The sequence below is a fragment of the Prosopis cineraria genome, unplaced genomic scaffold (assembly GCF_029017545.1).
Source record: "Prosopis cineraria cultivar Desert tree isolate PC_DT_omini unplaced genomic scaffold, ASM2901754v1 PC7, whole genome shotgun sequence".
Taxonomy (NCBI): Eukaryota; Viridiplantae; Streptophyta; class Magnoliopsida; order Fabales; family Fabaceae; genus Prosopis; species Prosopis cineraria.
Genome location: NW_026555338.1, coordinates 25,949,638 through 26,021,359, shown reverse-complemented (window position 1 = coordinate 26,021,359; position 71,722 = coordinate 25,949,638). Strand labels below are relative to the sequence as shown.

The following is a 71,722-nucleotide window of genomic DNA, read 5'->3' as shown; positions in this document are numbered from 1 at the left end:
CATTTAAATAAGGTCCTCTTCCTTAGTTAGTAAAGTGAAGGAGATAAAATTTTTTCTCCCATTACTTTCAAAGCTTGTCCTTCCAAATTGGGAGCCTCCCTCTCCCTCCACCTCATCGCCCTTTACCTTTTCTCCAATCAAATAAAATGTAAAAGGTATATCTTATGCATGATTTTTCTCCTAGCCTCCCGCCAAAAACTAGTACGGTGGGCTCCACTAATTGAGTGCCACTTCATCATGTTGATCTTCCCTTCTCATTTTCTCTCTCTATCACATTAACTTCGTTTATATATATATATATATATATAATGCCACTATGTCTCAATAGTCTATAGCCTATTTTTCACCTTAGACTATATATGATATCATTAAAAAATTATAAGTAAAAAGGTGATATTTTTTTAATAATAAAAAATGAAGAGAGTAGTATACATGAAAAGATTTTTTTTTTTTTTTTTATAATCCTGGTTGTAAATTATCCTGCTCCGAGTAATCAACGCTGAACCGAATTGGATCCTTCCATGTGAGAACTCCATTACTAATTACTGCCGTATTTCTCAGTAGTGGTAAAACTAGGATTTAAAGTAAGGTGTACAAGATAATTTAATTTAAAAAGTAATAATTTTTTAAAATAATAATTTAATAATTAAAAAAATAAGAAATATGAATTATTTAATCTTTATAATTTTAATTCAGTTATAACTTAATTTTTAAATTTTAGCTCATTATAACTCAATCTTTATAATTTTAACTCGATTATAACTCAATTTTTAAACTTTAATAAATTGTTAATTTTTTTACTCAATTTGTCATTTCTGCATGCCTAAGTTGTTATTTACTTATATCTCATTTGTTATTTTTTTTTTTAACTCAAGTTGTCATCCTTATTTGCCAAACAGTCATTTTCCTATGCTCAAACTATCATTCACATATGCCCAATTGGCTATTTACTTGTACATAAGTTGTTACTTTCTTGTATTGAAGTTATTATTTTCTTTTACTAGCTTGTCATTTCTTTATTCTAGACACAAGTTATCTTTGCACTGTTGTTTTAACATGTATAACTAGCACAATGGTTAACACTCATTTTAGGAAGGGTCTCCGTCACGAGTGGCTAAAGTTCCGGCGATCATTGGTGAAAGAACTATATTTTTAAAAAATAAAATAATATGAGGATATTTTATAATCACACAAAAATTATTTAAAAAAAATAATAAAATCTCTTCAAATTGTGTAAATGATAATTTGATATATCAAAATATCATAATATCAATGAAGTCCTTAAGTATCTCTTTATCAATAACTGTTTTTAAAAAAATCATTTACCTATTAAAAATAATAAGATTCAATCATAACTTATATTATGTAAATTATAAGAATTGAATAAGAAATTACACCTTAATAAATGTAATTTTTATTAGTAAAAAGCAAGCCACAATATCAACTTTTATTAAAGGAATAACAACTTTTATTTTGTAAGTCGCAAGAATTAAATAAAAATAATAATTTATCAAGTATAATTTTTACTATTGAAAAATAAGTTTTCAAGATAACAAATTTTATTGAAAATTTTTATTTAATTAATTACAAATTTTTTTAAAGAATAGAAATAATTAAATAAAAAATTTTAATTTATCAATAAGAGTAAAATAATTTAAAAAAAATGATTGAAAAAGAAGTCTTCAAAAATTTTATTAATATTATGACATTTTGAGTTATTAAATTATTATTTAGATAATTTAAACAAATTTTATTATCATTTTTCTTATTTACAATTAAAAAATTTTAAAACTTGATAATAATTTTTACATTTCACATGATTCATAATTACATTCCTTGGATGGTACTATGGAGTAATTCTCTCTTTTGTCTTTGACTATTAATGTCTAGTTTTTTTTTTTTAAAAAAAATGGGCCCCACCTTCCCAATTTGTAACGCTCGTTCAGCTTCCAGCAGACAGCACGCAGGCTCAAGGTCTTTCCACACTCTTCTTCTTTACATGCTATATTTCTCGTCTTCCAGAAACCTGTGAGCTTGTGTCTTTGGCATTCGACTCAAGTTTTGTCGTTTACCTTCCTCCCTGCCGGCACTTTACGAGAAGTCTCTGTGACCGCTCTCTCTGATTTACTTTGTTGGTTCTGTGTTTTTCTGAACCAGAAACACAGAACGGTTCAGGAAGGAGAATCATGGCGGACGAAAACAGCAACAAGAAGAAGAAGAATGAAATAGATAACAGCGTCACACAGCCATTGTTGAAGAATCGGTACTATGAGAACTGCCCTGGGTGTAAGGTGGATCAAGCCAAGGAAATGTACGAAGGCGTTCCCCTGAAGCATGTTGTCAGCATATGGATTGTTACTCTGTGCACTGGTGATTTTTTTTTTTGGCATCTCGTCACGTAAATGAACACTTTGGCTTTCAAAGTTTCTGAAAATCTACTTACTTCTTTTTGTAAAATTAAACGCTGCAACTTTTGAACGAACTTGTTGTTTTTGTATTTGTAGCAACTTGTCTCTACTCTTTGGCGCTGTTTAGCAGAAGTAAGAAACCGGTTCATAAAGAACAAAGTTTTTTCTATGTGATTAATCATTGGTGGTTCTCTCTCTAATACGGGATATCAGCTTATTGTTTCTTTAAAAGTTCAAGATGGTCCAATTTCTTATTCCTTCTAGTTTTTTTTTTTTTTGTGCTTTTGTGGAGAAGTGGTCATTGGTAATGATGCAGTTCATATGAAAAGTTTTCAAAACAAACAAACTTAATATATTTCATTGAGCACGTATTAGTATCATAACTCCATGCCTCTAGATTCCTCAGTCATTTATTCCTGCTTTCTTCATTTTTTTAAACTTTATCTGATTTGTTCTTTCTTGGCTCTGTACAGCGCTGCCTATATCATGTATCTTCCCATTTCTTTATTTCATGGTGAGTTTATTTTTACTCTGGCCTTTAGTGCTACCTTCCATTTTATGCAATGCCAAATTTTTAATATTTTCTTTGCCCCTTATATAAGCAACAGTGCAAATAAGAAGTACCTGCTACCTTTAAATATGTACACCAGTTCTTGAAGTGACTGCCACTTGATCCATTGTTTGATACGCATGGATGTAATTTCTTTTCCTTTTGGATATTCTAGATTTATCATTTCAAATCCAATTTTTTTTATGTTTTATTTTCTTTTCATATAACCAAGATCCAAGACTGCAAATAGAAGGGCTGAGTCTATTTTTATGAGCATATCAATTGTTTAAAGTGGCTGCTTGCTTCAAGATGGGAATGGAAACTTCTAAATAGCTGGTTTGATTAATTACTTGAATTAATTCTCTTGAGGTTAATATAATCAATTTTCTTAATCATCTGGGGCATTCGAATGCATGAATTCGAATATCAATTAACAGTTCAATCCGACCCTTTTTCTTAAGTTTTTTCAACTAAGAAATTGGTTCCATCTTCTGGTTCTGTTGTTGTAGTTAGTGAAGTCATTGCATTTAATACTTGTCCAACGTCAAAGGATTTTTTTTCGGGGGGCCAAAAATGAACTATAAGAAAAGATTTGTGTGCCAGCAGACAGTCCTTTTATTGAAGTTTTCTCTCCTATGCTTCGAATATCAACCTAAACTTGTGGTTTATTTCTTGAAATGCCATGAATGACTTACAAAGGTAAGGGATCAAGAGTATATTTGAATCTCAAATGAGATCTTTTGGCATGAATAACAAAATTGCAGATTTTGAGTTAAATAACAAACACATGCAAGTTAAAAGTGCAGCTTGCTAGAACCTTGGTAAATGTGGAATAACCTTTCTCCTCGAGTGAGAACCAATCTCAGTTCAGGCTTGCTGTAGTCAGCTTCAACAATGAAAGAAAATTGTTTTACCTTTTGCTTTCTCATTTGTTATGATATATCTCAAGAAATTAAATCCCTGTTTAATGTTAGTTTTTATTGCTTGACTTGTAAGAGCATACAACTAATGCAGAATAGAAGAGGAAATGTTGATACAAATTTGCTTTCAGGTAAGAGATTTTGGTTTAGCAAAAACAGAGGCAGATATTAGTTCCTATGCTGGTTATCTGGGTAATGTTCCTTTTAGTCCTTTCATTCTGTCATTAAAGGGACTTGTAAACTTTTAAAATGCTGATTTCCATATGAAATATGTTGTAGGGTCTGCATACATGCTTGGCAGAGGTTTGACGTCAGTTCTATGGGGAATATTTGCTGATCGATATGGTCGAAAATATGCTATAGTTATAGGCATTTTTGCAGTGTAAGCACCCCTGCTGCTACTGATTTGGATGATTTACTTTTGGCTCTATAAAATAACCCGTGAATGGAAAGAGAATACTAGGAGGAATGAAATTGTAGAAAAACGTACCTTGGGCATAATGAAGGAAGTTTAAACACCTAGGAATTTGAAGATTATTTAGTGCATCTTGGATCTTTATTTAGTTTATTCTCCGATTCTATTTTTTGTTTTGTTTATTTGATTTTATTTCTTATCATGGACTCTCTACAAATAGTCCTCCACTAATTGTATGCCTCTTTTTTTAGACTATTTGAATTCAGCTTGGCTTGTTAGTTTCTCTTCTAACTTCATCCCTCCCTCCCTCTCATTATTTCCCTCATCACCGTTGTCACTGTTCTAGTCAGTACACTTATCCTTATGGATACCGATTCTTATTTGATTTCAGTGTTGTGTTTAACACACTATTTGGCCTTAGCACAAGTTTTTGGATGGCTGTTAGCACAAGATTTCTTCTTGGAAGCTTAAATGGTTCACTCGGACCGATAAAGGTATCATTTATAGATGTACCGGATGCAGATGACAACAATTTGAAAATGCGTGAATTGAGATTTGGTCTATAAAGGATATACTTTGTCTCTATTTGGTCCTCCAACGTTTTAATGTCTCATTTTAGTTCTTCAAAGAGTATTTTGTCTTCTAGATCATTTTAACATTAAGATTGTTAGTAGATGATTAACAGAGTGGGGGTACATGGCTTAATGTAAACCTGATGTGATTGTTAAATGCGTGGTTTTTATTGAAAGTGGCCATATGATTAGAGCACCATACCATTTTGATGCAAGGTTAATGACAACTGGACATATAAAGGTCATATTAACTTCAAATTTCACCATATCACCCATTTCTGTTCAGTTATTTGTGAATGGGCTTTATGCGATGATGACATTGACGATGAGATACTTTTTGGGAGACTTAAGTGAGATAATCAAGCTTTGAGAGATTTAATTGTATCATTTAAGGTCTAAAATTTCCAAGCCAGCCTTTAAATTTTCTTTGAGCAGAGCGGGGGATCAATTAGAAGTTTGAATTTGTGACAATTGAAGTCAGTCATTCTGTTTGTTTTTTTCTTTACAAGATTTATTCGTTCTATTTGATTCTAACTTCCACCAACATATCAACTTCATCACTAGGCTTATGCCACTGAAATTTTTCGAGAAGAACACCAAGCTTTAGGACTCTCAACTGTAAGTCTAGCTTACTTTGGTCTGCTATTGATTATTGGGAGTACTGCTATGCTTGGTAGGAGAGAAAAACAGAGGAAGAGAAAAGTGGAAGGAAAACTACATTTTCCGTTGCTCAGTTGAGATAAAAAATAGGAGGGAGGAGAAATTGAGAGAAAAATAATATGTGAGGCCCACATATTTTTCCCTCTAATTTTTCTCTCCAAAAATGGGGAGATTTTGGAGAGAAAACTTTACTTCCAAATTTACCCATGGATGTTTTTCGTTTCCCGTCTCATACTTCCCTCCATTTTCATCCTTATATTTGTTTTTAGTTTAAAATTTTTAGTTTATTTTATATTTAATAATTTTGTAAATAAAATTTAAAATTAGATAAAATAAATTGCAATTACATTTTTATTTCATTAGTCCTTTGTCCAAAAAACTATTTTTATTCTTGTAGTTATATAGACAGTTAAAATTATACAAATAATTTGTTAAAATTTTAAGTTTTATTATATGTAAATATTTTTCTGCAAATAATAAGGTTATTATTGTCCATATGAAATTAATAATTTTTCCCTCCTTGTTTTCTCTTGGTTGGTCAAGCATAAGGAAAGAGAATTACATCCCTTCACCTTTCTCTTCTCTCCAGTCTCCATTTTCTCTCCTCTCCTTTTCTTTCGTCCCAATTTTCTCTTGCCAGCCAAGCATTGCACACATGTTTTTTATGATAATTTGATTGATAGCATGATCTCCTTTCAGGTCAGTGCGTCTTGGGGCATAGCTTTAGTCTTTGGCCCAGCACTAGGAGGCTATTTGGCTCAGGTGCTTTTTTTGTTTCATGGCGTAGTAAACTAGTCCTTGACCTTGAGAATGGGCTTGGCTTTTTCACAAGGACATTAGATGACTCTTTTGTTCTGACAAACCCATCTGAACCTAATTCCTAATGGATTTAGTGTTTCCCTTTATCTAGATTTAAATTTATCATTATCTAAACTCCTGGTTATATCGTTATGTATCTTTAGTCCCTATCATTATTCTGGTCTCTATCCTATCATTAAAACTTAAGGGGAGAGGAGCTGCCATGGTGTGTGTGAATGCATGCCTTCTCATTCACCTTAATTTGTCATATCTTAAATTATTCATTTTCACATGGTAGCACATTGTTTCACTCGGGTGGGTGCCTTTCTAGCGCCTTGCGCCTAAGGCGTTTTACAGGCATTTATAGGCCTTGTGCCTTTCGCCTTCAACAAAACTGGGAGCACATCCTTGACTACTTGAGCACACTTTTACTCCTCTGATAATTTGGGAATTTTGAATTTTCAGCCAGCAGAGAAATTTCCACATATATTTTCGAAAGGTTCATTATTTGATAAGTAAGTATACTTGGATTGCTTTTAAATCATAACAATAATTTTGGATTTTCTTAATTTCATTTCCTAGTTCACATGCTGATATTCGTTTGTCCAAACATAAATGACCTGTAGGTTTCCGTATTTCTTGCCCTGCTTTGTAATATCAGCCATTGCACTTGCTATACTAGTTGCCTGTCTCTGGCTCCCGGTATGTGTAGCCATGAATTCTTTGTCTATAGTAATTGTATCAATAGTTTTTTTTTTGGGCTTTTCCATTCTTTATTTTTTAATAGGTCTCCAAATATTTTAAACATATACCATATTTGGAGTATAATGACCTGTATTTTAAACTGTTTGCTTTTGCTTTAAGGCCGTCTTAAGGTTTTAAAATTTTTGTCTTCAAAATCTGCAGGAAACATTGCACAACCACAATGTTAGCGATGAGTCCAATGAGGATGCAGAAGCTTTAGAAAATGAACTCACAGGAAAGACAGTTCATAAAGATCAAAACCTCCTGCTGAATTGGCCGTTGATGTCAATCATCATTATTTATTGTGTTTTCTCACTGCATGATATAGCTTATACAGAGGTATACTTCTTACATAATAATAGTATAAATGATTTTATGCATTTCACATAGTATGTTTGCTTTTTGGACTTTCATGCTTTCTCTCTTGCTTATACAGAGGTAAGCACCATTTCACTTTCTGCAGGTTTTCTCATTATGGGCTGTCAGCCCTCTAAATCTGGGGGGTTTGAACTATACAACAGATAATGTTGGTAATGTTCTTTCGATATCAGGTACATCCTTGATGGGTATGAATTTTATATAATAAATGTTGAAAAATGTGTTTCCATCCTAACCCTCCTCCAAATATTATGCATAATTTAACTGCATTTACATGAGGTCATATATACTAACTCTTCCCCTTAGGCATATTATGTAAGCAAATCTTGTTGAGTAATTTTCAGTTATTATAATTGCCAAACTTACGAAGGATCTCAAGAGACATGCGGAAGACAACATTAACTTTTTCATTTTTTTAGCTGAGAAAACTTCGGTAAAGCTTCTATGGTGTTTGCTTTCATTTTTCAAATTCTTGTTGTGCATAACTTGTGGAGTAACTTTTAGAAGCATCAACTGTGCGGTGCAAAAGGATATTAAAAGTTCATGCTTTTATTGGAGGATCAGCAACAAACATCTGAAGGAACTACGCCTATGTTCAATCCTTTTTATTTTGAGCATACGAGTTCATTTATCTGGAACCATACTCTGCGGTCTGCACTGTGGTTTATTAACTGCTTTATTGCTGTACATTAAAATATATGTATATTGGCATGCGTAGTTCTAAGTATGACATTTCCTTTTTTTTTTTTATACATGAATTTAAATACTTGTTTTATGTGCTGAGTTGTTTTTAGTTTCAAAGCAGTTACTATATCCCCATTAACTTTTGAAATCAAGTTGGTAGATAATTTTTGCTTTTATGTGACTGGACTTCTTAAATGAATATATATTTTTTCAGAATTCTTGATGTTCATACAAGAAAAATAGGCAAGCACTGGATATTTGAAAATTTCAGTTAGTTTAAGACAGAACAGATATGCATTATGTCAGATAAAGCTAAAAGGAAAATTTTATAGAACCACTTCAAGGCTAGCAATGCTATATGGTAGTGAATGTTGTGGATTAAAGGGGCAACATGGGGTCATGAGCATAAAATGAGAGTTGCAAAGATGAGGATGTTGAGATGGCTGTATAGCCATACAGAGATAAGCATAAAATGTGGGTCTTGGACAGAGCACAATGGCTTCACACATCTTTGTATAGCCCACCCTGATTAGTGGGATACGACTGTTGTTGTTCTTTCTTGCAAAGTATTCATATATCTATCAGTTGTTGATTATGCTGGTTAGTACTGACTTTTACTCAACTGGTTAGGTTTTAGTCTGTTGCTCTACCAAATCTTCATTTATCCATTTTTGGAGAAAGTTTGCGGACCTGTCAGACTTTCTCACGTTTCGGGGGTTAGCTTTCTCATTCTTGCAAAAATATCTATGATTAAGCATTTTCATTGTCTGTTGTTTTCTAAACTGTACTGTTGTTTTTGGGACACCATGTGCAGGCTATATCCATTCCTATCTTGCAAAGTCACCCTTTCATAGCATTGTTATCCGGCTTCACACGGGACCTATTAATAACGATTGCTTCTGTCCTTATGTTCTGTCTCTCTGTAAGTACTTCTGTTCCTTGACTTTATCAACCGCAATGATAATATTATGTGGTTAAGGTGAAATGAAATGCTGGCATAGAATAATTTTTGTAGGTATTCTCAGTCTGTAAAATTATTAATCTTAGTAAAAGTAAATGAAATGGGTCGAATGTCCTTGTTGAAAGCTCTGGTATGAGCATTATTTACGCAGATACAATGACATGATAAAATTGTAAGGGTTCATATGCAATTTAATGTATCTTCTAGTGTCACATTGTGTCTAATTCAAGTTGGTCAAGGACACAAGTCTTTTTGAGGGGTCCATGTTTTATGAGTTGGTCAAGGAAAAAACATCAGATGATTTGAGACCTTCTTAAGTTTATCAATAATGCAATAAGCCCTTTTGATGCAATAAAAGAAATGTGGTATTGTTGTCCCTCTAGTTCATTCATTGGAGCAACTTTCGTTCTGGTGTTAATTAAAGCAATATTGAAAAAAATTGATTAAAGCCATTAGTGATATTAATTTGGCAGGTCAACATTAATAATCAACTATATCACAAAAAAGAAACAATAGAGGAACTAGAGGGGCTAAAGGTGCAATTAATCTCATAAAATATGAGAATGCCAAAAGCATAAAACTATGTACTTTAAAATGACCTACATACATTGTGAACTTGCCTGGTTGTAATTTTTTTTTTTTTTTTTGCCAGGCAACCATCATTACTGGTTTGTTCCTTCTGCAAAACAGAGCAGTGGTAAAAAAAAAATTTATTTCAGCTCATTGTTTATTATTATTCATTTTTCTTGTCAAGTTGTGAGATTATCATGATTGAGTTGGGCAAATACGGCATGCTTCATTTCGAAAAACAGGAACAGCACCAAAGGGGAGCAGCTAATGGTATTGCTACGACTGCCATGTCACTCTTCAAAGCATTTGGCCCAGCTGGAGGTGGTGCATTGTAAGATTACTTTTCATTTATTTGTTTTGCTTCTTATATGACACTATCAAATTTGGTGAAAAATTGTCAATAAAGGTTTGCTTTGGATTGATTCCAATCTTTGATTTGTGATCCATTGTTGGATGGCATCTACTAAGTTTTCTGTGCGTTGCCTTGGGTCTAAAACTTTTCTAACTCCTCACTTCTTTATTTATCAAAGAAAAAATATGGTGCCAAAAAAGAAAAAATAAAAACAAGAAGTGTGGATTGGTTAGAGGTTTTTATTTATTATCTGAGACTGTAAAGATTATTTTAATTCCATAAGTCTCTGCATTTATTTTTCATATATTTTCAAAGCTGATTTACTTATTTTGTCTGTGATCCTTAATTTAAGAATTATGTATTTTCCCTGATGAAAACTATTCAAATGAAATTCCATTACTGGAATTTTCTTGTAATCTGTAACAACACTTCCTCACATGAAAACATTTATTAACCATTTTTTCTTTTTTCTTTTTTCTTTTTTCAAAATGCGTATAATATTTTGAAACTTACCTGCTGTTCGCTAATTATGATCTTGGTCAAATGCAGATTAACATGGTCAGAAAAGCGGTTAGATGCTTCTTTCCTACCAGGTATGAAGCTTAGCTAACCTGGTTTCCCTTCTTTTGTTGAATTGTAAAACTGTAAGCTCACTAGCTGTGGGACATTCAACTGCAGGTCCTCATATGGTATTTTTTGTGCTGAACCTAGTAGCAGCACTTGGAGTGCTGATGATGTTCAAACCATTCCTGGCTGAGAAAAAGACAAACCCATCACAACAGATACAATGATATCATTAATAATATGTTGCTGTTAAAGAGTGAAGCAAGTATATATATTACTAAGAACAAGATCCATGTTCTTTCTTTTATTGGGAGCAATTTAGTGTTGTCTTTTTAATGGCTGTTTATTTGTGTGTGTGTGTTTTGGTTGATTTAATTGGTGTTTATGTTGAAACAACTTGGTCATTGCAATATTTGCATTATACTATTTTGAATGAAATTTTGTATCCTTAGTTGGCAACATGCTTCTTAATTATGTTTATCCCTTGAAGTGTTTCCAATTTAAAATTTAAAGGCAAAATTGTGCATAAGGATCAAATGACGGAAATAATTTGGGAACGAGGAACAAGCCTTTAAGATCCTTAAATGTGCATTGTAGATTTGCAATTGATTTTCCAAAATTATCAATACAGATTCTTGAAGATCTCTTAGAACTAAATTGCAGATTTTGAAATCTTCAATTATTTTCAAATCTTAATCCTTTTTCTTAAATATTTCAATCATTTGGTCCTTATGCACGATTTTCCCAAATTTAAATTACAAATCATCTTTGAAATTTAGTTTCAAGATTAACGAATTAAAGTAATGATAGAAATCAATTTTGACATAAGAGTGAAACAATATCTAGGTCTCTTAAATTTTATACCAATAGAGCATGAGAGAATGAAATATCACACTTCAATTCTCCGTATCTTAATATTTTTTTTTGTAATTATTGAATCAACTATTACCAGCTCACCATAAATATTTATTTTCAACCCATGAGTTTTAACCATCTAAAACTTACAGTGTCTCAAATATTTAATAACCCACCCAATTAAATTTTATTTTATTTTTTACATTTTCACCATTGATACTTCTACGACTATTTTATCTTTTTTTTATCTCTTGTTAATAAGATTATAAAATAAACTTATTATTTTTACTTTTTCATCTCCTTTTCAAATTTTAGTTTATCTCTCTTTTTTATTTAAAATTTTTTTAAATTACTCAAACAAAAAAATTTAAGTATATGAATTTGAAATGCAAGATTTTGAATTTAAAATTTAAATTTAAATCTATCAATTTAAATGTTACTTAAAATTATTTTCTCTGTATGCTATCAAAAGATAGAATTTGAACTCTTATACACCCTCGAGTTCAAATTTAAGACCCCTAGTTCAGTAGGCATAATACCTTAGGGAGTCTGGTGGTTGGGCTAAAATATATTATTCAACCACTAAAAGCGAAAAACTATGCAATTTAGCCCAACAATAATTTGAGCTCAGCCGATTTATGTCCGTCACTCCTTCAGTCCTTTGTGTAGGTACTGGGACCAGAGGGAATAAACAAGAGTCAGAAGACACAACAAAAGCTGAAGAGTGGAGCACGAATCTGAGAACCAAGGGTTTAAGGCTTTAAGTTCACTCTTCCCTCTCTGTCGTTCCGGTACGATTCTTGGGACTGCGAACTGATATCTTCAACCTTGTTTCTCGCTTTTTACTTGTCACAAACACCTGTTCATCTTCTTGTTTTAATACTTCAACATTTTGATTTTCGTGGACCAGACATTTCAAGCTTCTGCTCACTGCTCATCTCTCTTGTATAAAATTTCAAGTAAATATACTTGGAAGTTCCAACATTTCTTGACATCTATTCACAATTTCTGTTTGTTTGTTGTTGCTAGTGTAGTCCGTAACTTTCAATTGCAATATAAACACCCAAAATCAAGTTACATGATGACGTCCTTTCCGTCCAAAAACCTATGGATTCCACGGCAACAATGCCCATGTGGAGATTGGAAATGTTATGTGACATATGAGGGTGATGGTGAAGAGATTGCGGCTGGACCGGAATTGGTGAAGACAGAGAAGGCGTCATCAGAAACTATGGTTTCACCCTATGTAGGAATGGTGTTTAAGAGTGATGATGATGCGTTTGAATATTATGGGAATTTTGCCCGGAAGAATGGGTTCTCAATTAGAAAAGAAAGATCCAGACTTAGCCCGCAATTAGGCATTTATAAACGTGACTTTGTTTGTTACCGTTCAGGGTTTGCCCCAATGAAGAAGAAGTCTAATGGAGAACACCATAGAGATAGAAAATCCGTACGGTGTGGATGTGATGCAAAAATGTATCTGTCAAAGGAGATTGTGGATGGAGCTTCTCACTGGTTTGTTGTGCAGTTTAGTAATGTACATAATCATGAACTTTTGGAGGATGACCAAGTGCGGCTTCTTCCAGCATATCGGAAAATACAAGAGGCTGATCAAGAGCGTATACTCTTACTTTCTAAAGCTGGGTTCCCAATTCATCGAATAGTGAAGATGCTTGAGCTGGAAAAAGGGATTCAAGGTGGGCAACTGCCATTCTTGGAAAGGGATGTGAGGAATTTTGTTCAAAACCGGAAGAAGGTTATTCAGGAAAACGAGGCATTGCTAAGCGAGAAAAGAGAAAATGATGTATTGGAACTTCTTGAGGCATGCAAAACAATGAAAGAGACTGACAATGATTTTGTTTATGATTTTACAATGGATGGGAATGAAATGGTTGAAAATATAGCCTGGTCTTACAGTGACTCTGTTCGTGCATATTCTATGTTTGGTGATGTGGTTTATTTTGACGCTACGTATCGATCAATCACATACGGAATGCTCTTTGGAGCATGGTTTGGTATTGACAACTGTGGTAGAACCATTTTCTTTGGTTGTGTTTTGTTGCAGGATGAAACACCTCGGTCCTTCTCTTGGGCACTACAGGTTTACTACTTGCTTCCTCTTTAAGATATGAATTTTGCCTTCATATATCTCCTCTTATGATGATTGTACCTCAATACAGAGTTTTGTCCGGCTCATGAGAGGAAGATGTCCACAAACAATTTTAACCAATGTCGACCCTGGCCTTAGAGATGCCATAAGAAGTGAATTGCCAGGCACTAAACATGTAATCTCTATATGGTGTATGATGCCCAAGGTAACCTGCTGGTTTTCTCTTCCTCTTGGGTCTCGCTATGAAGAATTTAAATCTGAGTTTGATGCATTATATCACATTGAGAATTCAGAGGAATTTGAACTTCGATGGAACCAAATGACATCTTCCTTTGGTCTTGGTTCAGATAGGCATATTGGTCTACTCTACACTTTGCGGGCATCTTGGGCATTGTCTTATGTTAGAGGTTTCTTTCTGGCTCGGATGGGGACAGCATCTTACTCAAAGTCATTAGACAGTTTTTTGAAAGGCATCTTCAGTTCTCAAACTTGTTTACGGAGCTTTTTTGAGCAGGTATTTATCTCTTAGAACTTTGTCTGGCATGCTTGTACTAACTTGCTTTTCTTGCAATGACTTTCCACCTTATTGCAGGTTGGCATTTCTGCAAATTTTCTTCATCATGCTCGTCAAGAAACTCCATATATGCACCTCAAAAGCTGCATACCTATTGAAGAGCATGCCCGGAGAATATACACACCTTTTTCATTTAATGCCTTGCAACAAGAGTTATTGCTAACAATGCAATATACTACATCTGAAATGTCCAATGGATCATATATTGTACGCCACTTCAAAAGGATGGATGGTGAGCGTCTTGTGATATGGCTGGCTGAAGATGAACAAATCCATTGCTCTTGCAAAGAATTTGAATCCTCTGGGATATTGTGCAGACATGCTCTTCGTGTATTCATAATAAAGAATTACTTTCAGCTCCCTGATAGGTATTATTTAAGTAGATGGCGACAACATGAGTCCTCTCTACTTCTTGATAATGATCACAATAATAATCAAAGTATCGAGGATGAATGGTTTCAAGAATATCAGTCCCTTGCTGAAACCTTGTTTGCAGAATCTTCAATTACAAAGGAGCGATCTGACTTTGTACGTAGAGAACTGACAAAAGAAATTACTAGGATTCTTAGCGAGGTTAGAAATCTGCCTCATAATGATGGAGTCACAATGGACTTGACTATTTCCCCAAACGTTTAGTCTCAGGCGTTGGGTTGTATATATATTTATTGTATGATAAGAGAAAATACTTCAACAAGTAGAGGTATGGTCATATTTATAATGTCATTCATATCTGATTTGATGCAAAAGGACCGGCAGCTTCATTTTCTGCTGGACTTGTAATCACCTGTAATGGAAGCTGATGATGATGAAAAAAAATTATTGATGGTGGCATATTTTTTATTATGTCAAATGTCAAATGTTACATATCCCTCTTTTTCCATTACATTGAATCTATTGCTTAATTTTGCTTTCACATTCAGTTAGCATGTCAAGAACAACAAAGGGTTTTGAATCAATTTTTAGCATTCCAGGTTTTGGCAAGCCATGTACACATGGAAGTGAAGATCGTTATGGCTATGGCTGACCATCTGTGAACGTAAGTCTAGGTTTTTATGTGCTTGTTATTTGAGTTCTTTAATTAAATATGTCACACAATTTTTATAACTCTGCATCTTATGATTGACTTGATCCAAAAAAAAAAAAAAAGTGCTACGTTTGTTAAGTAGACTCGATAACAAGCGCCTATGTTATCCAAATTTTGTTTTATGTAATGATAGATATGATGGAACTATGATTTTATATCTAGTTTTCATGTGCTTTCCGAAGCTGACGTACTTATCTTGTCCATTGCTGGCTCTTCTTTTTCGGTAATCAGTAAGACACTTCCTCACATGAACACACTGATTAACTCTTCTTTGTTGGACGTATGATATTTTGAAACTCACCTGCTCTTCATTAATTATGATCTTAGTCAATGCAGATTAAGTTGGTCACAAGCAGTTTGATGCTACTGATAGAAAATATGGCAAATATTACTTTAGGAGGAAATAATTTGTTATTTCTTATTGCCTTTCATTAGTTTATTGATTTTGTTGTTTTTCATTTAACTTTTGTAAGTTTCCTTATTGTGAAGGAAACTAGGCAGCAAGTGGATTCTTATTTTATTAACTTTTGTAAGTTTCTTTCTTGTGAAGGAAACTAGGCAGCAAGTGGATGTTTCCTTGTTAGGAAGGAAACCTCATATGCTTATAAATAGCATGACTTGTATTGAGGAAGGGGAGGAATGTTTGAAGCATTATGATTTTCTGAAAGCTCTCTCTCTCTCTTCAGTTCTGCATCTCTCTTCTGTTCTTCCTCTCATATTTCAGTCACTTTTCTCTCTTTTCACCTTCTCTGTTTTCACTTCCCCTCCACCTCCCACTTTTTGTTTCTGTTTCTTCTCCCTTATCCTATTCTGTTCAAATCAGTGTGAGCGTGAGTGTTTGTGTTTTACATCAACTTGGTACCAGAGCCTGGTTCTGAATGTTCCTAGGCTGTTTCCGCGGCCAGAGATCGAAGGAAAACTCTCAGGGGAGCTCAACATACTCTGTTCACGCTGCCAACACCCAGAATCACATTTCCCGACGTCAGATCCAAAAACGGACGCTACCATCGTGCTCAGAAGGGAAAATCCGGTCAGAACCAGAAAAACCACCTCCGCCCGAAGCTACACGCGCCGGTGGAGCTTCTGCGTGTGGTCTTCACACTCCTCACGCGCCGTCACACGCGCCGTCCGTACAGTCGCCGCCAGAACGTGATTTCAGTGTTTTCTGTGTGTTTTCACGGAATTTGTTCAACTTTGAAGGAGCTGAGGGCACAAGTCATCATCTAAAACTTAGTTGGGGGTAAAACTTTTTGTTTTGAGCTCCTAAAGCAACGCTGGTAAGGCTGACAACCCTCTCATTTAACTGGCTTATTTGGTTCTTAAAGGAAGGTGTTTCATTCATAGCTAGTTCTGAAATCTTTGTTGTGTGTTACTTTGGTTTCTTTAAGCATTGCAATTTTTATTTTATTTTTATTTATTTTTTAATCATGTTTTAATATTTTGAAAATATATATATATATATATATATAAAAGGAAAAATTTACATTGATCATTATGTTGTTAATTTGTGACTTTTGATAGCAGTGTTCGTATAACTTTAGACACCTACCTCACACACAATCCTACCCTATACCTGTGTCCAAAAATTACCTTAGGTTGGTTGAAGTTTCTAACGGTTTTTCTAAGAGGTTTTTGAACCTTCGGAGATTTCTGTGAAGACTTCACTCGAGTTGTTACCTATTTAGCATACGATCCCTGTGAAATTTTTGAATTCTCAGAGGGTTAGTGTTGTTAAAGAAGGGACTTCACCTATTTAGGTGAGGGCAACTTGGGGGCCTTTCTTCCTTAAGTTATTAAATCCACTCCAAATTTGCACTTTACCATACCATCTTTGTCATTGTATGACCATTCGTGATTTATATGATAAGCAAGCTTTATTAGATCAAGAAATTACTGCCCTAAAATCTGCCATGGCTAATAACTCCCAAATCACCCAAAATCATCTTGAGGAATCTGAAAAGACTCAAAGGGCATATGTGGACCAGCGGCTAGAAGAAATTAAAGAATTCATGGACAATAAATTTGAAGAGATAATGAGTGCAATTCAGTTGACATACAGACAAGATACAGGGAAAACAACTGAAGGGATACTCGAAAGACCTATCATTAGAGGAGAGTCAAGTCTTAAAAATGAACAATTCCCAGTCCGCAATCAACTTAGAGGTAATTCCCTTAGGATTGGTCATTCCTCTAGAGCTATGGGTGAAAGACACAGTAGAACATTTCCTCATGAGTTTACAAATCATGATTCTAATGACATAGATGATACTTGGGATGGGCAAGGGCCTGAAGATCAACATCATAGACCATACCAGTTAGTCCATAGGAATGGTAGAGAAGGCCTTAGAAGGACACATATTGATGACATCACCAAAAGGGTTAAAGTTGAAGCTCTTGAGTTTGATGGACGATTGAATCCTAGTGCATTCCTGGATTGGTTAGCCAGCATGGAAGATTATTTTGAATGGTATGACATGAGAGAAATTCAGCGAGTTCGGTTTATGAAGATGAAGCTCGTGGGATCTGCTAGGAAATACTGGCAAAATGTCCAAAGGAATATTGAGTGACAAGGTTATCCACCGATTGAGACGTGGGATGAAATGAAGGCCAAGCTGAAAGAAAAATATGTGCCGACTCATTATAAGAGTCAATTGTATGACAAATACCTTAATTTGAGGCAAATCTCCATAGCTTCCGAGTATATTTCTTAATTCGATGACCTTATGATTAGATGTGACGTGGATGAAGAGGAATGGCGCACCATTACCAAGTTTGTTAATGGTCTCAAGCCATATATACAAAAGGAGCTCAAGTTAAACTTTCCAGAGTCTCTTGAAGAAGCTTATCATAAGACTTTGGAAGTAGAGTCTCTATCACAGTACTCGTCTGCAAAGCGTATCGATCTGTAGAGCAATCAGTTTAGACAAGCATGAACTTCCAGTTTGTCTGAACGACCAATAGGAGCACTTACATCTAGGCCTAGCTCGTCTTTTACACCTACTCAAGCAATTGGGTTAAGGGGTAATACTTCTAAGCAACCTAGTGAGGCTATAGTTCCTGCTTCCCGCCATAACAATTCCTTTGTCGAGTGTTTTCGCTGTCACTCAAAGGGTCATATTGCGTCAAAATGCCCACAGCGTACTCTAGTTATTGACTCACAATATGAAGGTGAGGAAGACAATGCAAATGCTGATATTGTCGTAGATCCAGTTGAGTGTCCTTCAGATGTCGATGAGGACATCATCATTGATGAACATGGGTGTGAGACGCGTCGAGTTGGAGTTATGCGATGCATTCTATCTGTCCCTCTGCCTAGTGATTCATGGAAGCGAACAAGTATTTTTCATACTTTTGTGAAGTGTGGAGATAAAGCTTGCAAATTGGTGATTGATGGAGGGAGTTCTAGAAACGTTATTTCTAGTCAAGGAGTAGCCCGACTCAATCTCAAGACAGAACCTCACCCAGAACCTTTTCGTGTTGCATGGGTCGACAAAACTTCTTTACTAGTCACCCAACAATGTCGCGTTCCTCTTCACTTAGGTGACTATAAAGAAGAGATTATTTGTGATGTTCTTCCAATAGATGTTGCTCACATTTTACTTGGTTGACCGTGGCTTTATGACCACAATGTTATCAATCATGGTCGTGAGAATACCTATATATTTAAGCATGGAGGCAAGACGATCCTGTTACATCCTGCTAAGCCTGACAACGAAGGCAAAGGCTTAAGTAAATCAAAGGGCACAAAACCCAAAACCCACAATTTGCATCTTCTGACAGAAAAACAATTTGTACCAGAAAGCAGAGAGAGTACGATCGTGTTTATTTTAGTATCCAAGATCTCGCAACGAATTGCTACTACTTCAAAAATGCCAGAGGAAGTGCAACAGCTCTTACAACAATTTCGGGATATCACTCTCGATGAGCTTCCATCTGAATTACCACCAATGAGAGAGATCCAACATACAATTGATTTCATTCCAGGTTCACAACTCCCCAATCTACCACACTACAGGATGAACCCTAAAGATAGAGCAAAGCTTAACCGACAAGTCAGTGGATTGTTGGAAAAGGGTTATATCCAGCATAGTATGAGTCCTTATGCAGTACCTGCTCTTTTAACCCCAAAGAAAGACGGCTCTTGGAGAATGTGTGTAGACAGCAGAGCCATCAACAAGATCACCATCAAGTATAGGTTTCCCATTCCTAGACTTGATGACATGCTTGATTTAGTGTCTGGATCTAGTTGGTTTTCAAAGATTGACCTCAGAAGTGGTTATCATCAGATCAGGATTAGGCCTGGAGATGAGTGGAAGACTGCTTTTAAAACGCAAGATGGATTGTTTGAATGGTTTGTCATGCCTTTTGGGTTATCAAATGCACCAAGTACATTCATGAGAGTAATGACTCACCTCTTTCGCTCTTACTTGGGAAAATTTTTGGTGGTATACTTTGATGACATACTAGTTTTTAGCAAGTCAAGAGAAGAACACTTGGGACATCTCGAGTTAATTTTTCTCACCTTGCGTCAAGAATAGTTTTATGTTAACTTGCCTAAGTGTTCATTTCTTCAAAATCAAGTCATTTTCTTAGGTTTCATAGTTTCTGAAAGGGGTTTAGCAGTTGACCTTGAGAAAGTCCAAGCCATTCAAGAATGGCCTGAGCCACAATCTCTTCATGAAGTACGGAGTTTTCATGGCCTTGCTTCTTTCTATAGACGCTTCATTAGAAACTTCAGTACCATTATGACTCCTATCACTGATTGCTTAAAACAAGACAAGTTTCAGTGGACATCTACAGCTTCCATGGCTTTCCAAGATATTAAGAAGAAGCTTTCTCAAGCTCCAGTCTTGTCTTTACCTGATTTTACAAAGTGTTTCGAAGTTGCTTGTGATGTGTCTGGGACAGGAATCGGAGGTGTACTAAGCCAAGAAGGTCACCCTGTGGCTTTCTTCAGTGAAAAGCTCAATGATGCCAAACAAAAATACTCCACTTATGATAAGAAATTTTATACGATTGTGAGATCCCTTGAGCATTAGAAGTACTACCTTCTTCCGCAATAATTTGTTCTATACTCTGATCATCAGGCGCTTAGGTTTATCAACTCTCAGCGGCACTTAAATGCTAAACATGCTAAATGGGTTGAGTATATTCAGGGATTCACTTTTGTGGTCAAGCATCGTTCAGGAACAAAAAATATAGTGGCTGATGCCCTGAGCCGTCAGGTCAACTTGTTGCACACTATGAGCGTTAGTGTTGTTGGTTTTGAAAACTTGAAGGACGACTATGCTTCATGTCCAGATTTTGGGATAATATACCAAGAAGTTTGCAGTGATAATCGTCATGAACATGTTGATTTCATCCTTAAAGACAGTCATCTCTTTCGTGGGAGCAAACTGTGCATCCCACGTACTTCTATGCGAGATTTTCTTATATGGGAGTTACACGCTGGAGGTTTAGCTGGTCATTTCGGGGTTAACAAGACAATGGCATTAGTCGAAGATAGGTTCTACTGGCCTTCACTCAAGCGTGATGTGGCTCGCATAGTGTCTCAATGTCGAAATTGTCAAACTTCTAAAGCCAGGCGACAGAATACTGGTTGGTATACTCCTTTGCCGATTCCTGAGGCACCTTGGAAAGACTTAAGTATGGATTTTGTCTTAGGATTGCCTCGCACAGCTAGAGGTCATGACTCTGTATTAGTTGTTGTGGACAGGTTTTCAAAGATGGCTCACTTTATTCCTTGTAGCAAAACTACGGATGCTTCACATCTAGCAAAGTTGTTCTTCAAGGAGATTGTACGTCTACATGGGTTACCTACCACTATCGTATCTGATAGAGATGTCAAGTTTGTTAGCTACTTTTGGAAGACCCTATGGAAACTTTTTGGTACCCAATTGAAGTTCTCTTCTGCTTTTCATCCTCAAACTGATGGGCAAACTGAAGTCACTAATCGCAGTTTGGGTAATTTGCTTCGGAGTTTAGTTGGAGATAGGCCAAAGAATTAGGATTTGGTTCTACCCACTGCAGAGTTTGCATATAATAATTCAGTGAATAGGTCTACAGGCATGAGTCCCTTTCAGATTGTTCAAGGTTTTAATCCTAAATAGCCTATTGACCTCCTGCCAATCCCGTTGACATTTCGCATCTCTAAATCTGCGGAATCTTTCGCCAATCGCCTTCATGAATTACATGCTGAAATTAGGCGCAAATTAGCAACGAGTAATGATCAATATAAATTATCTGCTAATACTCATCGCCGATTTCAAAGCTTCGAAATAGGTGATTATGTTATGGCTCGCATTCGTCCAGAACGTTACCCTAAACACGCTTTTAAAAAGTTGCATGCTTGAGCTTCGGGACCTTTTCGCATAACAAAGAAATTAGGACCTAATGCTTATCTTTTAGAATTACCTTCTGATATGGCCATTAGTCCAGTTTTCAATGTAGAGGATCTTATGCCTTATCGGGGAACTTTTGAGCCTCCCCCTTTGCTTTCTGATGATTTTGCAGGTACTCAGCCTTCACAAGTGCCAATTCCATCATTGCCTGCTGTTTCACCATTAGTTGATGAAATCGAGACCATTATGGATGATCAAATGGTCTTTACCTCTGAGGGGCCCATCCGTCGTTATTTGGTTCGTTGGAGAGGTCGATCTGATGAAGATGCCACCTGGATTTCAGAAGATGAATTCCAACAACTTAATCCTGCCTTGCTAGAAGCCTATCAACTCTCTACCTCTCCGGAGGAGAGTTCTTTGCAGCAGGGGGGAATTGATAGAAAATATGGCAAATATTACTTTAGGAGGAAATAATTTATTATTTCTTATTGCCTTTCATTAGTTTATTGGTTTTGTTGTTTTTCATTTAACTTTTGTAAGTTTCCTTATTGTGAAGGAAACTAGGCAGCAAGTAGATTCTTATTTTATTAACTTTTGTAAGTTTCCTTCTTGTGAAGGAAACTAGGCAGCAAGTGGATGTTTCCTTGTTAGGAAGGAAACCTCATATGCTTATAAATAGCATGACTTGTATTGAGGAAGGGGAGGAATGTTTGAAGCATTATGATTTTCTGAAAGCTCCCTCTCTCTCTTCAGTTCTGCATCTCTCTTCTGTTCTTCCTCTCATATTTCAGTCACTTTTCTCTCTTTTCACTTCCCCTCCACCTCCCACTTTCTGTTTCTGTTTCTTCTCCCTTATCCTATTCTGTTCAAATCAGTGTGAGCGTGAGTGTTTGTGTTTTACATCAGCTACTTTCTTCCCAGGTATGAAGCTTTGCTTAACCTGTTTGTGCTGAATTTTGTTTCATGTACTATTAGGAAGGGTGGCAAAGATAGTGCTTGACTGTGATGGACCCAGAAATTTTGCCATGTGTATTTTGTTGGGACATTAGAATCAATGTTATCAAGTATTGGGGGTTCATTGATATACATACATTGTATATAAAATTAAGAAGAAAAATTATTTGTGCCCCAAGGACCCGCAATTTGGGTCCATCCTTGTTGATAAGGCCCTTGCATGATTATGCTTGTTCATTGGTAAAGCCAGTGATGCCATAAGAGAGAAAGAAACAGAGCAGAAAAGGAGAGATAAGTGGTATCCATTTGCTTTCTTTTGTGTGTGTGTGTGTGTTTTTTTTTTAATTATTATTAATATTTTTGTGTTTTTAATGGCGGTTGATTACATCTATGTTTTGGTTAATTGAGGGCTAATTTGTTTAAATTAAAGAAAAAAGTGATTTTAGTTAAATTTTAACGCTTTGAGATGTTGGGAAAACATTAAGCTATTCATAGAGGTTTTTTTTTGGGGGGGGGGGTTGTTTCTATTTTTAGCTTTTTTTTTTTTAACAAGTTATGTCAAATAATTTATCAAAATAAGAATTTTTTTTTTGGCAACGCATTTGTGTGTTTAGCTTAAATTCTCCCAACAACTTCTTCATATTCATAACAACTTTTTGATGTTTAGTCTAACTAAAATCGTTTTTTAAAGCAAACTGGCCATTGATTGATTATGTTGGCATATACTATTTTGAATGATCGATTATGTTTAGCTTAAATTCCCCCAGCAATTTCTTCATGTACTATTTTGAATGAATGAAATTTTGAAGTGCTTTTGTTTTGAAAAAGTTAATCATTATAATTTTAACTTTGAGAGACTAACATATTTAATTGATCAAATTTTTATAATTTGATCAAAACAAAATATAATATAAGGATTTTATTCAAAATCAAAGAAAACAAGAATGAATGCAAATTATTTTTTAAAATAAAAAATTACAACTTCATTCAACCCATACTCTCAAATGGGCAAAAGAAGAAAAAAAAAAAGTATGTATAAAAAATTAAAAAGTAATTTTCTCTTCTCATTGCCCTCCCCCAGACAATATCCAAATGACTGTATGTTTGAATATCAGTGCTGAGTTTTTAAAAAAATAAAAAAAATAATATATCATTTATTTTATAGACATTATAAGGAAAATATAACTTTAAATTTTTAGACTTTACTCAAATTTTGTTATAAGTTTTTTTTTTTACTTTTTTTTTAGAATTTTAAATATTTACATTTTTGTTTTCTAACATTCTAGTTCATTATAACACTGCTTATGAAGGGCCTAAAATATTAAAAAATAAAAGTGTAAAAACTTAAAACATCAAAAAAAGGTGCAAAAATTTATAGCAGTACTCGAACAAAGTATAGGAATTTAAAATTATATTTTCAAGTAACAAACACTTTTAATTTAAGGAGAATGATAATTAGATCCTAAAAAATTGAATTAAGACACAAAATTCTTTAAAAAATGAATTATAAATATAAATTTAAATAGTTACAAATAAAAATTTCAGTTACAATCTATTTGGAAAAAATTATTTAAAAATTTAATTGTTATTAATTCATGGGATCTAACTCATTTGTCCTTAAATTTATTTTAGAAGTTGGGCACTTGAGCCTGTACAAGGGCACGAATCATTTCAAGTCTGCAAATTCAAAAATGGAACTCAAATATTTTTGGACCAATGGGCACTAACTAACCATGTTCACTCCTACTGTCCTGCATGAGAATGAGATATTTATATGGTTAAAATAGAACTTATAATTTGAGCCAACTTAAAAAAAGTTAAAATTAAATTTGATTATGTGAGTCTTTTTTTTAAGAGGTGGGATGTTTTAAACTCGATTCAAATAAGTTTGACCCATTCCAATTATCAACTCGATGAACATTCTATTTTTTTTTATAACATAAGTTGCATTTAACTGTTAAATTTATTTGCAAATGAAAAATAAAAGAAAAATTGTTTTTTTAATCCTTATATGCTTAAAACTCAAAAAGTATGGCTCTGTATTTTAATCTTTAAACTTTTGACTAGCTTAGAATTGCTTATAATGTTTCTATCATTTCATACTTTTGTTCTTATCATTCAAAACTACTTGAGTTATGCCACGTGGCAAAAATTGTTAATAACGCTAAAAAGTGTGGGCTTACACGCGACAAACAAAAAAGAGAAGAAACTCAGAGAGACCAAAAACGGCATGATCTCAACGTATGAAGACGAAGAAGAACCTTAACTAAGAGGCCAACAAGGAGAAGACACTGATACATAATATTTTAATTGTTTTTTTTTTCAATTTCATAGATACTTAAAGAAAAAACCTAGATCTTTTAGTTGCTCATAGGTATCTTAATAGAGGCAATCCTATTCAAAATACAATTGAATACTAACTGTTGGCATATCTCCTAGTAAAAATTCATGTCTTGATATACTAGTCCCTAACATTAGACCTAACCCTCATTAATAAAAAAAAACTATATCTTTTAATTGGTAATGAAATTGTTTATTGTAATATGAATTTTTTTTTCTCCAGGTGTAGTGGTTGAGACATCGAGTTTAAAATACATGGATATTTTCAATAGCATTGGTAAAGGGGTAACCTTCTCAATTTTCTATGCAAATATAAAGAATGCTTAGTTTTCAAATTTATGGCATTTATTATTAGGGATAAAAATGAAGAAATAAAATAATTTTTAGACAATTTTAATTATATAACTAAATTTTCTTGTTTCCTATAAATTAATTATACTCCCTCCGTTTAGAAACATAAGATATTTTTAATTAAATCTTATCTTCTAATAAAATAGTTACATACTTTTAAATTAACCCTTTTCATATTTATCTCTATTAAATACCCTGCAATAAATATAAAGTCATTATTTATAGGGGTACTTTTAAAAAAAATAATAATTATAGCTCGAAAGATTAAAAATATCTTATATTTTTTAAAATCTAAATCCTCAAAAAATAATTTATATTTTTAAATGGAGGGAGTAATTGATTTATATGAGAAAATACAATTATTATTATTTTTTAGAAGGTGTCAAGCACTATAAAAAATTAAATAGAGTACTCTCTCTAGTTCTCAATATGAAACAAAGTTAAATTTTTTTTTTTATCTTAAGTAAAAGAAAAATTTAGAGAAGTTAATTTTTTTTTTCAACTTTACCTGTTATTTTCAATTTACACCATTTCAAACAAGAATTTTAATTACAATTTAATAATTATGTTTGAAATGAAACATTTAAATTTGTAATAACATGAATCAATATTTTCAACTTATTTTTGACAAAAAGGTTATCGAAAATCTAATTGTGATCAATTTAATATTTTTTAACCTAATTATCATTCTCCCTAATTTTTGTCATTTTTTTATTTGGGTTTGAAATTAAAAGTATTTTATAAATAGAAAAGATTACCCAAATATTTATGTGAAGCTCAAGTCCCACGCACTGTCCAAATCTGCAGTTTTTCTTGGGACTCTCTAACGTGAATTTCACCGCCTCGTCAGCCTTTGCACAGCTTTCCATTCACTCTGATTCTCCCACTGCCCTCTCCACCCAAAATTAAAGCAATTCTTAACGATAATTTATACCCTCTCATTAAACAATATAAAATATTTTTAATTTAATTTTATTTTTAATAAAATAATTATTTATTTTTTAATTAAATTTATTTTTTTATATTTATTTTTATTAAATATTTTATAATAAATATAAATTTATTATTAATAAAGATACTTTAAAAAAAAGTCAATAATTACACTTTAAAAAATTAAAATATTTTATATTTTTTAAATTCAACTTTTTAAAAAATATTTTTAATGAAAGAAATATATTAATAAAATTTTTATTCTCATCAAAATATATATTTAATTTTTATTATAAGACACTTTAAGTATTTAAAAAATAGATAATTAAATTATTAAATTTATTTAAAAATAAAATAAAATTTTATTTTTATTTTTATTTAAAGAAAAAATTTTTAAATTTGCATTATATTCCTTCTCATAGTTAGTGAATTTAAATAGAGATAATATTAAAAAATATAATTAATATATCCATAGTGTTATCTTATATTAAAGAATAAAAAATATTTTTTAGAAGGTGCCAAGGGATGGGGGAGTATTGTTTTTTATTTTTCTCTTAATTTTAATTTATGATGAGTAAGAAGAAAGTCATAACTTCACCATAAATATAAGAATTCAAGTTAATAAATATAATGGCTAAAAGGATAAATTTTTTTACAAATATTAAGTTATTTATATTTTGGATTAAAACTAGCTGAAAAAAACAGTTTATACTTTGGACCATAGGGAGTATAATATAAACTATTTTCTAAAAATTTTATTTAATTCAAAATATAGAATGTGGAGTAATTTTTTATAATTATTTTTCAACCATATTCATATTTTATTTATTACTCTTTTTTTGAAAAAAAGATTCAAAATGAATTTTAATTATGAATTTGTGATTGTTAAGATATTTACATAGAACATTTAACAATTGTGTAATTAAAAACATTTAAAATTATTTAAAAAGATTAATTTTTTATTTTAAATAATTTCAAAAAATATTATGAAGGTTAATTTTAAAAATCATAGATTATGGAAGCTAATTTTAAAAATTTACAAGTAAGGAAAGTTATATAAAACTGCATTAAGATCATGAGAGTTTTGCAAATTTTAGCCTATATATTATAAGTATGCAATTTGATAAATTTAAAAAAATATTATATTATAATTATAAAAACAAAAAGTGCTAATATATCATTAAATGGGTAAAAAATATCAATGTTCTTCAAGATTATTCTTCAATTAAAATCAATATATCTTAATTACTTTTAGTTTCTTTCTTACATAATCTCTCTTTACAATACAGTTAATAAGGATATTTGTAGGAAAAAATAATTTAATTTTATTGACTTTTTATAAAATATCCTATATTTTAGACCAGCATTAGCTAGTAGAAAATATTTCATATTTTGAGTAGTAAGTCTAAAAAATATTAGGATTGGGTTTTGAAATTTAGAAAAAAATATTATTGGACTGGAGTTTTTTCCCCTCTACGTTAGTGCTCAAATCATGCTCTTTTTGTTTAGTGTTATAAAACAATTTTAATTTTATTTTATTTTCAATAAGTTAGTTAATCATCATTAAAATTAAAGTATCTCAATTAAAAAAAAATTAGTAAGTACGTTTCAAATTAAAGGTATTTAAAAAATATTAATTGTAGATCAAAAAACTCAAAATACTTATGTTTTTTAATGTAATAATTAAAAATATCTCCCAAACGGCAATGGTGGCGATAGATCGATACAAGTTGGATGCGACAAACCAACACTCGATGGTAGTAGTGGACTGACACCAAATGACGGCACTGGATTGGGATCCAATGATGATGATAACAGAAAACTGGCATCAAACAACGAAGGAGGGTGGCCTCGGTCATTGTCGGCAGTCCGAGCCAGGTCAACGTCATCTGTTCAATCCTGGTCAGAGTCAACCATCCACTCCCGATCATTGTTGGTGGTCCAGCCCTGGTCTGTCACAGCTATTCAATCCTAGCTAATGGTCTCATCCCAATTGGTGTTGGTGATTCAATCCCAGGAAACTCTTTTAGTTCAATCCTAATCATCGCTAGTGATTCGATCTCGTTTGGCACCTTTCATGTGATCCCGATTAGCGTTGGAGCTTCAATCCTAGTCAGCTCTGGCATTTTAGTCTTAGTCATTGCTTGCGGATTGGTCCTTGTTAACACTAGCAATTTGATTCTAGTTGAACCAGGTGGTTCGATCATAATGGATATTGGTTGGAGGTAGTGATGTCAAAGTCGACAAACAAATGTGAAGGAAAAAAGACCATTGAAATTAAAAAATAATAGGGGTTTAGAAAAAATTTAAAATTATAAAAAAATTGAGGTAGGATTTGAATTTAAATTTAGGTCAAATTTAAATATACACATTTTTAACTACCAAAACAATGAATTTGGTTTAAATCTAAATCCACATACATCGAAACATAACATTAGTAAATTTTCAAATTACTATTATATATTCACAAATGCCCTTAGAAAGTTTCAAAAATAAATTTTAATTTTTTTAATTGAGATTAACAATATTCTCATCTCATGATTATAATTCCAATAGTATCATTTCTTTATTTTTCAAGTGGACTACCTATATATTAATAAATATAAAAATTCACAAGCAATTAGTTTCATATTCAAAAATAACTTTATTAAATTTTTAAGTAACAATTATATATTCACAAGTGCATTTAAAAAGTTTCAAGGGTGAATTTTGGTTTCATACGGAGAAACAATCTATTTTCAACTATTGTTTCTTTTTTTCCCAACTGAAATTAATATTCTCATTCATGATAGTAATTTTAGTAGTGTGATTTTTTTGTTTCCTAAGTAGAGGATGATTTTGTAAATTCATATATGTTTTTAATTTCAAGTAAGGACCATAATTTTTTATTGAGATTTCAATAATTTAGGGTCTTTGATTGTAATTAAAGGCCTTAGGAGGTCCCTAATTGTCATTTTCATTGAAAATAAGAATAATTATTAAGGTAAGAAAGAATAGACTCTAATTTTTTTTTTAAAAAAAGAGAATAAAACACAGTGTAAATGATTATATTGATAAAAATTAAACTAATTTTATGATTAATTTGTTCTCATTTAATTATTTATACATGCCAAATCATCAATCTACTTTATATATTAAATTATTCTAAGAATCAATTTGTATTTTAAAACTTAAAGAATTCACATGATAATTTAAAAAACATAAAAAAATTAATAAATATTGAATTTGAAGGATTAAATTGATGATTGAGGCAAAAATTGATGATTAAGGCAAACTTGGAGGACTAAAGTTTCACTGTCCCTTGAAAAAATAATAAAGTTTTGTAATTATATATATATATATATATATATTCAGAATAGAAAAGATAATATTCCCCTTGTATCTTTCACACCATTCTTCACTTTCCCTCTCTTCCATAGACTTGTCAATTGTTCATTATCAACAATCACGCAATGGAGAATCACACAGCAAGATCAAAATGCTAATCAACAAATTGGAACATAATTCATAACTAAAAAAATCCAGTAAAAGAAAAACAAATTATTAAATTCTCATAATTTTGCATAAAAAATTTATGATAGATAAGTTCGTAGGTACTTCAAAGTAATTATATCATTTTGTGGTACTATTTTGAGAAAATTTATTTGTCATTTTTCCAATAAAAAGAGACTAAGGCGCCCCTTTTTAAAAAAAATTGAGGTACAATATGGAGGGCACAATTGCACAAAGGTATGATGAAAATAATTCTAAATAATTGTACCAATTGCATCATCAATATGACTGAATCTAAGTGAAGAAAATTTCGTTAAATTGGGATTCTTGATAATCACAACTCAAATATGCCAAACAAGTCTAATCAAAGAATTCATTTCCAGATTATCAAAGAAACATCATTTCCATTTTCCATTCTTCTTCTTAATTATTGCAATTCTTGCATAACAAATCAGGCACATAAAAATTTCCTTGGCCTTAGTTTTGGAATCCAATCTCCACTCTATGCCAACCAATTAAAGTAATTTCTTGATTCCTTTTCAATTTCCTTTTCTTGAGGTTCTTTCCAGCCAACTGGGGGCATTATCTTTATTAGCATTACTTTGGAATTTTGGTTACTAAAAATTACTCCGCTCGATTTTTATTATAAAAAAACTTTTAATTGTTTCACACATATTAAAAAAGGTTATTTTTTTATTTTAAAAAAATGAGATATATTTTTATTTGTACCTTGACTTTAAATAAAAATACATTTATATTAAATACCCTCACATCAATGAAGAAATGATAGAATTGAAAAAGTGATTTAAATATTATAAAGTATTCTATATTTTGGACTAAAAATAACTTATGCAAATAGAATTGGAGGGAGTGCATGTTATTTCTTTTGGTTCCTTTCATTAAAAAAATAATTTTTTTATTGAGGAATACAATTAAAATTAATAAATCATTTGAAATTTATTTTTTTAAAAAAATATATTCTTATTAATTGTTTGACATAGTAGCTACGCATTTAATTATGTTAATTTAATGAGAAAAAAATATATTCTTAATGTATAGTTATGTTTTATATTTAAGGAAAGCAGAATTCATTTAATTTTTTATATAAATGTGTGCTTTGCGAGAAAACCTATTGACCAATAATTTACTATATAAATGAGAAGCTTTTTCTGGAATTGTTAAAAATATTATATTGTGAGAATGTCCATAAACTCTCCTAACTCTAGCCTTTCATATTCGACATTTTATAACCTTTCTAATGAATGGCTTTAAAAATTTTCTCATATTTAATACCCATAAACTCAAATATTACATATTATATATTAATATGAACTAATCTTTACATTCAATTTATTATAACTCTTGTGTAGAGTTGGAGCCTATAAATAAAAGTCATGTACTATACATTTGGGATACCCAAGTGAATAAGTATTACTTCTCTTTTCTTTTCAATTACTCCCTTCATTTAAAAATGTAAGGTATTTTTAACTAAATCTTACCCTCAATAAAGTAATTACCTACTTTCAAATTAACTCTATTTTTTTTATATTTATCTATATTAAAAAGCTTATAATAAATATAAAGTCACTATCAATAGAGACACTTTTTTTTTAAAAAAAATAATGACTACAGCTTGAAAGACTAAAAATATATTACATTTTTTAACATCAAACTTTTTAAAAAATACTTTATATTTTTAAATAGAGAGAGAATCTCTTATGTTCTTCATTTCTTTCATCTCAATCTCTTATATTTTTCCTATTTTCATAACATGAATAAATTATTTTATTCTTCTTGCAAGTCACGTGCATTAATTTAATAATTTACTTGTTGAACTGTTGACCAAAATTTCCATTATGTGTCTTTACCCAGTTGTCATTATTTTCACATTTTTGTCAAGTGGGTGGGCCTTGTCACTTTATTTATTGCTTAGAGATCTTTCGGGAAAATGTTTTAATTTTTTTTGTAAAACTTTGTAAAGTGCTTTATATCACTATTATAAGACCCAGATCAGGCTGTTTGGTTTGAACCGGTTATAAGTTTAGTTTAGTTACACATTAAAACTATTTTCCTGTGAACCACTCATGAACCGACTGTAAATTAGCCAAAATTAGTGAAAAATTAGTTGAATCCATCATGTTACTTTTTTATTTTTTATTTTTAACTCATATTTTTAAAATATAAGTTATACATATTTATACCTAATAAACATGATGAAATAAAAAAGATGTAGGAAATATATATGAATTATATATATATATATACTTTAAATTTATAAATTATGAAATAGTTATATATAACTTGGATGAAAATTATGTCATAAGTTATAAATTATCTTCTTTTAAATTTATATATTCATTTTTTCCACTATATATGATGATTTCTTTTTATTTTAAATATTATATATTTAAAATATATTAATTAATTTATGATTGATTGAATTTGATTATTATTGAACCGAAAACCGATACTTCAATTGGGTCAAAAAAAAAAAGGTCCAAATGCACGTATGGTCTATGATGAGATTGTGAGACAGCAACAGTTTTTTTTTTTTTTAAAAAAATAAAAGATCAAATATTATTAAAAAGAAAAAGACCGTGACAGTTAGACAAGGGCTAGTTTGAACTTTACAAACTCTACAGTAATAATTAATTTTTTTTTGGTTGTATGTTAGTGATTTACTCATACTATATATAACTTCTTAGATTTTTGAATTATTCTATATCCACAGGTCTTAGGCCTAAAGTATATGTTTATGTTGGATGTGTTTTAAGATGGATCGGTCACTTCAAATTTGAGGGTGATGCAATGAGGCTCATTGAAAAGAATGCATTAGCCCGTTGACACATAAACTTATAGTTAATAGATAGAAAAACCTATAAATAAATTTTAAGAAAATATAACTTTAATTTTATATACTTTACTTGTATTTCACTGTAAATCTCTGTATTTTTTTTGGTGTTACATGTTTTTATATTTTTATTTTTCTAATAATTTATGTCTCCTAAGGTCCCTATATTTTGTTTACGGAGAGATCTAAAATGTTGAAATATAAAAATGTAGGGATATAAAATACAAAAAAGTAAAAGGACTCATAAAAAAACGCGAGCAAAATGTAAAAATTTAAAGTTATATTTTTATTAAATTTTAGAAAACAGTAGAAAAAAGCCCCTAAAACTGCAAATAAGCCTAGTAAGAAAATAAATATTAATAAAGTCTCTAAAATTATGAATGGTGTTAAAATATTAATACTTCAATATATTTAACAATTTAAGTGTCATCATTGTTTACAAATATTCATACATAATTTATAAGCCAACTTTTGAAATAAATTTTACAACTTAACTATGAATATATGATTTAATTTTTTTATATATAAAAATTTAGGTAAGTTGAATCGTAAGAATTCACTAGAATCAATATATGTTCCTGGATTCAAAAAAATTATGATAGAAGTCCTTATATATCATCTACTAATACATTCTTATGTTAAAAGTAAGATTGGATCATCCAACCTTATAAATTATGGGTTAAATTTTTATTAATTATTAAACTAATTATTGTGGGTATGTATATGTAATTTATAAGCGAGTACTTTTTTATACTAGTTGTAAATTTACATGGAATGATTCATAAATTATCACATTATTTTAAGTTATAAATTATCATAACTATTTTAATTTCAACTCAACTATATTAAAAACAGATTATTTATAAATCTTGAATATACTAATGGAGCTGTAAAATTTGAAAGGAGGATTTATAAATTTTAAAGGAAAATTTATAAATTACAAGGCATCCCGTTACAAATTATGTGTCAAGAGCTATAAATAACAAAGATATTTAAGTTATTAAATATTAAAGTATTAATACTTGTTAATTATTTGTCGGTGATGATGTGATAATCATTAGGTAGTCTGTCAAAATGCTATTTTAATTCTTTACATAAATAAGAAATAATATTAGTTCTCTAGCATTTACATATAATTTTGAGATTTACTCCCTCAATTTAAAAATATAATATATTTTGAAAAAATTAATTTTTTAGTCCTTCAATTTTTAATTCACTTGTACCTTAATTTCTCAATTATGACTTATGTGACTCAATCCCTCAACTATGACTCGCCTATGATTTAGTTCCTCAACTTTTGAATCATTTACAAATTAGTCCCTTAATTTTATTAATTTTTTTTCATGTTAGCTTATATCTCACATCAATAAGCAAGAGGAGGGTATTTTAAAATAATATGTGAGCATTTTTTATCCCTCTTATTTGATAATATTTTATTTTAAAAAATAAAAAATAAGGATCGAGTTATAGGTGAATCAAAAGTTGAGGGATTGAGTCGTAGCGAGTTATAGTTGAGGGACTGAATTTTAGCGAATTATAATTGAGGGACTAAGTTACAAGTGAGTTAAAATTTGAAGGATTAAAAGATTAATTTTTTCATGTATTTTTAACCAAATCTCACTCTTTAATAAAGTAGTTACCTCCTTTTAAACTAACTTTATGTTTTCATATTTATTTCTATTAAACACTCTACAATAAATATAAAGTTATTATTAATAGGGGCACTTTTAAAAAAAAGATAATAATTATACTTCAAAAGATTAAAAATACTTTACATTTTTGAACATCTAACTCTTCAAAAAATACCTTATATTTTTGAACAGAGGGAGTAATAATTATCAACTATCCTATTATGAACTTATTTGTAATTTTTAAAAAACTCATAAATAATTTTCTCTAGGATTAAATGGCAAATTGACCTCTGAATTATATGTTTAAGAGCTTTGAGGTTTTAAAACTCATTTTTAGTATAATACTTCCTTTCAATACTTCAAAAACATGTAGCCTATCTTGTTGATAATAAATGTTAACTTTGATTGTTAGTTGATAAAAAAATTATAAAAGAATGACCCTAAAAATTATAAAAAACAACCAATAAATTAACATTTGTTATTGGTAGGGCCAACATTGCATTATTTAGCTATGCTTAGATGGACTAATTTTTTTTTTAACCACCCTTGTTCAAAATAATATGATAGCCCTTACTCATTTAACACTATATTCAGGCGTCGATACAATAGTTTTAATTTACTTATCATTATAATTGAGTCTTACAATATATTACTTACGGGCAACAACTTAGCATTAGCAAAAAAATATTTATTGTTCATATTTATTTGAGATTTAATAAAATTTTTACATTAACTGTTGAAAATTTAACACAATCATCTTCCTTTATCAGGGCTTCTAATTGGCTGTATAACACAGGCATAGCTTAAGAGTAAATTTTATTTTTAATTCATTATTTATAAATAGAGTAGAAGGGAGTATTTAAAAGGCAAAAAATTTCAGGTGAAAAAAAAAAAAAATCGTAGCTATAGTCAATTTGCTCTGGTGCCGACGTCTTCTTAGTTGTCTGGATGGTCATTTTGCGACCCCCGCACCAGAACGATTCTTTCTAGAAGTATGTCACTATGTCACTATGTCACATTATTTCTTTTTATTTTTCTTGTTTCCTCCAAAAACAGTTGCAGACACTTCACTTCTGTTTATTATATTTATTTCTCCTCAATCCCACACAAAGACTTTATGACTTTCTTCCTCATTTGATTTTCCACCGTTTCCCCAATACGCGCAACAAACTTCATCACCTTCACATTTTCCATTTGCTTGCTTGCTGGAAAAAACAGAGACTGAGAGTGAACGCGAGACGGCAACCGTAAGTTTCTTCTCCTAGCTTTCGTCTCACGTTCTATTCTTTTTTCCCTAAAATAAGCAAAAAGCCCTTATTAATTTTCTGATGTCGTCTTCTGATTTTAATTTCCGAGGGTTTTGGCATTTTCTGAATTGAAAAACTCAAAAACGAATATAGGAAGGAGAATGGCGGGCGATGATAACAGAGATCGCAGTAATGAAGCGCCATTGCTGAAGAATCGGTACTATGAGAACTGCCCAGGGTGTAAGGTGGACCGAGCTAAAGCACTGAACAAAGGATCACCATTAAAGCATCTCCTCAACATATGGATGCTAACTATGTGCACCAGTAAGTATATATACACAGCTATTTTGTTATCTTAGAGGTATCGGCATGACGATGACGACTAATTCTAAGTAAGGTTATTCGGTCATCAAAACGTTTCTACTCTCTACTTGATCTGAACGCACGTTTAAAGATAATAAGAAGGTGAATTGTAACACATGAATCTGAAAATGGAGTTTCAGATGTATATAACTACATATACATGCATGGTTAATGACTAAAGTGCATTTGTATCTAAAATATTTAAAAGTATTCTTAAAGGAGTTATTAACATTTTACAAAAAAACGTTGTGCAGTATTGCAGTGTTTAAAATGTTTTTCTTTAACGGTTATAAACCAAATATTTGTTGGTAAAAAAAAAAAAAACCGGTTATTAACCAAATATTCACTTTTGAAATAAGGTTGCTTTTATATCGATTTTAAAAGGTCATTATTTCATAATTTTTAACTGTTCATAGAAATATCTTTAGGACAAAATTTCACTTTTATTTTTGGGTCGACCACAAAATTTCACTTTAATAATTGAGCTTTTTTTATTTTTAAATTACGATGTTTTTAAAAGCATGTATATTATTTTTTAATTAATGAAAGAGATTGGCCTTTAATTGCTATTTTCCCAATTCAAGATCCTTAGCTGTCATTATGTCTCAAACATGGTCTTTGTTCTTGCTTTCTTGGGCTCAGTTCAGCTCCAGCAGAAAAGAAAGTTGGTTTATCGACTTGAGAAAAGTAAAAAAGAATAAGCTTTTTTCATGATTATTACTTTTTTTCCTGTTTTGTCATGGCAAAATATTGTTTAAAGTTCATGATAGCCTTCCTGACTTTTGTTGGAATATTATAGCGTTTTCTAATTGTTCGACTCAGTTCTAAAGCTAAAAATCAATCTAAAATTTGTCATGAAACAGTTTCAAAACAAGTTCTGGGGGAAAAAATAAATTTTGAGAAGCATATTTAAATTGGTGAAATAAAGGGTAAAATAATAATTTATTTTATTAACGTAATTGTTATTAATGAAAGCATGATATTTTTTACATTTTCTCTAGTTTTGCAAAACAAAATGCAACAAAACATCTCATAGATATTCTTTTTTAGTTCTGTATGACAACTTTTAACTTTTCTTTTTTTTAGAAAACAGAAAATATATTTTTAAACAGATTTTTTTTTTTCATTTTTCCCCCCAAACAAGCCCTTAAGTTGTCGGGACTTCAATTTAATTTCGTATTCATTATCAAATTTCATGTCAATAAATTCTTTTAATACAACTATTTGGTATTTGATTTTTTTCACGGGATTTTTTATTTTACGATTAGTATCTATGGATTCTTCTTTCATTTGATGTTGATTTTTATTTTTAGCTTTATTTTTAAAACAATCTGATTTCTTTTCTTTTTTTCTTGTGCTCTGTACAGCGTTGCCTATATCATGTATCTTTCCATTCATTTATTTCATGGTGAGTTTGGTTTTTCACTTGCCTTTGCTGTTACCTTCTTGCTTCAAGACGTAAACAGAATAGATAACAGTAGATTTGATTATTTTTCTTCAAGTTATTTATTTTTTTATTTTCCTAAAAAAAATTTGGCATTTTAATGAATGAATTTGAGTACCGATGTAGGCACACACACATATTTATATATAAAATTTATTGCAAGTCATACTATTTACAAGTCATGAATAGTGTGGCCCATTCCTTAGATTTTAGGCGAATGTATGGGAAAATATATTTGGTTACAGTTAAATCCTGTTTTTTCAATGCATATTCTTTTGAATTGGTTCCATTTTGTTGGTCTGTATTTGGAAAAACTTGCGCATTTAATCCTTGTTCCAAATTTCCATTTTGAAAAAATAATAAATGATAAGCGCACATTATCCCGTTCTTAGGGTTTAGTTTTAGTGGCTTAACGTCCGTAAATTATGTTTTATATTAAAAAAAAGGGTTTTTGCTCAAGCAGAAAGTCATTTTCTTGCAGATATCTAATATTCTATTATTGTTAACTAAAACGAGAAGTTGGTTTCTTGAAATTTCCATGAATGGCTTATTGGGTGGATGGATCTGGGATGTCTTTGAATAATCATAAATGGAATCTTTGACTTCAGAGACAAATATGGTATAAGTTGAAATGCAGCTTTGTATAGTACCTTAATGTGGAAGAAAATTTCTCCTCAAAAGAGACTGCTTCAACTAATCTCAATTCAGGCTCACAAATGGTCCAATTGATCTCTTTAACCGTGGAAAATATTGCTTTGCCTTCTGCTTTATCATATGCTATGGAACAACTCACGAAATAAAATTTTTGTCGTCTTCAACTTTATTTCTTCTTACTTTTGAGCATGTAACAGTATCTTCAATACAGTGGCATATAAGATGAACTATTCATAAACATTTGCTTGTAGGTAAGAGATTTTGGTATTGCAGAAACGGAGGCAGACATTGGTACCTATGCTGGTTATCTGGGTAAGGTTCCTATTAGTCCTTCCATTCCATTGATGTCCATTTGAGAAATTTATAAGCTATTAAACTAATGATCTCCATATGGAACATGCTGATCTCCGTATGAAATATGTTGTAGGCTCTTCCTTTATGCTTGGCAGAGGATTGACATCTGTAGCTTGGGGAATAGTGGCTGATCGATATGGTCGAAAATATACTATACTTTTAGGAACTATTGCAATGTAAGTAAACCTACCCCTGATTTGGATGATTCCTTTAAAGCTCTAAGCAATGATAGAGAAAAATAAGAGAGCATTTGGAGAAATGGAATTGTGGGAAACATGCTCTTGGCATAATCAAGGAAAATTAAATACCTAGGAAATTGGTGATTGTTTAACGGATATTGGATTGGAACATTGTTTTATTTAATTTTTGTTTGTATATTCTCTTATTTATTTTATTTTATTTTATTTCTTGTGATGGGATCCTTATAAATAGTCCTCTCACTAGTTATATGTCAGTTTTTTGACACCAGTTGAAATTTGTTTATCTTGTTAGTTTCTCTCACTTCATCCCTCCCCCTCTTTCGTCATCTCCTTCCTCTTTCTTCCTCTCTACTGTACTACGTCAATAAGGTTATTCATATTGATATTGATTATGATTTGATTTCAGTACTGTGTTTAACACACTATTTGGCCTATGCACGAGTTTTTGGATGGCTGTTAGCACACGATTTCTTCTTGGAGGCTTAAATGGTTCACTTGGAACAATCATGGTACCATTTATTGATGCAACATATAACATCAAATTGAAATTGAGTGAATTCATATTTTGGTTTTAGAAAAGATATGCTTTCTCTCTTTGGTCCTCCAAAAGTTTAACGGGTCATTTTGGTTCTTCAAAGAATATTTTGTCTCCAATATTGTTTTCACATTAAGCACGTTGGCTTATAACTGACAGACCATGGTGCCATGGCGTTATGAAGACCTGATGTGATCATCAAATGCAAAGTCGTCATCTAAAATATGTTCATGGCAGTGCATCATATTGTTTTGCTGCTATATCAAGGCTGGTGACAGTTGGGTATATAATGGCCATGTCAACTTTACATTAAGCCGTATCACCCACTTTCTTTGTTATTTTTTAAAGGGATTAATGTGAGGATGATATTGAAGATGAAAAAGTCCTTTATAAGACTTGAATGGGACATCCAGACTTTGGGAGGCCAAATTGAGATATGCGTATATTTTGAGGTCTAAATTATCTATTCACTAAATTTTCATTTAACAGCACTCGAGCTAAATCAAAAGTTTGAATTACAATACTTGAAGTCAGTCCATTTGTTTATTTGTTCTTTACAAGACTCTGTTGTATAACAACATTCTCTGTCACCAGGCTTATTGCACTGAAATTCTTCCAGAAGAACACCAAGCAAAAGGGCTGGCAACTGTAAGCCTAATTTACTTTGGCCAACTGTTAGTTCTTATAATTACTTCTTCTTTATGATAATTTGATTGTGTGATCTGATTTCAGTACAGTTCAGCTTGGGGCATAGCTTTAGTCATTGGTCCAGCGTTAGGAGGCTATTTGGCTCAGGTACTGTATTCCTGCCTCGTGCAAAAAACTAGATCTTGAAGAACAGGTTGGCTTTTTCACAGGGACCTAAGATGATTCCTTTTGTACAGAGACACCCATCTAAGCCAAATTTCTAATGGAATAGGTGTTTATCTTTAACTACATTTCAAATTCATTGTTATCATAAATTTTGAAAAATATAACTTTAAATCTCTGTACTTTGATTGGGTTTTGTTATAGGTTCTGCACTTTTCAGTGTTATAGGTCCCTATACATTTTTTTTGTGTGTGTTCTAAGTCCCTATAACACTGCTCATGGAGGGACCTAGAACACTGGAAAAAAAAGTGTAGGGACCTATAGCAAAACTCAAATAAAGTGCAAGGATTTAAAATTATATTTTTCTTTATAAATTTGGTCTATTCCTCCTCCTCCTTATTATAAATAAAAGGGAGAAGGGCTGCTACAGGGTGTGTAAGAGTTTACAGGTGCCTGTGAGCCTTCTCATTTATCATAATTCTGTTCATATCTTCAATTTTCATTGCATGCGTGTGGAAACATTCCCAGGAGCACAATTATCAATTTTTCTTCTAATAATTTGGGAATATTGATATTGCAGCCAGTAGAGAAATATCCACATATATTTCCAAAAGGTTCTTTATTTGATAAGTGAGTATCCTTGTTATTTCAAATAATAATTTTGGCTTCTTTTTTTTTTTTTTTTTTTACTTTCTTGATCATCTTCATTTTCTAGTACGATATGCTGATATTCGTTTTCCCGAAACAAATGGCGTACAGGTTTCCATACTTCCTGCCCTGCCTTGTAATATCAGCCTTTGCACTCATTGTATTAGTTGCTTGCACCTGGCTCCCGGTAATTAATAGATCTTGCAAACCTTGCTGTTTACAAGCTGTAAGCAATGCAGTTGCTCCTTGGATTACTTCAAATGCACAAGGTCTAAGATCTAGTTGATAATTATAATTGTGAATTGTATGGAGTACAGAGGGTGGTTCAAACATACATGCCTGAGTTCAACCCTAAGCGTATTTATCCTTTACATATTTTTTGAAACTTAAATCTCAGCAACTCACTGTTCTGACATATCTTAAGGTCCAACAAGAAATCCATCGATTTGCCTTTTATGGCTCTGTCGTCATGATGTTTTAAGACTACTGTTATTGGCTTTAAAATATCAAAAAAGAAATTCCCTCTCTGGGTTAGGGTAAAGGCATGGTTCTATTATGGTTCTCTGCGAGAGAATTAATGAAACTGATGAGTTCTGCTTTTGAGTCCAGAGCCTCGTACTTGGTGAAGCCTGGAGACCTGTCAATAGTTATTTGCTTTTTTATTCTCTGTTTATTTGATAGGTTTCTGCATAATTTAAAATATAACATACTAAAAATAGAACCCTAGAATTGTATTTGCGTGTATTGAATTTTGAGCTGTTTGTTTTTGACAAAAAGACCACCTTCTTATATTAAACTTGTTCTTCATAAACTCTGCAGGAAACATTGCACAACCATAAGGTTAGCAACGATTACAATAAGCATGCAGAAGCTTTAGAAAATGATATCACGGAAAAACCATTTCAGAAAGATGGAAATCTCTTCTTGAATTGGCCCCTCATGTCATCCATCATTATTTATTGTGTTTTCTCACTGCATGATATAGCTTATTCAGAGGTATGCTTCTTACTTAATATTAGGACAGATAGTTTAATGCATTTCACATAATATGTTTGTTATGCGGCCTATCTAGCTTTCAATCTTGTTCTCCAACCTCAATTTTTTTTAAATTTTTTTTTTCTAACATCTAGTTGATCAATAAAATGAAAGTCATATCCTACTAAGGGAATTTGGCTGCCTGGATTGTATAATACCATTGGGCTTTATCAACAACTAATTGTTCGACTAAATCTTTCACAATGAAAATCTGTTCTGCAACTTACTTAAATATGTCCTTCTTAGTCTCCCTTTACATCTTTTCATAGGACTAACAGTCATTTGCTCAACAATCCTCATTGGTGCCCCTAATGACCTTTTTTTGCACATATCGAAACCATATTAATCAAATTTCTAAATGGGTGCCTCTTGTAATTGGTGCCATGCTACAGGCACCTTTTGGCATGGCTAAGGAACATTTGCTCAACTCTCTGGTGTCTTTCTTAGCTCATGTCCAAACCTCTTTAATTGATTTTCTACCATTTTCTTCTATGGCCACACATTCATATTATCATTCTCGTCTCTGCTACGCTATTTTTGGCCCTTGTAGTCCCTTCATTGCCCAACTTTCTGCAGGTTTTCTCGTTATGGGCTGTCAGTCCTTTAGAGCTTGGGGGTTTAAACTTTACAACAGATGATGTCGGTGATGTTCTTTCAATATCAGGTATGTCATTGATGGAATTTCCAGATATATACGTTAATGTTGTAAATTAGATTGTCTTTCTAACCTTCCATCCCCTAATATTGTGCATAAACGTAATTGCATTTATGATGTCATGCGTACCAACTTCCTCCAAGGCTTGTTATGTAACCAAAATTTGTTGAGTAAATTGCAGTTATTTTAATTTCCCCAAACATTGGTAAGATTGAGACGCATTTAGAAGATTACCTTTACTTGGTTTTTGGTTGAGAAGCCTTCGATAAAGTTTCTTTAGTGCTTGTTATCAAGTTCTTCAATGAAAGCGTAACTTGTACAGGAAACTTTAAACGCATCATTCACATAGTGCTAAATATCTAAGGTATTAATGTGTGGTTCTTCTATTGGAGAGTTTTTTTTTTTTTTTAATTACGTGAATTTGTTTATCTAGAATCATACACTGCGCTGTGGGTATATTAACTGCTTTATGACTTCACATTAGACTTGATGATGCTTAGTTCTGAGTATGAAATTTCTTAAAGTAGGTACTATTATTTCCATAATATTTTAAAAATTTTTAAATCAAGTTTTTTGATAAAATTGTTTTGGACTGAACTTCTTATATGGATGCAGATTTATTCAGTCTTCCTTGATTTTCATGCAAAAGTATATGCAAGAACTGCATATATGAAAATTTCAGCTAGTTTAAGGCAGGAAAGATATGCATTACAAATATGAAGGACCTGTTTCTGTTCCCATTTTTTATTTTTAAAAAGCTGTTTTGTAGTATGATTTTCAGAATCATTTTTTGAAACAAAACAAAATGAAAATCTGTTTGGTTAATTTAAAAATAGTTTAAAATTAAAATAGGCTGTTAATAATTGTTGTAGGTAGTTGATAGTGGCGGTTTATGATGAAAGTTAACCAAGTTAATTATATTTTCTAATAATCAAATATAATATGTTTTGAAAATAAGAAAAATAAAATAAAATCAACTTTAAGATGTTTCCATTTTTTGTTTGTTTTTAAACAATAAAAAATGAGAACAGTTTGGAAGACAATTAAATTTAGAACACTTATCCAAACAAGTTTTTTTAACTTTTTTGTATAGTCGACCCCACTTAATAAGATAAGATTTATTGTTATTGTTATTTGTTTTTAAAAATGAAGAACAATTTTTGAAAGCAGAAACCAAACAGGCCCTTATTTTCTTGTTTCCAGTGTCTTGATGCTATCACAGAGATTGTGCTGATTGGCACTGACCTTTGCTCAATTAATTAGGATTTGCTCTTTTGTTCTACCAAATCTTCATTTATCCAACTATGGAGAAAGCATGTGGAACCATTAATCTTGCTCGCATTGCAGCGGTTAGCTTTTGCTTTCATACAATAATTACTATGATCCAGCATTTCCATTGTCAGTTGCTTCTAATCTGTGCCTTTATTTGGGCACCGTTTGCAGGTTTTAACTATGCCTCTCTTGCAAAGTTACCCTCTCATAGCGATGCTATCTGGCTTTACACTGCACCTAGTGATAGCTATTGCTTCAGTCCTTATGTTGTGTGTCCCTGTAAGTGCATCTGTTTTTTTATTTTAACAAGCGCAAATAGTAACATTGAGGGGTTAAGGTGAAGGAAAATGGCTGGAATCAAGTAATTTTTCTGGATATTTCTAATCTGTTAGATATGGATAGTAATGCTTCTCTAACACAAGTAAATGCAATTTGTGGAATTTACCTTTCGAAATTTAAGTGGCATAAATTTCAACACATATATGGTAACACCATAAATTGTACCTGCTTGGATATAATTTAAAGTATCACATAGACAAGGACGTAGTTAGAACTGCCAATAAATATTGGCCAGGCCTTTAAGGGCTCAAGCTCATAAGTTTTCTTATTCTAAAATCAGCATTTTTCTCAAGCCCGGCTGTCATTGACATTCTCAATGCCGGACTAGAAAGCCTCATAACTTTTTTTATTTTAAACTAAAATTTCTAATTATACTACTACATATATAAATTTCAAAGTATCTTAATTCAATATTTAAAAAAAATTGTAAGCTTTGAAGTATAATTAAAATATTTAGCAAATTGTCATGTCCTCCTATATTAATTCAAAACTTTAAATTATATAAATAATAAAGTTATAAAAAAATTATAAGGAAACTTAAGGGCTAGCGCGAGACTTTTTTTGTAGAATCTATAAGGGTAGGGCCTAAAAGCCTTTTTATATCAAAATCCCTTATTTTTTCAAGCCCAGCCCTCAAACAATACAGGACTTAAAAGGGTAGCTTGCCAAGCCTGACCTTTATTGATGGCTCTAGATGTGGCTCCTTTTTTGTAGTGTTCAGCTTCATAAGTAGTACTTTACACAAAGTAAAAAAAATACAAGAGAAAGAGGCGATTGTTGTTTTGCGTAGTTGCACGTTAGAATAGCAAGAGCAACTATCTCCTTCACAGAACATATATCTACATAATGAGCTTCCTGACTGTAAACTTTTCTTGGCCAGGCGATAATTGATACCTGTTTATTCCTTTTGCAAAATAGAGCAGTGGTAAATTACAAATTCTTTAATTTCAGTTCATTAGTTATTCTTGCTTTTTCCTCAAAGAAGTCGTGAGATTATCATGATTGAGTTGGGCTAATGTGGCATGTTGATTGGGGAAAACAGGAACAACACCAAAGGGGAGCAGCTAATGGTATGGCTATGGCCGCTATGTCACTCTTCAAAGCAGGTGGCCCTGCTTTAGGTGGTGCAGTGTAAGTGTACCTTTGAATTTTTTTTACCCTTTTCCCCTGTTTTGCTTTCTCCATAAATTATTATTTCTGGGGAAAATTTGGTTAAAAAGGTTTGGTTAATTGGTTAGATCGAGTCACATTGACCAAATGGTCTGTGGTTTGTTTGTATTTCACCTGGAAAAAAAAAATATATATATATATAAGTTTGAATTGGCAGTAGGTTTTCATTTATTAAGTGAGGCTGTCAAGATGATTGTAACTCCATCAGTCTCAGCATTTTAGCTTTCATTTTCTCTGTATCATCTGTTGCATAGATTGATCTGATCCTTGTGTTTCTGAAAGCTTCTAGGCAACTTGTCATATTTCACAAGTCACAGTTTAAACATTCTATTAAGGGTTTTAGAGAACGAACTTGGTCTTCTAAAGAGGCTATAACAAAACGGGAAAGACACATTTCACTCCGTCAAACTGAGGCTTGGTTACAATTTTAATGCACTAATTTTGAAGTTCGGCAAAAAGCCCTCCTGTTCTTCGAAAGAAATGTAGAACAACTCAGCCTCATTTAACAGGAGAGTGTTTTGTATTCTCCACAGCTGACGTACTTGTAAGCCAGCCTTAATTTGAAAAAGTAACATTTATTTTCACAAAGAAACTATCCATGCCAGTTTTTATTGTAATCTCCAACATGCTTCCTCATTTGAACACATTGATTAACGTGCTTTTTCTATAATGTGCAACATTTTGAAACTAATCTGCAGTTTTCTTACTATGATCTCGATCGGTGCAGGTTAAGTTGGTCACAGAAGCGGTTAAATGGTTCTTTCCTCCCAGGTATGACGCTCGGTTAATGTGTTTGTGTTGTATTCTGTCTCATATACTGTTTAAAGACATGAAAGAGTGAGGAAAAACATTTAGGTGCGCTGCTTTTGATATTTGCGATAAAGTTATTGAATAAAGAAGGGAAAAATTAACGAAAAATAGCAGCTAAGGACTATTGTGTGATATTTATATCACATAAGGACCAATAATTTGCTATTTACACTGCAGTCCTTTGGTCTTTCTTTGATATTAATTTCTTAAGCAAAATGATGAAATTGCCCCTCAAGTAATTAAAAAAAAAAAAGAAATCAATATTTGATAGAAAGATTTAGTTGCATGTGTTAGTCATTCATTAACAAGTATCTGTTTGATTTTGACAATTAACATATTTGTGATTGACAATAATACATTATGACGTTTAACAAATAAAATATGTAAAGTTTTAAAACACTCAATTTATAATTGTCCATGTCAGATTAACAAGTAATATTTGTAAAATAACAATAATTCATTCGAAATTAACAAGAATTTGTTATGGTTTTAACAAGTTGAAAAAATTGATAGGAAGGTTTAGTTATACGTGTTAGTTATTCATTAACAAGTATCTGTTTGGTTTTGATAGTCTATTTGTGATTGAAAATAATACATTGGAACGTTTAATAAGTAAAATATGTGAAATTTTAAAGCTCTTAATTTGTAATTATCTATGTCAAATTAATAAATAACATTTGTAAAATAACAAGTTCTATTCAGAAGCTAACAACACGTCATTACGTTATTACATGGAAGTGGTCAAAAATTTAGTTTACTCCTATATATATATATATATATTTTACTATATGTTATTAAAAGGCTTGGTGACCTGGCCACCAAGCTTTTTAGGAGGTCAAGGGTCATGAGTTCAAACCCTCCCTTAATCACCTGAAATGTTTATTTTTCAAATAAAATGTTACTTGTGCTGTAGCTTCAGTGACCTGCCGCTAGCGACCCTCGCAGGTTGCAGGGGCTCTAACGATGTTGCTGCCGTCAGTGGTCTAATAACTAGTGATGGTGGGATTTCTTTTCTTTTAAGGGGTAATTTCATCATTTTGCTTACAAAATTAATATCAAAGAGGATTGCAGGGTAAATAGCAAATTATTAGGTCCTTATGTGATATAAATATCACATAGTGATCCTTGGATGCTATTTTCCCAAAAATTAATTTGTAGGTCTTTTTAGTTTTCATTGATTTTTTGAATCAGTAATTTATTTTATTTTAATCAAGTTTTTATAGTTTTTTTTTGCGTAACAAATTATTATAGTTTGATCAATTAAATATATTAACCCTTGAAGGTTAAAAATATTGATGAATGATTAACTTTTTCAAGATGAAAACACTTTTAAAATTTATAGAAAAAGTGATCTAACACTTTTAGCCGAAAAAGTAAGATAAAAAATTTGATTCAATACAATTTTTACATTTTTATTAATTTTTTATAAATATATATATATATATATATAAGTTATTTAGAAAACATATCTAATTATATTACTTTTGATTTATAAAAATTATGTAATTAATTTTAAAATTATATAATATTTTAATAAAAATATAAAAGTTCTTAATTTCATTTTATCAAAGAAAAAAGAATTTTAACCTTCAGAGATTAATATATTTACTCTATCAAATTATAAGGTTTGATTAAACGAAATAAATTGCAAGGATTCAATTCAAAATTACGAAAAACTAGAAGGATATGCAGAGTAATTTTCTCGATAAAAGGTATAAAATGCACACACTTTTTACAACTCAACACTGTATCATGACTGCATGTTCCGTTCCTTATGCTTCAAATCAATAATATCAGTTGCTGCAATTAGGTAAGCTCACTGATTTTGGGACATTTAGCTACAGGTACTCATTTGGTGTTTTTTATGCTGAACCTAATTGAAGCACTTGGAGTGCTGATGATGTTCAAACCATTCCTGGCTGAGAGAAAAGAGCAGTTACAATGATGTCAATAACGTGTTTGCTTGAGCATGGAGAGATGAAGTAATCATGAGGTAATGTTATGAGCAATATAGATTCTCTCTCTCTCTATACTCTCTCTCAGGGCTGAGAAAGAAACCAAGCAGTAAAGGAGAAAGAAAAGTGAAAAGAACGAGTCCCAAATGCTTTCTCGTGTTGCAGTGAAATCAACTCCTGTAATATTTGTCATGAGTCCAATCTGTTGTTGTCTATTTAGTTGCTATTTATATGTAATTTTTGGGTAAGTTCATGGTTGCTTTTGTTTATAATTGTAACAACTTGGCCACTATGTTAATGAAATTTACTATCTTATGCATCTCGCCATTTGATCCTTGATTATTGTTCACCTACAATAATATGAACAGTGATACCTACAGTGCTTGCAACAGTAATGGGCTGATACATCCGGGCTTTATATGCTTGTTGAAATGAGATCAATGAAGTTTGACTACATGGAGAAATATACTTGGTAAACCCTCAGGAAAGTTTGCCTATGCCTTTCACATGTGATCAATCAAGTTTTGAATTTTTATCGGGAGAGATATTCATATTTAACGCTCGATTGTATTTCAAATAGCCTTCAATAAAAAGGCACCTGTGAGCAATTAAAAAAAAAATGACACTATATCAAGATAAGATTGTTAAAACATTCAAAAGCCAAATGAGATTAAATGTCTCAATTGTTTGTCTTTGATATGTGGTATGTGTTTACTTTTAGTGTGGCACATCTACTTTTACTTCAAGTCATATGTTTGCTTTATCTATATTAATTAGGTTTGCCTTATATGTAACTGGCCTTTACTCCCATGTACGTTGCACGGAGAGCATTTAATTATATGCATTCAATATTTTTTAGTAAAACAAAGTTTCATTGGGATTAACATCATGTGCATTCGAAAATGAAGAGACATTTTACAGAGAGATGTTTCATTACTTATTGAATTACATGTGAAGTGAAACATGTTCAAACATGATTAAAAGCAAAACACATATTAAATCAAGTTTTTAAATATATCTCTATAAACAACATTTATTGTTGTACATGTCCCATGAGGCAATAGAATCTTCGACTTTCTTGCTCTTAACTCTTGATAACACAACATATAGCTGATCATGTGTAAAAACTTGCTTTGGTAGATACAATCCAACATTGAATGATTGCCCTTGACTTTTATTGATTATCATTGCAAACAAGACGGTAAGTGGGAATTGCCTTCTTTGCATGTGAAAGGCTCATCTACTTTTAGAAAGATTCATGTCCATTTTATGAATTAAAACTTTCATAGTTTCTTTAAACCATTCAAAAGTTATAGCTTCTATTACATTTCTTCCAACATAAGTGGTGTGTAACCTTATAACATTACACAAACCTGAGGCTTGGTTTATATTGATAAGCAACATTATAGGGGTCTTAACCTTCATGTGGAGCTTATCAGGAGGTAATCTAGAGCAAGTGATTGTGTTAAGAAACTCAACACTATACAAATCATCAAAGGAATCACTATCATCAATTGACTTGCAAATGGAATCAGAATTCAAGAACTTAGCAGATTTATTAGGAAGCAATCAACACATGTGATCATTAACTTGGTTTGCTATTTCAATGATTAGAGTAAGAATTGCTTTATCATTAAAATATAGAATGTTATATAAATTATCAAGTAGATGAGACTAGCTTTAACTGGGTCCTTATAGTTTGAAATCAATAAATTATGAGGGACTTCTATCTCAACTACACTATTGTGTGGTTGGCCTAGGTTTCCATCGCCTATATTTAAAAGCCATTGTGAAATTTTTTTTTAAATCTTCATCATTATTATTTGAAGAAGCTAATGATAGCCACATGTTTTACTTAAGTTAGAAGATTGTACAATGATCCTATAGAGGTGAAGAACTAATGCTTACATTTACAATTATTATTCTGGTTCTTTTAGGAATGATAGGAAGGTTTTGTCAAAAATCACCTCTCATGACAATAGATTTGTCTCCATAGGGATAATTACTGTGCATTATATCCCTAAGGGTACAATTAAAGGCTTCAACACAATAGCATTGCACCATAAGTGCTTCATCCCATATAATTAGCTTGATTGCTTCAATTAGATATGTTAATGTTGAGTTTTGTTTTATGCAACAAATAGATTCTTCAGTTATTTGTATAGGAATTGTAAATCTTGAATGTGCTATTCTACTAAAAGGTAATAAAGTTGCTATAATTTCACTTGATGCCATTGTCAAAATAATATCCCACTGAGTGTGCCAAAATTATTCGTGCATGAATAATAAATACTAGGCATGTCAGAGATGCTGAGTCTCAATTAATAACAAAAAGGGTCCCAAGCTCTCTTATTACAGTTTACTTAGATGTAAAAACATATAAAACTTTGGTAAAGCAAGTGTTTGTTTTTATTGAAGTATAAGGAATTACAAGTCTAAACTAGAAATTAACTGATAAACTTAAAGGCTAAAAAGTGTAAAATATGAGGCTTTGATTGAGTATTGACTTCTTTCTTCTATGTCTTCGTCTTTTATTTATAGCATCAGAGTGGTAATAGCCTTTCCCTTAAGACCTAGCACGTTCTGCTAAAGAATTAGGAATCTCACGAAACTCATGGCACGATCTTTATTCCATGCTTTCTATTTTGATAATTAGCTTGTTTCACCGAGATACTTGGGCTTGAAGTCCATAAATTTTAGAATTATTTAAAATTGTGCCTTTTTTGTGCTAACAGTCCAATGTTTACAACTGATGAAATTTTGGTATATTTATTTATTGTGGCCTTTGTCGAGCATCAGGGTTAGCCCTTTTGTTTTTATTAGGCCTGACACTTTAGTTACTCAGTCCAATTAACCTTGTGATCTATCTGAGCGATATTTCATATTTTAGCCTAAATAATGCCTCTCGCGTGCCAGTGGCTGATAACGTAAGTCCTGTGGCACGTTTGAAAAAATTAAAATGTCAGTTTGTTTTTAAGCATCCTTTATTAATATAAACTCATTTCTTTTTCTGGTCACTTCTCTTGCCTTTCTACCATTTTTTGACATTCAAGTATTTGCTCCCTTACTCTAATCTCCCTTTTGCCTCTACTGTCACTCTATCTTTCACATCCATCGAAAGTCTTCCTGATTCTCTGGCAATTATCCAGAATCTTGTTACCTTACTTGGTGGGCTTGTGACGATACACATTTAGTAGTTGAAACCCTTATTTCCCCAAGATTGGTTCCTTATTCTAATAGTTGTTTATTTTCTTTACAGGAGGATTCTTCATTCCATGATTCTATCACTTTCTGGTAAGTTTTTTACTTCTTCTATTCAGCCCTTCTGTTTTATTGGGAAAATATACTAACTGTTCTTATTTTCTTTCCAGTACTTCTTCTTAGAGTTTTCAAGTCTCTAATAAGAGTGACATCGATTATCTGATGATTTCTCCTAACCTGTCTGAAGTGATGGCCCTTACTCAACTAAATCTATGGCTGCTGACCTCAGTTAGAAACTTGATTCTAGCTCGGATGACCTTGCCTTTTCTTGAGTCATCCTACAAAAAGCTCAGGAATTAGCCCCGGTCGCCTCGTGCTTGAGTCAACTGGGCGAGGTGGTAGAAGCAGACATATGTACCTCAATGGAAGGAGATGGGTCTTTATGACTTAATTCAACTGTCCCTGCTAATGTTGACATCTCGATCAAGCTTTTGATGGCCCTCTTAAGTTTTTAAGCTCTAGGCTGCAATGCCTTCATATTTGAGTTGAGCCCTATGTCCGTTACCTTATGAGACATTTTCATGTTCTTAGGACTGCCCATCATCGGGGAGGAGAACTTCTATGCAATCCCCAAGAAGTATGACTCCTACACCATTCTCTTAGCTGATCTGGAGAGTAAGATTAGGAATGCGAGCTCTTATATAAAGATCATGGAGCTGTTCTCTGAAAAGCCAATCAACGAGCTCGTTACCCTTATGGAGCATCTGATCTTCATCTGGATCTTATTGAGTTAATGGATATTGGCCTCGAGGGAAGGGAAGCCTATGTAGCTACATATGAGGATTGCCAAGTCTCTTCTTTATGGCAATCAGATAGCCTTGGGGATGATGTTTTTGTGCCACCTTTATGATGGCATGAGGGAGTCATTGATGAAGAAGCCTTTCAACAACTTCCATGGGCCGGTTTGGTTTCTACAGCTGTGGATGATGACCTACTTCTCCCTTTTTCGACAAGAGCCCTTTCCTAACAATTTTCACACTAACCACTTTTTCACCTGCCTTTTAAGTGGTCAACCGCTGATCGACTCAAAGAACTTTTTTAAGTTTTTTAGTTAGTAGAGCTAGTCCTCAGGAAGGAACTTGAAGGCTTTACACATTCTAGACTGCTATCTTCCTATTTGGTATAAATATCTGGTGGACCAGAAGAATAACCCCGCCAAATTACCAAGGGATGAGGTTTTCCTCTCAGCTACTACCCCTAGAAAGATATGGCTATCATATACTGGTTTTTCCTCCAAGTTTTTAAAGGTCTATTTAGAGTCGTATCATCCTCAATTAGTGGTGGGCTAGTTTGAATTGAGCCAGTGCATCCCTCAAGGGCTACCCCCCAGATCAATATGGAATTGCTAGATCGGGAGGCTATCGACCAGATAACTATCTTGCATACCACTAAATGACAGTGCAAAGTAGAGCTTGTAGATAGAGACCCCTGCCATTGCTTTAATAAATGATGGCCTCAGCGCTTTAGACGCATAATAACGAGCCATACCAGTAAGTATTATCTCCTGTATTCAATTTACCTTTCCTTTATCTTCCCTTATGCTAAAGTCTAACCTTATTTTTACTTTTTGTAGGCCATGATTGGACACGATCTCATGTGCTGATGACATTTTTGAGGGAAAACATTGATGCCCCTGCTATTTCAGAGACCTAGACGACCCCCTGCTGAGGACTGTGGTCCAAGGGATGGATTAAGATGATGCATCCCCCTAAGTCTTAGTCCCAAAGAAGTCTACGACTAAGAAGATCCCTTCCTTGAGTTACCCAGATAAAGGAGATGGTCTTAACAAGAGGAAGCGAGTTTTGTCTCCTTTACCTGATGCTAAGAGAAGGAAGAAGACAATGCTTCCTCCCTTTGATCAACCTTCCTCTATTCTTTTTCAGCTGGTCCTACTCCTTAGAAGGGAAAGCACATGCACAAGCATAATGGATGATGATCTTGTCAGTAGAATCTGAAAACGGTAAGGTGAGTCCCCTTTAACATAGAGAGATGGAGTCCCAGCTCCTAGGCCCTCGAATGGTCACTTCCTCTACCTCTTTCATTCTTGAGCCAATCCTTATGGATCCAACTAAAGTTGCTTAAGATGTGGCTCGAGGTGATAGAGCATGTTGAGGATCCAGGTATTCCACAAGAATGTTTTTCCTGTGCCTCCATAACCATAAACAAAGAAAAAACTTCCATTTGGGGAAGATAGTGAGGGCATAACACTATTGTATACACATTTTTGATCTTAGTCAAATAAACTAATTAGCCTTGCAGCTTCTAAATGCAAGCTATTTCAATCATAGTTCAATTCTTATAGAATGAGATAGTTGGTCGTATCAATTGCTCAAGCTCCTTGAGGCAATGGTAAAGAAGGATATTCTTGAAGACATTTCCTATTACTCTGTAGGAGTGAATTAATTTTACATGGTACAACTTGTTCCTTTTCAAAGATTGGCACATCAACTACTGTAAGTCAAAGACAATTTTAATGATTTGGTAAAATCATGCACAAGTCATGCTATTTGATAGTAATGTAAAAGATAATATTTTATTTACCTGATAAACTTAGATAATTTTTGGAGATACATAATAAATCTTTTGACAATACCTTGAAAGTGTTATTCCATACAAAGTTAGGATGACTCAAGGAAGAATAGAGTAGCATACTCGCAAACATTTTTCTCAACAATATTCCTGAAGCTCAAGTTGCAGCTTCATGTATTGCATTTATGTATTCTTTGTCATCATTTAATAACCCCATCATAAAGTAGGCATCTTTAAAAGTCTTACAGATTACTCCATCAACAGTTTTAATTGCACCGTATGAAGAAGGACCTATGACTTTTGTTAATAGAATTTTGAGGTAGTAAAGTTCTCCAGATGATGAGGTTGTATGAGTAATTCTACCAATAGCAAAACCTCGTTCCCTTTGTTTTCATGCTCATTTCTCTCGTTGATAAACATAATGATGAGAGAATTCAAAATATATGTCAATGTTTATGCAAGCTTCAGGCTTTTAGCGTAACACATAAGCTCAAACCTATTTAGCCAATATCTGATTCGATCTAACTTATTTTCACCCCTATTGCATATGCTCCCTTGTTTGCATCATATGCTTTATTTATTTATTTATTTTGTAAAAGTAAAATTATAAACTTCAATTTTTTTTCCAAATTGTCCTTTATAAAATTAGAGGTTTTTCCACAAATAGATTCAATTTCTTCACATCACATGCGAAAGATAGTTACACTGCTATTTTAGTCCTAATTTTTTAGCTTAAAATATAATTATTATGTTTAACTAACTTATTAATTAACATTTTCTTACATTTAAATATGAAAAAAATAGTAAGTTATTGTGAGTTGGCTTTCCTCCTCCTCATTTTCCACTTTCCACACTTTTCTCGCCTCTTTTATCTTTATATCTCTATTCCAACACTTAAGATTTACTATATTATAAAAATAATATTATAATATTAAATAATAAAGTAAATAAATAAATTCAACATATTACAATAAAAGGTTGCACATGCCCAGAGTATGCATAAGTAGGGCAAGGCCCTTGCCTGATGCCCGACTCCAAAGATCAACAAGTTGTTTTTAATTGTTGAATTTTTATAAATATTAACCTAAATATTAGAAAATATATTTATAAACCTAAGAATTTGATTGTCTTTTAATTTAAAAAATAATTTTTTGATGGATTAATTTTAAAAATAATTAATCGAGTAGTTGAGTTGAACAAAAGAGATTTAATTTTTTTAATTAATAAGGATGATCCAAATCTTATAAATAGAAAAATTTTAATAGTTATGCTTAGTCTAATATTTTTTTCGCCGACCATGTTTAGTCAAATTATAAACTTTATAATATTTGAATTTGAACAAATAATGGTACATCACACATCAAATCAAATCATTACATTAAAGAACAAATGATTAATGATTGGAGATTTGGAGGGACAAAGAGAAAAAAAACAAAAAAAACAAAAAATCCAAATACTATAACAAATATTTAAATATATTATTAATATTAATAATTCAGTCAATAAAATTATATCAATTCAATTTAAAATAATTTACATATCATTATTTTAAATGATTTTATTTTTATAATAAAATGTGTATTTAAATTTTTACCTTTTTTTAATTTATTATTATTAATAATGTTAAAATTAATTTATATTTAATGTTGTATTAAGGTTAAATTCGTTTATTTTCCTTTTTTCTTGGGATGCTCGAGCATTTTCAGGTCGGAAAGAATGAGAATCAAGTTACTCTGTCCATGTCCATGATGACTTGAAGAAAACCCTTGGATTCCAAAAAAATAAAAAAAGTTGTATATTCTTAATGAAAGCAGACAAAATTCATATAAACAAGTCAGAAGGAAAAAAAAAAAAGAAATACAAACATTATTTCTACAAGCTGTGAGCAAGTAACCCACAGTTCATCCATACCCCAACAGGTTGGAAGTGTTTTGTTAATGATAAAAAATATGGGCTAAATGTAAAGTCAGGTAAACAATTAGATTTAATGAGTTGCTCATTTAAACTTATTTTTATAAATTTTTAAACTTAAAAATATTGAGAATATTTTGTATAATTGAGTTTGTAAATTCAGTTTCATAAACCTGTGTAAAAATGAACTAGGACTCAAGTGGCTCATTTAGATTTATTTTTTGTTTTACATCTAGAAATAAAGTATTCTTAATTGTTAAATTGAACAACTATTAAAAAATATATGTTTATATTTTGAAATTATTTTTAAATATTATAATTTACATTTTTAAAAATAATATATAATATTATAACTATAAATATTATTTTTTAAAAAATTTTAAAATAAAAAATAAAATGGACTTTCGCGTCCGTTCCTTAATCTAATCAACAAAAGTCAAAGCTTGACAGAATGATGGATTTTATTGTAACGGGCTTTTGGGCTTGAAAACCAGAGACTTTCAAGTCGAAAGTGAAAAGCTTTGGCCTTTGGGCCTGCGGCCTCGCCTCATCTCCCTCCGTCCCTCGTCGGCTCTCCCTCTCCGTCCCCAAAGGCCAAAGCTGATCGTCGGCGGCGCCTTACCAGGTGCTCGCATTCTATTCTCTTCTTGCTCTGCCACTTCCTTTCCTTGCAATATGTTGAAACGACGTCGTTTAATTTGAATGAAGTGCCCTTAACTCTCGCAACGCGCGGCGAGTTCGAACTCCACGACTGGGCCTTCTTCACTTCTCCTTTGGCCTTTGCTTTACTCCGCTGCATCTCTTGGTTTTCCGAGCGGCGGCGGATGCTTTAAAGTGCAATCTCACTTCGGAATTCACTGATTACCCTTCGCTCTGCTTCACTAAAACTTCAATCGGAACTTATTCTCTTCGGATTATCCTTACCCTCCTTTACTTTTCGGTTTCTCCCCATTTTTCTTTACATCATTTGTTGTGTTACTCTAAAATTACTCATGTGGTGTTGACTTTATGAGAAGGTGTTGTCTTGGGAATATTCTGGGTATTAGCCATTTTGAAACTTTTTCTGATTTTGAACATGCTCTCAGGGCTGATGCAAAGTGTTCAATTAGTGGACTTGATTTGTTGGCTATCATTCTTACTGCCAGAATTTGTCGGCAACCAAGCGGCATTTTTGTAATGATATTTTGACCCATTTATAAACTAAAACTAAGAGTTGAATAACGTGCATGATCATGATTATCAGCAAGTTCAAATTTATGCTAAGTCAACATCGGTATTGAAAAAATTCCTGAAGTACTATAATTGCTTTTTGGTGGTCTTGCTTAACTTTGTCTGCCTGTAACGTTATTTCCCCTTATCTTTGTTTATTCAGAGATTTATGAAACAATAACAATAAAATGGTGCTTTCTCCCTTGGAATGGCAAGTATTTATAATTTTTACTTTTCCTTTGCTCAAATCACAGTTAGCACCGGCATACGTTATTTTTAAAGACTTAGGAATTAACGTTTCCTGGTTGTTTAATGTTGTGTCAAGTTGTCGTGCTCCAGTATGGAGTGGATTATCCAGCTTTGCCTTTTTGGTAAAAGCGTTTTGGGGAACTTGTATTTTTTGTTTCGTTTTAGTGCATGCTCAATAATCACGGTTATTAAAGAAACAGAGGATGAGTTATTTGTTTCACAATAAAATAGCATTCACAATTTCTTGCAATATGCAAAAAAGAATGCATTATATCAAGTTGAATATTATGTTAATACTATTCTACCTTTGCTTAGTTTTGGTGGAGCGCTTTGCATACTCATTGCTTTGCTTGATTGACTTCAGATCATTGTTTGAGACATTCTGGTAATTCTGCCATTAGCAAAGAGTAGGTGACATCCACTTGTTGTCTTCATGTTAGATCTTCAGTTCTTTGGCCTTTTACTTGTTTATTTTCCTTCCTTTTTGTTCATTTACTTGCTTCATTAAACTCAATGCTGTGTTTTCATTTTAATCTTATTTTCTCTGTAATCTTTCATGATTTCAAATGTCAGGCTTGGGTAAGAAAACTATGCAAGCAGGCAAGGGAAGGGAAGATTGCTATGGCCATGCCTATTCTGGTTTGTGAGTAGTCTTATATATTTTTCTTGTTGAACATGTCATCTATGTAGTTTAGGGAATCCGTCATGAGTAATTTCTATTAGTAACATGTGTATGTGTGCTTGCAGCTAAAGAACCTGAACTATTTTGTCAAGATCCATGTGATAGTATCAGAATGTTTACTCTCATTGAAATTCCTCTACTTCACTTCAGCGACACTTTCATTTTCACTTTCTGATCAGAAGCGTCCAAGGGATTTGTTAGTTTTGATTCATTCTGTATTTTTCTGGTAGCTGCATGTCTTTATTCAAGACAATAACTATCTGTGAAATGAATAGTGTTGCTCAAAATTAAGTTCTTCATTTAGTTCCGGCCAAAAAAATAAAGTTCTCTCAGTTTTGGTATTTGGGAATTTCTGTTAAGTATGATGTTTCTGAAGACCTTCTCTAGGGTTTTGAAGAACAAGAGCTTGCTGCTCCCTTCAAACTTCGCCTTCATATCCAACCATGAAAGTACTCAGAGGATTTTTCAAACCCATATCAGTTCAGGTTCTAAATATCTTCAACAAGCTACGGAACTGCATTGTTTGCGCTCATTCATCAACCCCCATGTCACTCACCTTGTTCTCTCAAACACTTGCCTTCAACCTCAATCACGCTTAGCCTTTTTCAACTTCTTCAAAGCAAAATACTCCGTTGGTGCCTGTAAGCCTGACATTCAGGACTATGCATGCCTCATTTCTAGTCTCTACCATGCTCAGAAGTTCGCAGAAATGAAGAATATTTTGAATTGTATTGTGACTGATGAGGAGCTTTGTCAGCCTGTTTTTGATATCATTGCTTTCTTTGATAAAAGAGATCCCCATTTTTTCGCAAAGCTGTGTGATATGTTGTTCAGGGTGTATGCAGATAATAGAATGTTTGAAGAGGCTTTTGAAATCTATGATTACTTGAAAGAAAATGGGTTGGTGATAGAGGAGAGGTCTTGCTTTGTGCTTTTACTTGCTTTGAAAAGGTTTGGTGAGGTAGACCTATTGGTGAGGTTCTTTAGGAAGATGGTTGAGTCAGGTAGGGTTGAAATCAAAGTTCAATCTTTGACACTTGTAATAAATGTCTTATGTCATACAAGGGAAGTTGAAAGAGCCAAGGCTTTGATGGATGAGATGGCAGGTAAAGGCATTGTTGAACCAAATGTTGTCACTTACAATACATTGTTGAAAGCATACATTGCAAGAAAAGATCAAGAGGGTATTAATGCGATATTGAACTTGATGGAGAAGAGGCAAGTTGTCCATAATTTAATCACCTGTGATCTTTTGATACAGTGGTATGCTAGTTCTGGCAGCATTGAAGAAGCTGAAAAGCTGTTCAACAACATGCGCGGAAGAGGGTTAGAACCAGATGTTTATGTGTACACTTCATTGATAAATTGGAATTGTAGAAAAGGGAATCTTGAAAGAGCATTTGCTTTGTTTGATGAATTGGCTGAGAAAGGCATTGTTCCTAGTGCTCACACTTATGGGGCCATAATTAGTGGTGTATGCAAAGCAGGCCAAATGGATGCAGCAGAAATCTTGGTGAAAGAAATGCAAAACAAGGGGATTGATGTAAATATAGTAATATTTAATACAATAATAGATGGTTATTGTAAAAGAGGAATGATAGACGAGGCTTTCAGGCTCAAAGTTGTCATGGAAAGCAAAGGATTTGAAGCAGATGCTTTCACTTACACCAGCATTGCTAGTGGGCTGTGTAAATTGAATAGGCATGAGGAAGCTAAGAAGTTTCTGATTGAAATGGTTGAAAAAGGAGTGACCCCTAATGTGGTGAGTTTCAATATATTGATTGACATATATTGTAAGGAGGGGAATATTGAAGAAGCTGTGAGGTTGTTTAGGGATTTGGATAAGAAGGGAGTGGTACCTAATAATTTTTCATATAATACCATTATAGATGGTTATAGCAAGAAAGGGAAGGTGGAGCAAGCTCATAAGCTAAGATTTGAAATGACCCAAATGGGGTTACTGCCAGATGTCTATACATATACATCACTTATACATGGGGAATGTGTTGCTGGCAGGGTAGATGAGGCACTGAAACTTTTCAAGGAAATGTCTTTGGTGGGTATAAAAGGAAATGTTGTGACCTACACAGCAATTATTTCTGGTTTGTCCAAGGAGGGGAGAGAGGAAGAATCCTTTAAATTATATGATGAGATGATTAAGATGGGCCTCACACCTGATGATAGAGTTTACACTTCACTCGTCGGCAGCCTTCATAAGTCCGGATCTGACGATTCTATGCAACAAAAGTAGATTGGTGGGATGCATTTTCGGCTGGTCATATTTGTTGGGCCTTCCCACAGTGATAGAGCCATCAATAAGGGCTGCATTTGACAAAAAAAAAAAGGATTTTAGTATAAAAAGTCTTTTAATTGTTACTTTTATAAGCCTTACAAAAAAAAAAAAAAAGCTCACGCCAACTCTCAAGCCTTTATAATTCTTTTAACTTTATTTACATAATTTACCTAAAGTTTTGAATTATTATATGATAATAATAATTTGTTAAATGTTTATATTAGGTGAAGATGTTGGAGAGGTTGCTGAAATAGCACCATCTCCTCCTAGAAGAACTTCAAACATTCTCATGTTTTATTTTTGAATGAAGATTGATATAATAATGACTAGAGAATATTTACATTTTGGATTATAGATAATTTGAACTTGTATAGTTTATATTATTTTAATTATACTTTTGAGCTTATTATTATATTTTAAATATTTAATTAAAGTACTCTGTAATTTATATATGTAATAGTATGATTAGAAATTTTAATTCTAATTAAAAAAATACACAAAAGTTATGTGGGCTTTGGGACCATTCAATAAGGGATGGGTTTGAGAAACTAATTATAAGATGAGAAAGTATTCATGGGTTTGAGTCTCGGGCCTAAAAGGGTGTGGTTAGATTTTATTAACAACTTGTGCAATTTTTTGGGCCAGAGAAAGCGTAGGCATGCTCTTTTGAAGCCCAACTGAGAATAACTGAAAAAAAAAGAACATCTAGTTCCAATGCAATCTAAACTAGAGGTTGAATTCTCAGAATACAGCATTCTCTATTATCTACTGCATCAGCTTTTATTTAGAAACTATTTAAAATAGCTTATCGAAATAATCAGAAATTTATTTTTTATATATTCTAATTATTTTTAAAAATTTAAACAAAAATAATAAAGTAAATATATATATTTTAACTATATCTCTATTTCATTAACTTTTTTTTACAGACATATTTGAAATATTATTATTTTAACAAATTTATTTATTCAAATTAAATAAAGGGAGAAAAAGGGGTCGAGAAGTGGCTCCTCCAGTAGCAGTTATTAAAGGATTGGACAGCTTGAACAATGCCTGCGAGATCCCAATGCCGATTGATGTATGTCTGAAACTTAAACTTTAGAATATTACTTAATATCCAAAAAGTTTCATTTGGAGGCTCCATCGCAGAAGAAATGAAAGAGAACAACATAAAACCTTTAGCGAAGAAACCTCACTACAAACAAGAAAGAACCATAACAAGAGATGATACGGAAAACGATTCCCCTCCACTCATTTTCTCGCATAATTAATAATTTTAAATAGAAGTAATATTAAAAAAACTTAATTAATTGACTAAAATATAGTGATCTCATTCTCGCTTTGCTAAAATTACAGATACTTTCTCTTTATTTTCAAAAACTATACTTTAATCAAATCTTCTAACAATATTAAAAATATTATATTAAATATTTTAAAATACTTACTTTTTTATTTGTAATTATGTTAACAAATTTAAAAGTATTAATTTTTTTCTTATGATCTAATTGTCTATTCTCTCTGCCAATTTTTTTAAAATAAATAAATAAATAAATATTTCAATATTTAAATAAATAATTTACACTTTTGTGTTAAAATAAATGAAATTTAAAGAAAAATAAATATAAATTATATTGAGTAATTTATTATATTAAATTCTTATGTCATAATTTTTTGCTATCTGTTTGTATATTATTTTAGCCTCTTTATGTATTTAATTTTTTTAAAATATTACTAAATAAATACATTTACATAATTAAAAAATTTAAAATATAAATAAAAAAGTAAAAATAAATGCATTATTTTTTTGGTTATTTGAATAATTTTTAAACAATATTTATATTTACATAGGGGTATTAATGGGACTTAATGATCAACTATTGGCAGGGTGGGCAAAAATAAAATCTTAAAAATAGAGTGGATATTTGTGTTTTGTAACTGTTCATACTATGGGAGATTGATTTGCATAAGCTTCAAAAATAGAAGAAATGTATCTGTAATTAAAGTAAAACAGATGGAAGGTTTGAGTATTTTACTCTAATTAATAACTCTTCAAGTAATTTATAACAAGGACTACACATCTCTTTTAAAATATGGCTTTTCGAGTTTTCCAAAAACCTAATAATCTAATCCAACCTGACAAAACTTGGTCTTGTTCGGTTTAGGAAAAAACTAATCACGTGCCAGAAAAAGACCAAACTAGACAAGATCTATTCAAGTTGGGCTGAATATGGGACTAAGCTATCAAACCACTTGGTCTAGTCTTATCCTATAAAATTTTTTCAATGCAATTGAAATTCACCCATCCATCTTATCAAAATGGTATCACATATTAGTGCTTAGTTTTGTATGTTTTATCGGTCTCTATATTTGAAAATGGTGAGTTCTTACTCAATCTTAAGAAAGTAAGGGTGAAGTCTCATATTGCTTTTGGCTTTTCTTTTTGTTATTTCCTTAATAAAGTATATAGCATTATGAAGTGAATAATAATGGAAACAGAATAATTCAACATTATAAAAAAAAATTCTTTCTAAACCCCTTTTCTAAACTGACTCACGTGCATATGGTGTAGAAATAGGAGGCAATAACATTGTCATAAATAAATGGAAGGCTGAGATGCTATCTGAACTGGTTCCTTGAGTAACCTGTTTAGAAATTAATACCTAAACCGATATAGATTAGAACTTGTTTAGATGTGTTTCAATTTTTTAAAAAATTCTTTTTTTAGTATATTTAAATTGATTTAGCTATACCTATTAAATTTTTGAAAAGTCTCTATGTATCAGTTCATTGTCACCATCTCCTTCACACGTGCACTTGAAAGTGTTCCAAATAGCTACCTTAAACCCAGAATCAGTTCATCTCACTTGAAAGCTTGAAATCTAGAATCTTGTGCTCTTGCCCTAAAACCATCGTTCTCATATGGTTCATGCTTCATCGCATTTGTGTACTTGAATCTTTTGTGTTCACTAAGCTTTGTCACATTCACAAAGCTTCATGCTTTACTTCTCTAGATTCAATCTTTTGTGTTCGATCGTGCTTCGATCTTCGAGCTTCAACCTAGGTGTGTTGTTTGATTTTATAGAAGCACTGGAAATTTCCAATCTATGAGCTTCATTATCTAGCTTCAAGCTTCAATTCTTTGAGTAAACACTAAAATTTGTTAATTAATTTTGTGAGCTTTTGTGCTTAAATATGCTTATATGACTGCGAGCTTGATATTGGTATTAAATTAAAAAAATAGAGCTTGTAAATCTACTTGTCTCCCATAGTTTAGCATATCTTGTGTTTAAGTTGTGCATGTGAGCTATTTGTTAACATACCTCTTAGAATTATTCTACATGATATCCCTGTTGCCAAGTTGAACTTGTGGTGTTTTTGAATTGTTAAGAATGCCTCTTAGAATTGTTCTGTGCCAAGTCTCTTAGAATTTTTGAATTGTTATATTTGTGTATGAATTGTTAAATTTGTTAGCCTAGGTTAGTTAAATTTGGTTAGCTTGATTGTTAAATTTGTTAGCTTAGGTCAATTGAATTTAGTTAGATAATAAAGTTTGTATTTGGATTGTTAGCTTAGGTTTGTTGTTGGCTAGAATGTGATTCATTATACTATGTTGTTATACTTTTAATTGTAAAATTACTATAAAATCTAACTTTTAAGGAAAATGCTACTAAATTTTTTTTTAAAACTTATTTTTCGGCCATTTTCTCTATATAGAAAGGGCCAAATCATATAGAATTGACTTCTCCTATTTATTAGATAGAAGGGATGTCAACTTTAAAGAATTTTATTGTTTAAAGAATTGACAATTATCAACTGAAATTGAAAATTATTGTGAATGCATAATGTACTTTTTTCCAAGTAAAAATGTCTAATATTTCCCTCGTACTTATTTGTTCATGGCGTTAGCATACTTGCTTCCTATTTTTAATATTGAATTATAGTGAATTAAATTATAGTGATTGCATGACTAGTTTATTTTCTGTACGTTAGTGGAGTGCTAGTAAAGGAGGCCTAAAGCCATTTATTATTGCATGCAACTTTGTTTTGTTTAAATAGTATTATTTTCTTCTTGTATTATTATTGGGAGTCTAACTTTTAGAGAAGACTCTATCAAAAAAATTTTAGAACTTATTGTTTAACCTTATCCTAATAGATTTAGTGATAATCTATAAGCTTTGTTGTGTTTTAGGGAGTCAAATTAGGCATGGTTTGTAATTGAATAATTGCCAAACGAACGAGTGCAAAGTATGCTAATGAAGTTAAGAGGTTTCTAGATTTGCTCAAAGCAATATTGAAGATGATAGTAGAAGGTTTTATTGTCCTTGTAGGAACTATTTAAATGAGAGACGGCTAAGTATAAATGAGATATATGAACACTTAATTTATGAGGGATTTTTTAAAAGCTATAGAGTATAGATATGACATGGTGAAAGACTAAATATGCTGATTCCTTGTACATCTCAAGTCCAAGATGTTAATGATGATGATTGTTGCTCACCGCAAGTGTACGAGTCATAGCAAGTAATATAAAATAAGTAAAGTATCATTCTCTTGAGAATTTGTTTAAAAACAATGTTTAAGCAAAAGACTAAGTAAATTCAATTAAGCTAAGCCACATTTGGTTGGGTGAAAATGATTTTGCAAATAAAACTAATATTAGAAAATAAAGAAAAGTAATTGATTCACAAACGTCAAACACAAATTGGGACCTAGCATTATTTTATAATTGGCTTAAACTTGCACAATACAACATTTCAGATAAATTTTTACCTCCCACATGCCATTAGGCTAAATCACATTTGTCCATCCTTATACTCCCAACAAGTAAAATAAATAATTTAGTTAATTTTCAAAACAAGCCAGTTATTTGGCCTCACAGTTAGTTGGCCTCATAATCATGCCATTTTAACAAATTCAAAGCAAACCAAATATTAAAATTACAGTCATCCAAAGTGTACCAAAAATATAAATAGTTTGAAAGACATAATTACATTTATATATTCATATAATTGTCAATAAACAAAAAGCCCTAATATTGGCAATATAACACATTATAAATCATAAATCAAATACCCAAAAGAGACAGTGGATCTATACCACTAAGCCTTTGGGACTCCTCCACGTGTCACTCGTGGCTCTTATCCTGAAAATTGTTAACCACATAATAAGACTCAAAAGTCCCAGTAACCAATCCTAATGTATGATAGTGTGTACAAACAGTTAAGTGTGTGCTTATTAAGTGGGAACCAAAAATAATATAATTCCAACAAAATATAAGAAATATTACAATACACACAAACAAACCATCATTATATCCCTCCATTAACCTCGAGCCGTAGCCCTCACTCAGAGCTAAATTACCCGGCCAAAGGTAGATTAGCCCGAGCCCTTACAAGCCACCTGTTGAGCTCCAATAGAGGCGTACCACGTGGCACATAAATACAACAACAATAGCAAGTCTCCCAACACCTCCCACAATAATCAAACAAATTCATAATAATATTGCACAATTATACAATATTACAAAATTCATAATTTTCTCAATAATCACCCAATTAACATGAAGTAACACTAATTACAAATTAAAAGCATGGTTACCTTGTGGCTTTTTCAATAAATTATTCCTTAAAATTTCTCTCCCACCACAATCTTTACCAATAATACAATCTATAAATAACATATTATTTATAAATATTAGTTTCAATTTTTGAAACTAATAAAATAATTCTAATAATAGAATTAAAATGTAACATAATTCCTAATCTCAATCTTAATACAAATCTAGAGTTAATACTATTAAGTAAAATTTTTAACTCCTCTTTTAATTATCAATAAACATTAATAATCTAAAAATCAACTTCCAAACTAATTTCTATTATCAAAATTTTCTTTTTATTTTATAAATTCGCACATAAAATGCTTAAAAATTAAAAATTGAGTCTCTAGCTTAGAATCATAATCCTATAGTCATAAAATTCATTTCTCATCCCAAATAATCATCTAAACCTCAATAAATCAATATATATTTTTAGATTTAATAAAAATCTAGTTTAAAATTTGATCCATAAGCCACAAATTCAAAGATCATCAACAAATTTATACTCTAGAATATTTATTATACTACTAGCAACATCAAAAACTATATTTATTCAACATAAATTCATCCCTCTTCCAAATCTTAAATTTTTTACCACTACAAACTCAGAAACCAAAGAGGGAGGATGACTAAGAAAAAATTTTAGAATACTTACTTAGTCTTGAAAAACTTGAAATCACACCCTAAATATCCTATTAAAAACTCTTACATTAAAAACTCAGATCTCCCACACCGGCGACTCACGCTCACTCTGCCTCAGCTCACGCACGAAGGAAAGAATGAAGAAATGAAGGAAACAGGTGAGTTTTTATAAAAATTTAGTGGGTCTCACTTTTTTTTATTATTTCTTCTTTCCTCTCTTTTCTTTCTTTTTTTTTATTATTTTATATGTAATCATTATGCGGCCGTCGAAAGCAATCTCGTTCTTCTTCTTCTTCTTCCTCCTTTTTTTTTAATACCTTTTCTTTTTTTATTATAATAATAATAATTTAATAATATTTTTTTATTATTTTTAATTAATTTTAATTTAATTTTTGTTTAATTTTAATTTAGAATTATATTCTAAGTTAGATTTAATAATCATCTCCTACTAATTTGCTTACCTTTAAATATTTTTTTAAAATTTCTATTAACCTAAATTAACTATTAAAATTTAAATTGGGATGTTACAAATACTCGAAATGAAATCAATTGAAAGTAATGAACAAACAACATACAATAGGGTAATGAACAGCTTAATGTTAGTTAATAAACAACAGTATATAAGGAAACAAATAACTTATATTAATGAACTATCTTTCAGTAGGGATAACTAGTTGATTTTCCTTAGCATTTTAATTTTATTATAGTGATCTTAGACCATGTGAAATTTTAGAGTTTCTCAGCCTTTCTTTTTAATTAAATTTGGTCAAGTGATCTAAATGATATTTTTTTAGGAAAACACTATGATAGGTCCCTATAGTTTCATATCTTTTTAGTTTTTGTGTTTTCATTGTTCTTGGTCCCTATAGTTTTATCTCGTTTTGGTTTTAGTCTTTAAAATTTGTTTTTGTTGTTCCTGGTCCTTATAATTTCTGTTGCCCAAAACTTTAGTCCCTCCTGTTATTAACGTTGTCAAAAATGCTGAGGTGTAATTAACACTATTAATTATTATGCAGAGGTATTATTCTTATACTTAGCTGGTACATAACTGGAATTAAGAAACCTTACACGATTAGTCATCACAGCGTCTCCTCTACCCTAGCTCTCCTCTTTGCATCTCCTCCTAAGTTCATCGATCATATCTTCTCATTATGTCTTCCATTTGAAGCAGTTAAACGTATGTCTTTGAAGTAGTCCTTTCGCTCATGTCTGCAGTTTATCTTATGGGCTAGGGAAAATAAAAACCTAATGACTTATAATTCATTGCCAACTAAGCATAAGAGTAACATCTCTACATAATAATTAATGATATTAATTACACCTCAGTATTTTTTAGGTGTAATTAGGGATTAAAACAAACTTTAGGGACTAAAGTCAAAATGACATGGAACTATAGGAATCAGGAACAACGAAAACAAACTTCAGAGATTAAAACCAAAAAGACATGAAACTATAGGGACATATCATAGTGTTTTTTCTTTTTTTTACATTCTATGGTCTCATCAAAGAGGCAATAAAGTTGTTGTATTTTATTAATATTTTTAGGTACTTACTCAATACTCAATCTGTTTGTCGGTAAGTCCATGAGTGTAACATTTCTCATGAGTTTCTTGTTGATGTCAAATTGTCAATATCTATTGCATCACTTTTTTTTTTTCCTTTGACCTCATCTACTTTATTACTTCAATAATTAATATTCAAATTTAATTACCTTTTACTTAATTATATTATTTTTCCTTTAGTTTTATGGGTTAACGGACAAAAATACATTGACATTTTTTTACAAAAAAACACTTGTTACCTTAAACTTTTGAAAAGAGTGAAATTTTGCACTACAATTAATATTATCATTTGTTGATCATTACTTTTAAAAAGATTCACATGTGATTCTAACCATGGTCTCAAATTCTAGCTCTTCTTCTAACTTCGCATTATTGGATGTAGACAAGATTAATAGTAAATCCGGTAATTCGGGCCAAGCCCGACGAGCTAGCCCGAATTGGCCCGAAAAATTTTAGGACCGGGCTTAAAAAAATGATATTTTTTTATATTCAGGCCTATTCGGGCCAAGCTCGTTCAGGTTCGGGCTTGGCTCGAATATCCGAATAAAATAATTATATTTTTTAAAAATATATAAAATATAATAAATATTAATTAATTCTTTAAGTTTTAGATCATTTTATACTAAAATACCATATATTTGAGTCCTAGACATCGTTTAAGTTTTAAAAAAATATATTTTATATTTTTTATAAAATAAAATAATTAATTTCAAAGTAAAAAAAATAATTAAAAATAATTTTAAAAATTAAATTCGGGTATTCGGGCCGCTCGAAGCCCGAAAGAATTTGGGTTGAGCTTGGCTATTCGAGCTTTTCAAGGAGTTGGGCCTGTTTGGGTTTGGGCTTATTCAGGCTGGGCCTATTTGGGCTTGGCCTGAATAGGCTCGACCCGCCCGAATTTTCGACTTTAATTAATAGTGGGTGTGAGAAGTTGGGTATGCTCACTCGTCAATTTCATCAAGTCCGTGTGTAATCTCTAGCGATTGAGGAAGAGAAGATGATTGAGTAAGAAGAAAAGCTGGAGATAACTAAGGAATAAGAGAGCCATGTGTATATATATATTTTTTTAATTTTTTAAAAATGTCACACGGTAGCCAAGTGATAGTTAAAGTTAAACACACGATTAATTAATGGTCAACATTGATGACAGAGCAAAATTACTTGATTTTTTAAAGTTTCATGATAAAATTATTCTAAAAAAAATTTAAAATACTAAGTGCCCCTAAAAAAAATAATCTTAAGACATTTTTACCCTTTTAACTCCAATTTCATTACACAAAGCAACTAAGCTCTACTCAATCATTTTTTTTACCTAATTCAAACCCACTTTATCACTTCAAATAGTATATTTTAAGATGATAATGTAATTTTTATTCCTATATATATTTGAAGGAGTTATTAATTTGATCTTTTGAGATAAATTAATTTGAGTGAACAAGTTTAAACCTAAGTCAAGCTCAAACTTAAGGTCAAGCTCAAGCCCGCTCTATCATTTCATTTTAATATTTAACGTTTTGTTAATTTATCTAAGTCATTTTTAATATTTTAAAATAAATTAATGCTGTTAAATTACACGACTGATGGAATGATATGTGATGTGACAACTATGCAGAGCGTGAAGAGCAGCTAATTTTGTCGGATAAATAGTCAATATCAACTTTATCATAGATCTTTGACTCTATCTATTTGATCACTTTAATAATGTTCAAATTTCATTATATATCTTAATTAATTAGCCTCATTATCAAACAAACAAGGTCTACTATGTCTTTTTTTAAATAAAAAAATTCACTTTTATCACCTGCGCCTTCTAGTTCATTTTGAGCGGTATAGAGTTATAGACTATGAAAAGCTGTTCCAGTATTTTGTCCTATTTATAAAAATTAAATCCTGAAGTAAATTTTACAATATTATTTCAATCTTTATATTGAGTCCATCTAATTTTAAAAAAATCAATTTATGTTAATATAAATTCAAAAAATAATAAATAATTATACTGATAAATATTTTTTTTGGAAAATTTTTTTGCATAAATCAAGAGCATTACCTCATTCATATTCTCTTTAATAAAATTACATCAATTCAATTAATATTTTTTTTGGGAAAATAAAAATCAAGGAGCTTTAGAGCAACTTTTTCACAAAAAATGACCAAAACATTTTGATTTTACATGGCAAGTCTAGAGTACTAAAAAGTAAATAAATTTGGGTGTAAAATGACGAGCCTGTTTGTTTATTATTTTTAAAAATTGTTTTTTATTTTAATATTTTTAAAACAAAAAAACTTGTTTGGTTATGATATTTAAATTTTTATTTTGAAAACAGTTTTAAATTTTTTTTAAATACAAGAAAACCAAAACAATTTTTAACTGTTTTTATTCATTTTTTTTAGTTTTTCAGTGAAAAATGGAAAACAAGAAATGATAATTGTTCTCGTTAATGACAAACATTGTAATTTTGTCTCGATAAAAAAAAAAATCACCTATCTCATAAGTTTACAAAACTATTTTTGAATTACTATTATCAAATAAGTTTTTTTTATTTGTTCTCAAAAACAAATTTTAAAATCGTTTTATAAAACAATTTTTGAAAACAAAAACTAAAAACAACAATCAAACGAGCCCAAAAAGTACCTTTTTTTTAACCCCACAATCATTGGCTTCGGTAACCAATTAACTTAAATGGAAAAGGTGACCATCAAAGAAAACGACTTGTAGTATGATTAAACAGACTTTGTAACTTGATGGCTATAATATTTTTAGGTAGCCAAAGGATCATGGATGCAAGCTCCCTAGGCCACCCGGCTACCTTTACTATTTAAATTAGCGACCATGATTGTGGGGTTAACTTTTAAAAAAAGGGTATTTTTATCATTTTACATTTGAATTTATTTACAATTTAGCCCTCTGATCCTACAATCTAAAATTAGAATATTTTGATTTTTTTATTTTTTACTAAAAAGTTTTTCACGGGTCAATGATTGTGATTTTTTCTTAGTTTTAGTGATTTTTTTTTTTTGAAAATAGAGTGCCTTTTTAAATTCCCAGTATTTTCTCTTTTTACATCATTATGAATGAAGGGAGAGTAAAAAATATAATAAATTAAAATAATAAAAAATAACATAAATAAGATATAATTATAAAAGATTAAATTGAATTTTACCTGACATATTTTTATTAGATAATATATAAATAATGATGTGCACTATGATTATGCAATAATTTCTCTTTATAGGTGATTTATAAATAATTTGACTTTTGTAAATTTTATATTGGACATAGCATTTCACATGTTTAAAATTAATTAATTAATTTTAAATTTTAGTATCTTAATACAAATATGAAATTTTTACTACTAAAATTTTGAAGTTTTTGGAGACTGAGATTGAATTGATCTTTGAAATCCTGCACTCATTCCTCCCCTTATTTTCCACTCAATATATTAAAATATTAAAAAAAAATAGAATCGGAGCATAGCGCGGGTCAATTTGTTGTGGCGCGAAAGTCCTCGTGAGTCTTTGAATGATTCTGCGACAGTTAGATAAGAACTAATTCTTCGAGGAGTGTCTCCAATTATTTTTCTTTCAAACAGTATCAACTTTCCATTTGTTATTATTTCTCTCCAATCAATCATACATCGCCATGGACTTTCTTTCATATGCTATTGTTTTCTCCAATACACACAGCAAGCTTCTTCACCATCTCCTCCAGCAATTTCTCCAGAACTCTGTAAGTTTCTTCTTTTAGTTTTCGTCTCACGTTCTGGTTCTTCGCTTCCGTGGTCTTGGAAACAAGCAAAACGCCCTCATTATTTCTCAGATGTCTTCTTCTGATTTTAATTTCTGGAGGGTTTTAGCGTTTTCTGAATCGGGCAAAAAAAATCTAAATGTTTAGGAAGCAGAATTTCGCGGAAATCGAATATGACGGACGATTATAATGAAGATAGCAGCAGTAGAGAGCCATTGCTGAAGATTCGGTACTACGAGAACTGCCCAGGGTGTAAGGTGGATCGAGCCAAAGAAATGAACCGAGGATCACCAGTGAAGTATCTTTTCTATATATGGATGCTAACTATGTGCGCCAGTAAGTATTTAAGTTAACAATCTAACATTCTCAAACTTATTTTTGTCCGGTCAGAAGAATCAATGTGATCTTGAAGTGCTTCATTCATATGTTTTTGAAATTTGAACTACGTTGACCTATTTTGATC

General features: G+C 31.6%; 5 protein-coding genes across 16 annotated transcripts in view; all 5 read left to right on the top strand.

Annotated features, from left to right (window-relative positions):
* The first annotated feature begins 1,963 nt into the window (after window positions 1-1,963).
* On the top strand, window positions 1,964-11,035 carry LOC129315393 (protein ZINC INDUCED FACILITATOR-LIKE 1-like). 2 transcript variants are annotated; one of them, XM_054959040.1, is made up of 17 exons: window positions 1,965-2,370; window positions 2,882-2,922; window positions 4,010-4,070; window positions 4,158-4,260; window positions 4,685-4,787; window positions 5,430-5,483; window positions 6,225-6,287; window positions 6,789-6,838; window positions 6,950-7,025; window positions 7,230-7,406; window positions 7,531-7,618; window positions 8,760-8,845; window positions 8,944-9,051; window positions 9,743-9,787; window positions 9,903-9,991; window positions 10,562-10,605; window positions 10,691-11,035. In XM_054959040.1, the coding sequence occupies exons 1-17, from the start codon at window positions 2,187-2,189 to the stop codon at window positions 10,801-10,803; spliced, it is 1,485 nt and encodes a 494-aa protein (XP_054815015.1). In that variant the 5' UTR covers window positions 1,965-2,186; the 3' UTR covers window positions 10,804-11,035. The 2 variants fall into 2 exon arrangements, with proteins under 2 accessions (XP_054815016.1, XP_054815015.1); XM_054959041.1 differs by lacking the exon at window positions 5,430-5,483 and having other exon boundaries at window positions 1,964-2,370.
* A 1,019-nt stretch (window positions 11,036-12,054) lies between these two features.
* Window positions 12,055-14,981, top strand: LOC129315260 (putative protein FAR1-RELATED SEQUENCE 10). Of its 2 annotated transcripts, none has more exons than XM_054958846.1 (4): window positions 12,055-12,222; window positions 12,461-13,532; window positions 13,612-14,055; window positions 14,134-14,981. In XM_054958846.1, exons 2-4 carry the CDS (start codon window positions 12,510-12,512, stop codon window positions 14,749-14,751), a joined length of 2,085 nt encoding a protein of 694 aa, XP_054814821.1. In that variant the 5' UTR covers window positions 12,055-12,222; window positions 12,461-12,509; the 3' UTR covers window positions 14,752-14,981. The 2 variants fall into 2 exon arrangements, with proteins under 2 accessions (XP_054814821.1, XP_054814819.1); XM_054958844.1 differs by having other exon boundaries at window positions 12,056-12,222; window positions 12,466-13,532.
* Window positions 14,982-35,218: 20,237 nt separating this feature from the next.
* On the top strand, window positions 35,219-47,899 carry LOC129316032 (protein ZINC INDUCED FACILITATOR-LIKE 1-like). 2 transcript variants are annotated; one of them, XM_054960269.1, is made up of 18 exons: window positions 35,219-35,336; window positions 35,490-35,660; window positions 37,067-37,107; window positions 38,049-38,109; window positions 38,225-38,327; window positions 38,758-38,860; window positions 39,481-39,534; window positions 39,619-39,681; window positions 40,277-40,326; window positions 40,456-40,531; window positions 41,164-41,340; window positions 41,956-42,043; window positions 43,298-43,383; window positions 43,478-43,585; window positions 44,526-44,570; window positions 44,688-44,776; window positions 45,543-45,586; window positions 47,470-47,899. In XM_054960269.1, the coding sequence occupies exons 2-18, from the start codon at window positions 35,498-35,500 to the stop codon at window positions 47,568-47,570; spliced, it is 1,452 nt and encodes a 483-aa protein (XP_054816244.1). In that variant the 5' UTR covers window positions 35,219-35,336; window positions 35,490-35,497; the 3' UTR covers window positions 47,571-47,899. The 2 variants fall into 2 exon arrangements, with proteins under 2 accessions (XP_054816244.1, XP_054816243.1); XM_054960268.1 differs by having other exon boundaries at window positions 40,456-40,570; window positions 47,464-47,899.
* Window positions 47,900-55,774: 7,875 nt separating this feature from the next.
* On the top strand, window positions 55,775-59,825 carry LOC129316407 (pentatricopeptide repeat-containing protein At2g32630-like). Of its 9 annotated transcripts, none has more exons than XM_054960820.1 (4): window positions 55,831-55,906; window positions 57,104-57,146; window positions 57,313-57,378; window positions 57,487-59,825. In XM_054960820.1, exon 4 carries the CDS (start codon window positions 57,783-57,785, stop codon window positions 59,670-59,672), a length of 1,890 nt encoding a protein of 629 aa, XP_054816795.1. In that variant the 5' UTR covers window positions 55,831-55,906; window positions 57,104-57,146; window positions 57,313-57,378; window positions 57,487-57,782; the 3' UTR covers window positions 59,673-59,825. The 9 variants fall into 9 exon arrangements, with proteins under 9 accessions (XP_054816794.1, XP_054816787.1, XP_054816795.1 ...); XM_054960815.1 differs by having other exon boundaries at window positions 57,313-57,382; XM_054960814.1 differs by having other exon boundaries at window positions 55,863-55,906; window positions 57,055-57,146; window positions 57,313-57,382.
* Window positions 59,826-71,105: 11,280 nt separating this feature from the next.
* LOC129316110 (protein ZINC INDUCED FACILITATOR-LIKE 1-like) overlaps window positions 71,106-71,722 on the top strand; it is a 13,561-nt gene continuing 12,944 nt past the window's right edge. The window contains 2 exon segments of the mRNA XM_054960378.1: window positions 71,106-71,241; window positions 71,407-71,595. Of these exon segments, the coding sequence (XP_054816353.1) occupies window positions 71,433-71,595 (163 nt within the window). The 5' untranslated portion in view covers window positions 71,106-71,241; window positions 71,407-71,432.

What these genes read in the sequence shown, in the direction of transcription:
- LOC129315393 (XM_054959040.1), top strand. Translation starts at nt 2,187, where the DNA reads ATGGCGGACGAAAACAGCAACAAGAAGAAGAAGAATGAAATAGATAAC. An exon ending in TAATGTTCTTTCGATATCAG is followed by an intron (nt 7,619 to 8,759) that starts GTACATCCTTGA and finishes TCAACTGGTTAG; the next exon opens with GTTTTAGTCTGTTGCTCTAC. An exon ending in AGATGCTTCTTTCCTACCAG is followed by an intron (nt 10,606 to 10,690) that starts GTATGAAGCTTA and finishes ATTCAACTGCAG; the next exon opens with GTCCTCATATGGTATTTTTT.
- LOC129315260 (XM_054958846.1), top strand. Translation starts at nt 12,510, where the DNA reads ATGATGACGTCCTTTCCGTCCAAAAACCTATGGATTCCACGGCAACAA. An exon ending in CCTTCTCTTGGGCACTACAG is followed by an intron (nt 13,533 to 13,611) that starts GTTTACTACTTG and finishes ACCTCAATACAG; the next exon opens with AGTTTTGTCCGGCTCATGAG. An exon ending in TACGGAGCTTTTTTGAGCAG is followed by an intron (nt 14,056 to 14,133) that starts GTATTTATCTCT and finishes ACCTTATTGCAG; the next exon opens with GTTGGCATTTCTGCAAATTT.
- LOC129316032 (XM_054960268.1), top strand. Translation starts at nt 35,498, where the DNA reads ATGGCGGGCGATGATAACAGAGATCGCAGTAATGAAGCGCCATTGCTG. An exon ending in AACCTTGCTGTTTACAAGCT is followed by an intron (nt 40,571 to 41,163) that starts GTAAGCAATGCA and finishes TAAACTCTGCAG; the next exon opens with GAAACATTGCACAACCATAA. An exon ending in AAATGGTTCTTTCCTCCCAG is followed by an intron (nt 45,587 to 47,463) that starts GTATGACGCTCG and finishes TGGGACATTTAG; the next exon opens with CTACAGGTACTCATTTGGTG.
- LOC129316407 (XM_054960819.1), top strand. Translation starts at nt 57,783, where the DNA reads ATGATGTTTCTGAAGACCTTCTCTAGGGTTTTGAAGAACAAGAGCTTG.